The sequence below is a fragment of the Barbus barbus genome (assembly GCF_936440315.1).
Source record: "Barbus barbus genome assembly, chromosome: 47".
Lineage (NCBI taxonomy): Eukaryota > Metazoa > Chordata > Actinopteri > Cypriniformes > Cyprinidae > Barbus > Barbus barbus.
The window spans coordinates 23,556,776-23,623,798 of NC_136725.1; the positions used below are offsets into that span (position 1 = coordinate 23,556,776).

The following is a 67,023-nucleotide window of genomic DNA, read 5'->3' on the forward strand; positions in this document are numbered from 1 at the left end:
GTAAATTTAGATTTCAAATTCAATATTGCTTTTAGAACTGTTGAAATTATTTACTGTATGTAACGCAAGTACTTTATAAGTAACTGTAATTAAATTACCTAAAAATGAACAGTAATCCCTTACTTTACTTTTTCAGTGGATAAGTAATTTAATTACAGAAACGCGTTACTTAGTAACGCGTTACACCCAACACTGATCTCTTTGACCATTAATCTTGATTACTTGCCCCAAATTTGAGGATTTATCAATAAGTATTATTTTGTTTTAATGCTGTGAGCTGCTCAGAGCTGCTAGTTTGTGGACTTGCTTCAGACTAGTGGTGCCAGGATCTGGACAGATTTATGACATTGTCTTGTGGCCCTGGGCCTCTTTGTTGAATTTGGCTCTTTGGGTTGAACACCAATCTGATCGAATCTTAATTTGTCTGATTCACTCTCTGATATCCTACACCCTGTAGAGATGCTGATATCCCATCAGGGTTATTATAATTAACTAAAACTAAAAGCATGAAAAACATTTGTTATTTGAAATAAAGTAAACATTAACTGAAATAAAATACAATATATTTTAAGGAGTCCTTGTTACAGTGTACTTATGCATTTAAATACTGAGTAATATTATATACTTACTATATGTTTAGGGTTTGGCTTAGTGTTACTTGCACGTATTTATGCATAATTTATTGTTATTATAATAGCATGTACATGTAACGTGTAACAAGGACACCTTAAAATAAAGCGTTACCAAAATTACTTCTTTTATTTCAGCTAGTTGCCAAAGCAACATCTCTTATTTTAATTTAATAGCTAAAATAAATAAAATAATAGACATTAAAAAACAGCAAAGACACAACAGATTTAGTAAACATTTTACTAAAATACAAGTGAAAAGAGAAAATATAAAAAATAAAATCTAATTTAAAATAACAACAACTATTATAGGATATTGATGTTATTAAAATAACACTATATCCAATCAAGTACTGTTCTATTTATATATTTTTAAAATGTATTTACAGGAATATTTTGCAGTCCGATATATCCAGAGAAATGAGTTTTAAATATCTTTAGTTTCTTTTTTTAAATTTTAATAACTCAAGAATGGTTTTCGCCAAAATAGCAAAGAAGCTGGCATGGGTTTAATAAATCTATAAGCAATACATTTTTTACTGCACTAGAGGACAAGAAAGACTTCATCCTGTGCTTTAATTAAGTGTATTATTTAATGTCAAATATATATATTGTTTTGTTTCTTTTTTCTGTTTCAATATTGTGTTTTATAATTTAATTCTTGGCTAATAAAGTTTGGTTTGATCTGCTCTCAGTGAAATTTATATTCTTGGTAATATTAGATCTGACACTCAAATGCCTTCAGTCAGAGGAAACAGGCTGTTTTAGATAAACATGTTTGATCAGGAATATTACAGAAGCAGAAGTTCCCTCTGGTGTTAAATTGCATGTCGGTCCACTGATGAACTGGAAAGTTAATGTATAAACAATATATGTGTGTCTTTTAATCTCCCCAGTTAAACAAATCAGTCTGAATTTACAAGTGTAAAAATTATGCAAAATATGGAAAAGCACATCATCAGACGGCATTTAATATTGATGTGCCAAAATGAATAAATCATGCAGTAAATCATGTTTATTTGAGCTTTCTGTGCTCATATTCAGACCTTTCTGTGATCGCGCTCTAGTTCTGGGACACGGGAGCGCGCAGTGGAATCTCTTACCGGCCTTTGATCAAATATTAACAGCACCAGCTCCACTATATGATCTGAAAAGTTTTTATTGGAGAGGTGTTTGATATGCCGGTTCGCTCGAGGTGCACTGGACTGATAACGAGGAGAAGCTTCGTTTTGTCTAAACAGGTTGCTTACAATTAGGGCTGTGACTGTCAATTTAACGCGTTAAGATATGTTTCCTCACATGTTCGCAGATTTGTGTTGGCTGTTATCTTTGGAATGGAAATATGGATATTTTATTTGTAAACATCAATGTCTTAAAACTAGTGAGCTGAGCCAGTAGTGCTGATAGTGTCATGTAAACATGACTGAAGACGCAAGAAAAAGTGAGTCATTGATTCAAAATCATGACTTCAGCCATTCACTTCAAACGATTCACTTGCAAAATCCAGATCAAAAGAGCCATTCATTTTTGAATTTCGACATCACGTAATGATTTTAAAGAGTATGTAGTGATTCGAAGCGGGTTCGTGAATCATTTGACTCTCAAACCCAGGGGGCCCCACAGCAAATTCAGTGCAAAGGGCCCAGAATTCCTAGCGATGGCCCTGTTACCCTGTTAAATAGTTCAAAACATCAAACCATTGAGTTACAAAAAGAAAAAAGAAAGAAGGAAAGTATCCACAGATACAAATCCCTTAAAAGATGAATAATGGTTTTATTAGAAAAGTAACTAACCATATGCTATATATTTATATATTTTTGGTTATCATATCTATATATATATATATATCATGGTTAAACTAAAATTATGGTTAATTTGTGGTTACCATGATTTAACTAGTAACCAAGTTTTTTTTGTTTTGTAATAGTGAAACCGTGGTTAATTTTCATAAGGGATGTGTTGCCAGGTTAACAATAAATAGGTAAATAAATGCACAGCTTAAGCAGACGCACGGGATGAATACAGAGATGCGGTTTTCACTGCTTTTGGATTAACACTGAATAAACTGAATAAAGTAAAGAGAGGTTAAGAGATTGTTTATGAAATTTATCGCAGGAAACATGCATTAAGTTATATTTTCTATATTCTCTTTTGAGTAGTCAAACTATCCAAAGAAAACATCTTTAAAACAGAAAGAAAAGTCACTTTCTCAAAACAAGTGAATGAATCTTCCTCAGAAGAGTGACAGAAACTCGCTTGAATGACTGACTTATGTTAGAATTACGGCCATAAGCTTTTTGTGAAATTTGTAGTTGTAGAAGTTGAAAATACAAAACATGCATAGAAGGCATACACCAAATCAATATACCCTTTGTAGGTAATATCTAAGCCAAATCAAATAATTTTTGAGTAGTTTGCAGTAAAATTTGAAGTGTTGTCTTTGTAAATTTAATATAATTTAAATAACTAAATGTCTACATTTTTGCATAAAATAAAGCATCATTGCTAAGGTAATTCATACTCATTTGTTATTTAATTTTTTCAATATTTCACAGTAAAATTTAAAGTGTTGTCTTTGTAGGCTAAATAAAATTTACACAACTGAATGTTGAATGTTGTAAATGTTCACTGATATTTTTTAATAAGGAAAAGTACAGTTAATCAAGTCTTCACTGTAGCATTTTTACATTCTTCTCTTGTCCTGTTTTCTCAGATGGAATTTCGCAGCGCTTCATTAATTCACATGACTTTCTCTGGATGTTTTATCTCCATTAATGGAATCTCATTCTGTCTAATGAAGATGGTGTACGGGTGCGAGGCTCGCCGCTGTCTGCCTGATTTTATGGTTGAAACGCAGTGACATTCGGCTGGATTTCAGCACATTCAGTCCCGCATGATGAAATGCCTCCTGTGGTGGCGGATGAAAGAGCAGAATAAATCATCTGGCCGGATAGCTGCTCTCCGGGGGACGTTGTGTTACATTCATTATGAATCACAATTCAGAAAGAGTTGTTCCCTATTCATTATTCATCATAAAACTGCTCTGGGCTCTTTCCCATCCTAGCGTAGCTGGAGGGAGTGTTTGCATTCGCCACAGGTGTGTGACAGATCCAACCTTCAGCTGATCCAGATGAAAACAGACCGTCAGATTCTGAATGACAAAACCACATTCACAAGCCATTTTAATTCCACAATCTTCACAGTTAAAGCTGCAGCAAGGAATAGCTCACCAAAATCTGCTTAAGATGTACCTAAAATTAGGATGAGTTTGTTTCTTCATCAGGTTTGTAGAAATGTGTCTCTGCATCAGTGTCTCAGCAATGGATGCTCTGCAGTGAATGGGTGCCGTCAGAATGAGAGTCCAAACAGCTGTTAAAAACACCACAATAATCCACACCACTCCAGTCCATCAGTTAACATCTGGAGAAGACAAAAGCTGAGACAAATCCATCATTAAGACATTTTTAACTAAAATACCATAGTCCATAATAGTCCATAATCCATAATAACACTTCCTCCAGTGAAAAAGTGTTCTGGTCTGAATCAGGAGAGAAATCTGCACAGATCAAGCAGCGTTTACTCATCCTAATCTTGGATGATCTGAGGCTGAGCATGTTTTCATTTTTAGTGAACTTTTCCTTTAAGCCACAGGAGCAGCATGTACTGTATCTGTTTGGTCTGAATGAGCTACTGTGTGATTATGTAAATGCCGTCGAGGGAGATTCAAAGGGCGTCAGTGAATCTGTTTCAGTTGGAGTATTTGTGTGGGTTCAGACTGTGGGACTGATGGAATCTGATATTTGTGTGTGTTATTTATTTCATGACGGGAGTCCAGCAGGTGTTCATGGAGAGATCTCACATGTGGGTGTGATCCAGAGACTCTGCCTTTATTTAAATCTACCGAGTGACAAAAACATGAAAATGCATGCTGTAACCTCTTCTGATTAGTATGTGCGATTAAATGGAGCTTATTCATTGCACAAATTATCTGTTTATTCAGAATCTTGACTGTGATTTATGTGTCACAGGTTGTTTTATGAGAATGGAGGTCAGTATGACGTCACACAGATTCCCATCATCCTCTGCTGAGACACAGTGCTATCATTGTGCAGGTGAGTCGATGCGCTCGCACCTGTTTTTGTAGGCCAAAACCCAGAAGCAAGTTGCATTTTAGCTCTACTGATTCCATCATCCTGAAGTCAATGGTTTTTGATTAAAAGCCTGAAATAAGGTTGGTTCATTGACTTTGAATAGTCCAGAAACTTTCATATTCTCTTTTAGTGTTTGAGAGAGAGAACGTGTGTGTGTGTGTGTGTGTGTGTGTCTGAGTGTGTAATTGAGAGTGAGTGTGTGTGAGTGAGTGTGTGTGTGTGTGTCTGAGTGTGTAATTGAGAGTGAGTGAGTGTGTGTGTGTTTTGTGACAAATGAGGATATAAATTTGTATAAGGACACAGGTATGACAGGTATTACAAGGAGAAGGTGACTTATGAGGACATTTCCCCATGTCCCCATTTTTCAGACCACTTCTAAATCATACAGAGTGAGTTTTTATTTATTTATTTTTTTAGTTTTTTTTTTGGAGAAAGTAAAAATGCACAGTCTCCTGTGAGAGCTAAGTTTAGGTGTAGGGTTGGTGTAGGGCAGGGGTCACCAAGTTCTGTCCTGGAGGGCCGGTGTCCTGCAGAGTTTAGCTCCTAATCAAACACACCTGAAGCAGCTAATCAAGGTCTTACTAGGTATACTTCAAACTTCCAGGCAGATGTGTTGAGGCAAGTTGGAGCTAAACTCTGCAGGACACTGGACCTCCAGGATCAAGTTTGATGACCCCTGGTGTAGGGCAATAGCACATACAGTTTGTGCAGTATAAAAACCATTACGCCTATGGGATGTCCCCACAATTCACAAAAAACAAACGTGTGTGTGTGAGTGTGTGTGCGTGTGTGTGTGTGTGTGTGTGTGTGTGTGTGTGTGTGCGCGCGCTGCATCAGTCGCATTCGCAGCTCCTCGTCTCGTTCGGTCTCATCTCTCTGACGCGGTTTAATGAGCGCTAATGACCTCATTTAATGAATGGCAAACACTAACTGGATGTGATTCTCCTCCTCGCCGGGCGGTGAAGAGTGTGTGTGAATCGCGCTGTTGATTCAGCAGCTCCTTCACTGTGCTGCGTGTGTGTGTGTGTGTGTGTGTGTGTGAGAGAGAGAGAGAGAGAGAGTGAGGCTGGGGGTGTGCGCGCCCGTGTGTGTGTGTGTGTATGTGAGAGCATGATCGAGTGCATGAGGAAGCGTGTGGCAGGAGGAAGGATGGCTGCTCATGTGTGAGCCGCACACAGCTGTATTTACCCAGAGAAACCGCGCACACACGCCGCTCTGCGTCGCCAGCATGCCTGCGGAGGTGAACGAGGTGAGTGCATGCGTCGCTTTTCCCGCAGCGCGGTGATGCTTGTGCGTCTGTAGCAGCAGTGGATGCCAGGGCTGGGTGGGCATCGCCTCTCCTGCTCTGGATCTGTTTGCGTTGCAGCTTCACACATGTGGCGCGATCGCATGTAAATACAGAGGGTTGATGCGGCATGCGTGCGCTAGCGCTCATACCGCAGGGGTTCTGTGTTCTTGCGCGTCTGACAGTGAGATTTAAACTCTGATGCCGCGCTGGATGCGGCACAACTACCAAATACGCGCAGCTGCGCGGCGCTCCGTGATGCATGTGTCCTACTTGGGCTTGTGACAGCGGATCCGCTGCCCTTGAGCGACTCACCGACACTGAGCTGAGATGAGATGATGTGCATGAAATGGGTGATGGATGGATGGATGGGCCACATGACGTAGTGAGTAAGACGGGCTACAAACCGCGTAAAAGCATCTGGTGCATAGTGAGGTGGGAATTCAGCAGTGAAAAACATGAGTCGAACCTATTTGCTTTCTTAATTTATGTTCTTATTGCGGCTCATTCATCAGTGCATGTCTTTATAAATCTGCGTATAGTGTTTCATCACCTGCTCCACCTCTGAAACCACTTTCCTCACGTGCATATTTTTCATAAACAGATTTTATAGTCATTTACAGTGTTTAAATCTGATTTGCATTTGTTTCGTTCTCATTCAGATTACATAGGCCTACTCGTGTATTTTTGCTCATATCTCCCTTGTGAAAACTATGGTGTTACATAAGTGAAATTGTAGTGCATGCTTTATTTCACCAAATTTTATAGTTAAAATAATGTTAACCCTGGTAAATCTGTGGTTACTGCAGTTTTATATACTGTACTATAGTTGAACGTTACTAGTATATGGATTGTTTCATAAGGGCTAAATAGCAACAGTATCAATACAGGTAAACACTTTTATTCTCTACAGGACAAAAACTATTTTTGTTGCATAACCAAAACTGTACTATCCGTGTTTTATTTTCCTAAATTGATTATTATTATTATTCCCTTTACTGGTTGCACTTTATTTTAAGGTGTCCTTGTCTATATATTTAAGTACTGAGTAATATTAATTAACTACATGTACTTACTATATGGTTAGGGCTTAGGGTTACTTGCATTTACTAGTTCATAATTAATTGTTATTATAATAGTATAATAACAATCAACGTAACATGTGTAACAACAAGGACACCTTAAAATAAAGTGTTAACCAGTTCATGGTTCAAATAATGTTAACTATGGTAAATTTGTGGTTACTGTGGTTTTACCACATATACTATAGTTGAACTATGGTTACTATAATAAATTAAGTTTCCAAATGAGTCTAAATCCATTTTCCCTGTTTTTAGTGACATTTTCCAAGTCAAGCATCACTATTATATTAGTAAGCACTTGCAACACACTAACAACCATTCAGAACACCTTAGCAACTGCATAGCAACCGTATCAACACACTATCAGTTTTTCACAGGAATACACCACTCATATTCTCTACAGGAAACAGAAAGCTATAGTTAGAGTGATGTTAGATATGAGTTTATAAACACAAACACAAAGTCAAGAGCGATCCATGCAGAACAAAACCAGCATTTGAGACTGATGCTCATCCATCCATCCTGACGTCTCTCTCTCTGTCTGTGTCTGTGTCTCTCTCTCTCTGCTGAAGCATTTCATCATGTGCTTTCGTTTAAAAAGATTGCTTTATGATGGAGATCCAGTGATTATTCTGACCGAAGGGAACACTGGGAATAATGCTGAACTCTAAATGTCTGCATGAAACGACTCACCCACATTTGGCTTCATAGAAAGACTGATCATTATGCAGTGCATATTAATTTCAGATTAAATGAAACCTGTTGAGTTACAGTGACCCAAACATATCTGGATATTGCATATTTAAGTGTGATTTATCATAAGGACATGTGCACAAACACACTTTCCTGGCTTTTTCAAAGAAGAAATTATCATTATGCAATGCATGAATCTTTTTAGATTGAATGATGCCTGTCGAGTTATAGGAACCAAAAACAAATGCATATAAAGTAAATGCACATTTATTTTACAGCACTTTTTTTTAAACAGGTTGTTAATAAATAACAGAATCAATGATGCAAAAAAGTCAGTTGATCCAACTTAAGTCAAATGTCTCCAGGTGTCGTGTGTTTGTGCATCTTCCTTACAATAAATGTCACTTGCTTTGCTTTGTCATCTAATGCATTGACATTCACACATGCATGAACTGAATCGAGTTGAATAATGACTCTGTTGTCTTCTGTAGAGCTGCTTATAGCAGAAATTGATTGCATCAATTATGCAAACTTCAGCAAATATGAGACAAATTAAGATTCTGCTGTAAAGCAACACTGAAAAGTCATTATTCAGATCAATTCTGTTAAATGATTATTGAATCCAGTTTAATAACAGTGTCCATGTTGCAAAATTGATCAATTATGAAACAAATTGGCTGTACAGGAGTCATTATTCAGCTCAGTTCAGTTCATGCATGTGTGAATTTCATTGCATTAGATCAATTAAATCAGAGCAAGTGCCATTTATCGTAAGACATGATTGTTCAATAAGATTGTAAGTGATGAAGACAGATGTGTGTGGTTTCTCACGCTTGTTAGCAGATACGGTGCAGATGTTTTTCCTGAAGTGTGCGAGTCGTCTTTTGAAGTGTGTGTTGTGTTTATGAAGCTGCACTCAGGTGTAATTCACCGCTGTTCTGGAGAAAGTTCTGCTTGCTTTTCTTAAGCGTGTTTCTACACCAAAGGGCTTTCCGTCATCTCATAATGCTCTTATGGAGACGTTCAGTTTGAGAAACGTGAATCTGTGAAGTGGTGCTTGTTAAAACATGGCCTGCATGATCTCGTGTTATCGTCTCCTGTTCATGTTCTTCCCTTTGGTCCAAAAGAAGCCAGATCTGGAGGAACCTTCAGCTCAAGACACCAAAGAGCAGACGGAGGAGACGGCAGAAACCCCATCCTCAGACGTGTCCAACCCCGCAAGCTCAAATCACACAGAAACACATGTAGGAACGCTGCAGAAAATGATTTCTGATCATGAATTATAGATGATTCATTTATATGAAGAACCTGTTAAAATAATGATTTCAGTGTTCTCAGATTAAAGCCAAACTAAATCCTTATAAATCCTTTTTTATTCATTTATTGCATTGTCGATTTTAAGCAATTTTCTCATTCCAGGTCCATTTGAACCTGAAGAATTGCTATTTTATTAAACAGTCAATAGCTTTTATAGTTTTTGATTAAAACCATATTGTATCTGATCAGCAACGTTTCATTATTGACTGAATGTGAAAAATTGATTTGAAGGTTACCATGTTATCACCATCTTTGTACTGCATTTATTCCTTTTTGATTATTAAAAAATCAAGACATTCCTAGAAATGTCAAAATACACATGAACCACACCAAAAAAAAAAAAACTACTGTGCAGCAAAATATGTATATATTTTTTCAATCTTACTGAGAAATATTATTTGAATATGTGATGTTATGAAATTTATAAAATCTGAGAATTACCAGTATTAACTCTATTGGAATTAATGAAATTTAATCAAACTCACGATTACTGAATTAAAACAACATTAATATTACTCTGAAAAGTTTTCAAGCAAAACTATTTTTACTTCCATAAACTTTGACTTTCAGATGAATTTTTTTTTTTACAGTAATTTAACTTAATAGATAATTTTACAAAAAGTATTTTGACACTAATGGCACTCCATAAATGACCTGAATATGAAACATGATTACGTCTCTTAAAAATAATAGTAAGAATCTGGAAAAAAATAAATGATGTGTATTTTGAGTGTCTTAAAGCCTTTGCAAAGTTTCTTTCCATTACTAAAAACTATATATATATATTTTTTTTTTTTTAATGTTTCTTCCGAGGCAAAAAGAGACATTTGAGGTGTAAATATAAATCCATTAGACACAAGTCTTGTTTCTAGAAAATTCTACCAAAATGAAGTGAGTTTATGCCTAAAATAAGACAAATAACCATCTATGAGATCAGTAAACAAAACGATTCAAAGAGAAAGTTATTATTTTCTGACTCCATTGACAGATATTTGTTGTTGTTTTAAGCATAAACCCTGTTATGATGCTGAAGACTTAATACCTAAAAACATTTTGCTTCTCAAGTAACTGTATCTTAATGTAAGAATGTTTAGATATTTGTACTGAAAAATACTGAGGAAAAACAACAGGTATTTAATTCATAGTTGGCATCTGTCTGCTATACTAAACAGGAATTTGCTTAATAACCGGGTTTCATTAGGCAGCGCGATAAATTAATCAAAAAAAGGATTTAAAAGGATTTAAATATTCATAGTTTGATTAGAATTTGAGAGCCAAAAAATAATGGCTCTTTTTATAAACAAGTCATTTATAATTCATAATGATTCATTTTCTCCTGATAAAAAGTAGATATTGTTTACAAGCCTAAGCTGCAGGCTAATGAGGCGTGGTGTGTGTGGATGTGATGTTAACGAGCTCACGCTGAGACGTTTCTCTGATGTTCTGCAGACTGAGAGTTCAGGAATCGGGACGGAGAACTCGTCCAGTCCTGACAGCGAATCCAACCCGCTCAGCTCCAGCAGCTCCAATGAACAGGTCGTGCCCAACCTCCTGAAGGTGAAGATTACAGATCAAACCAGCTATATCCTCATCGAAATATCATTTTGCATTTTCATGCTTTTCATTGGGAAAGCCTGTGTTAAAGAATATGAATCACCTTGTTTCAGTATTGCACTGCAAAAAAAAATATTTTCTTACTTAGTATTTTTGTCTTATTTTCTACACTGTAAAAAAACAAAGTTGAGCAAACTCAGCAGATTTTTGAGTTTTCTCAACCAAAATTAAGTGTTTATGCTTAAAACTGTGAGTGCAGTAAGAAAAACAAACTTAATTCGAAGGGAAAATGGCTCCATTGACAGTTGCTTTTATTGTATGATTAATGATTCATTGTACATTTTTTCTTCTGATAAAAAGTAGGTTTTAATTATTCATTTTGATGATCTTTCAGAAAACAAGACTTAATGTGTTAACATAATAATTTAGTTCTTTAAATCTTTAGATATTTATAAGAGGGTTATTATAGTTAACTAAAATTAAAACCATGCAAATTTTACTTTACATAAAATAAACTTTAACAGAAATCAAATAAAAACTTAAACTTATTTTATTTTATTTCAGCTTGTTGCCAAGGACTCACTTCTCATTTTCATTAAGTTTTACCTGATGTACTAAAATAATTAAAACTAAAACTGAAATTAAAATATATATATAGACTAAAGCTAATAAATATGATAAAAGCACACAACAAAATTACTCAAACTTGAACTGAAATTAACATGAAAGCAGAAAATATATAAATAAAATCATTCAAAATATTAACCAATCTCAAAGATACTAAAATAACACAGATCAAGTAAAATATAAAATAACTTTTTTCTTATTTCAGCATTTATTCATTTTCATTTAGCTTGTCATTCATTTTATTAAGTTGTTCATTAAAATGCACTAAACTAACTAAAACTGAAATAAAAAATAGTAAAACTATATAGACTAAAATAAAAATTATATAAAATTTAAATTTATAAAATTAAAAAAATAAATATAAATAAAATTTATAAATAAAAAAATATATAAAAATTAATTAAATGAATTAAAAAGTAATAATATGATCTAAACAATACTAAAATAACACTTGATTAGTAACGAAAAAAAAAAAAAAAGTAAAAATAAACTCAAATCCAGACTTGGGTGACTCCTCAAATCACGTTTATATTTGTTATTTTTCTCTGTAGGAAGCTTCATCTGAAGGGTTGGAGGAGTGCCAGACTCCGGATGTTGAGGGTCTGGATCGAGCGCTGCCTCCCGATTCCTCCGGCGAAAAGGACGATACACACACGGTTCAACCTCCTCACCCTGACCCCGGCGTGACCTCTGACCCTCCTGAGATTCCCACAGATCAGCCGCCTCTGTACGGCACGCTGAACACTCAGGCCGTCTCGCTCCTGCACGGATTACCCTTCTTTCCCGGCCGGACCTTCTTCCCGGAGAACTGCTACACTCTGCCGCTGCACCGCGACGGTTTCTCCCGCGGCGCTTCCAGACCGGAGCCCGCGCTGGACCTCACCACCCACGCTTATTTACAGGTAGAGCTGGGCGATATGACCTCAAATCAAAACCTCCATTAATTGAACACTTTACCTTGATTTTTTTTTTATTTTATTTATTTATTTATTTATTTTTTATTTTTTTATTTTTATTTTTTTATTTATCATTCACAAACATCTACATCTCTGTCTCTTTTAAAGTTCATTGCAAAAACATATATATATATATATATATATATTCTCTTAGTATTTTTGTCTTGTCTAAAAATTCTTGAATCAATTAATTTACTGTACAATTAAAATGATTTAAGATATTAAATTAAAAAAAAATAATAAAATAAAACAAAACAAAAAAAATTGTTAGTTTTTCCTTAAAACAAGCAAAAATATCTGCCAATGGTGCAATACAATTTTTTGTATATTAATTCATATGTAAAAAATTTTTTAGATAACAAGAATTCATATCTTTAACTTGTCAAGTAAATGCATCTTGATGCAGGATTGTTTAGATATCTATACTAGAAAACTAGACACAAATACAGAATAAGAAAAGCATTTTTTGCAGTGAGGTTCTAAATTTCGCTTTCGATTAATCGTCCAGCCCTGTTTCCAGGACCTGTATCGTGCGCAGACGCTCATCCCGCAGAAGCGTGCCAGCATGGTGAGCCTCGACACCATCCGCAAGGATCCTCGCTGGCGGGATCCCAACCTCCGGGAGGTCATCTCCATGCTGAGCCACCCGATGGACCCGGTGAAGTCCAACGCCGCGGCGTATCTGCAGCACCTCTGCTACGAGAACGACACGGTCAAGCAAGACGTCAGGCAGCTGCGAGGAATCCCCGTGCTGGTGGGGCTCCTGGATCATCCCAAAGCCGAGGTCCATCGCAAGGCCTGCGGAGCGCTGAGGAACATCTCCTTCGGCCGAGACAACTTCAACAAGGTGGCCATCAAGAACTCGGACGGCATTCCTGCGCTGCTGAGGCTCCTGAGGAGATCCAACGACGCGGAAGTCCGAGAACTCGTCACAGGTTTATCTACATTCCTGCTTTCAAGCTAAAAAGTGAAAGAAATTACGGTAAAACAAGTTAGTGCTGGGCAATATGGCCTGAAATCAAAACCTAATTAATTTTATTTGTATTTATTTTTTTGCCCTCATAGTTCAATTGAGGTTTGTACTGTAAATATACTCAACTATTAAAGATTATTATAATTTTTTTATATAAATATATATTCAAATCTATTTATAAATTATATATATATATATATATATTAGTGCTGTCAAACAATTAATCGCGAATAATCACATCCAAAATATAAGTTTTTGTTTGCATACACACACATACAGTATGTATTTTGAAAATATTTACATATATTTACATGTATTTATATTTATAATTATATTCATATAATTTATATTATAAATGAATATATTTAATATATAAACAACATTTTTTTCTGAAATATATGCATTTATATATACATAATAAATATATACAGTACACACACGCATTATGTAAACAAAAACTTATTTTGGATGCGATTGATCGTTTGACAGCACTATCAAAAACACAAAGTTACTAAAATTTTTAACTAAAATTAAAACAAAATATAAAAATAAAATCTAATACTAAATAATAACAAAAACTAAAACAGTATCTCAGTGATACTAAATAAATAACACTGAACGATGAAAGAAAGAAATACTTTCATCAAGGATGCATTGAATTGCTCAAAAGTGCCACTAAAGACATTTATAATGTGACAAAAGATTTCTATTTCAAATAAATGCTGTTCTTTTGAACTTTGTTCATCTGTGAATCCTGAAAAATAAAATATATCACGGTTTTCAACATTGATAATAATCAGAAATGTTTGTTGATCAGTAAATCAGTATATTATTATGATTTCTGAAGATCATGTGACACTGAAGACTGGAGTAATGATGCTGAAAATACAGCTGCAGATCACAGACATAAATTACAGTTTAACAGATATTCATATAGAAACAGCTATTTTAAATTGTAATAATATTTCACTATTTTTACTGTATTTTTGATCAAATAAATGCAGCCTTGCTAAGCAGAAGAGACTTCTTTCATTCTCTTCTGTTTGAGCTACAGAAACACTTCCACTAACAAACTTAACTGGTCACCAGCAGTGAAGTGAGGAGAAGGGAATTGAGCTGAATTGAATTGAATTGAATTGAACTGAATGTTGTAGTTCCATCAGTGCTTCATAGACAAGCCACAACTATCAAACCAGCCCCAATCCAGCCTGGAAATGGAGTCATTATTCTTAATTCTGCTGAAGGTGAAGTGAGTCTCCTGTGTTTCTCAGGAACGCTGTGGAATCTCTCCTCCCATGAGCCTCTGAAGATGATCGTCATCAACCATGGCCTGCAGACGCTGACCGACGAGATCATTATTCCTCACTCGGGTTTGAGAGGAGACCCGAACGACCCGGTCCGACCCGGAGACCCCGAGTGGAACACGGTCTTCAAGAACACTTCAGGATGCCTGAGGTTCGCTTTTCTCTGAGTGCGCTGCAGCCGCCAAACCGGCTCAAATCAAGCTCTTTATCCCTCTTATTAAACAGTCATACATTCATATTTTTTTCAACTAAAACCATATTGTATTTAATCAGCAACTTTTCATTAAAGGGATAGTTCACCCAAAAATGAAAATTCTGTCATTAATTACTCACCCTCAAATCGTTCCAAACCCGTAAGACCTTCGTTCATCTTCAGAACACAAATTAAGATATTTTTAATGTATTCTGAAAGCGTAATGAGTGTTGTTTACGTTCAGTGGACAGCACGCGCTTTATCCTGAATGTAAACAATGCTCATTAGGTTCTGGGGTACTCTCCAAAATGGCAGAAGACGGAAACTCTGGGAGAAGAGCTGTTGAATAAATTATGTTATTATTGCTTTCTTTGCACACAAAAAATATTCTGGTAGCTTCGTACAATTATGGCTGAACCACTGATGTCACATGGATTATTTTAACGATGTCTTTGCTGCGTTTCTGTGCATTGATCGTGATAATATCATTGCTGTCTATAGAGGGTCAGAGAGCTCTGGGATTTCATCAAAAATATCTTAATTTGTGTTCTGAAGATGAACGAAGGTCTTACGGGTTTGGAACGACATGAGGGTGAGTAATTAATGACAAAATGTTCATTTTTGGGTGAACTATCCCTTTAATTAGTGAATGTGAAAAAATTCAAAGTTTTTGAATGTTATTCAAAGTATTACTGTATTTACCCCTTTTTTAATAATTAAAAAGTTGAGATTACATATGAACTACACCCAAAACAAAACTATGATGCAAAATATGTAGATTTGCTTTTCAATATTGAGGCAAAATTTTATTTGAATATATAATTTTATGAAATTTATAATAAGAACATATAATCTCAGTATTAACCCTGTTGGAATGAATTGAAGTTTAATTAAACTCGTGATCCAAATTTATGAAACCTAGATATTTGTTCTAACAAAACATCAAAACAACATAAATATTACTCTGAAAAGTTTTCAAACAAAATAAATAAATTTTACTCACATAAACTCTTTCAGATGAAAAAAGTGATACATTTTTCATGTTGCGCTGGTTTATCAATAGACTTACATACTGTATTTATGTTCATCAACAAACTTCAGTGCCAGATGGGTGTGAGATATGGAGAAAAGGTGAAATATGTTACTGAAGTTTTTGAGTTTTTTAATATAATTTCATAGAAAATATTATAAAAAGTAAAACGTTTTTGACACTAACGGTGCTCCATACATACTCGGGTCAAAAATGACCCAAACATTTAAAATGCTTATATCTCTTAAAACATAATTAGAAAAAAATAAATGATGTGTATTTTGAGGGTCTGAATGCATTTAAAGTTTCAGTCCCTCACTAAATTGTATGTTTTGTTTTTTTTAATTGTATATAGGATTATATTGCGCTTGTGTGTTTGCAGGAACGTGAGTTCAGACGGAGCTGAAGCTCGACAGAGACTGCGTGAGTGTGACGGGCTCGTGGACGCTCTGCTGCACGCGCTCTATTCAGCTGTCGCCAAGAGGGACATAAATAACAAAGTAAGCATTTCAATAGAAATCCAGGCCACGGCACACCTGCACACGAGCTGATCACCTCACATTTCACCCCCAAAACAAGGGAAAAACATAATATTTCACTTAAAATTAAACCTGATTTCTCATATTTTAATTATTATTATTATTTTAAATTATACTACATTATTTCATTTAATATAATAATAATAATGGTTAATATTATTGTTGTTATTATTATTTCTTTCTTTTTATTTATATAGCAAATTTAACACAAATTGAGGTTGACCAAAGAGCTTTACATGGCATAGTAAACAACAAAAAATACATTCTAAAATAATAAATAAAAATGATAATATTACTATCACTATTTACTATTACTATTATTGCTATTACTTACTTACTTTTTTATTCCAGTTGAGTTTAATTTAATAATAATTTATAAACTAAACAAAACTAAATAAGAAGAAAAATAATTATCATGATTATTATTATTATTAACTAAAGCTAAGTATTTATTATTAATATTATTATTATTAATAATAATAATAATAATATGTAATTTCATTTAATATAAAATATGGTTAATATTATTATTATTAATAATATTTACTTTTTAATTCCAGTTTAGTTTACTTTAATAATAATAATTTATAAACTGAACTTTAAACAAAACTATATAATGATAATAATAATAATAATTATTATTATTATTATCATTATTTCGTTTTGTTTAAAGTTTAGTTTATAAATTATTATTATTAAAAATATATATACATTTGTTTGTGTGTTATATGATGCTCTCTCCTGCAGTGTGTTTGAAACATATGTGTGTATTTCTCCTGGTTTTAAAGGCTTCCTCTCAGTCTTACACCTGTGTGTTTTTTCCTCAGTCGGTGGAGAACTGCGTCTGTATCTTGCGTAATCTGTCGTATCACGTGCACAAAGAGGTTCCTGGAGCTGAGAAATTCCACATCCAAGCTGCCAATCACAGCGCGAAATCAGGAGGTCACCATAAGAAGAAGGACGAGCCGGACTGTTTTGGAGGACGAACGACCAAAGGTCAGACACTTACTGAAACATTATCATAACAGCACTCACAAATACATCATTACAGAAGTAAAGTAGTACACTTTCACCTCGGCTCAGAATGCTTTTATGACGCCAGATTAATATAAACAGCCCACTGTGAACACCCTTGTGATTCGCTTCAACCTTTTCATGATGATTATTTTAGGTTCAAGTGTGTCCACTCCGGAAAGAATCACCATGCATTCGGAAAATCTCAGAATCATTTCTCGATTCATGATGCATCGATTTATTTTCCCAGCCCTACCATTCAGAAGTCTCTTCTGCTCACCAAGGTTGCATTTATTTGATCAAAAATACATAAAAAAATATTTTTGCAATTTAAAATAACTGTTTTTTATGCGAATATCTGTTAAACTGTAATTTATTTCTGTGATCTGCAGCTGTATTTTCAGCATCATTACTCCATCTTCAGTGTCACATGATCTTCAGAAATCATAATAATATACTGATTTACTGATCAACAAACATTTCTGATTATTATCAATGTTGAAAACAGTTGTGCTGCACAATATTTTTGTGGAAACCATTATACATTTTATTTTTCAAGATTCACAGATGAATACAAAGTTCAAAAGAACAGCATTATTTGAAATAGAAATCTTCTTGAACATTATAAAGGTCCTCACTGTCGCTTTTGATCAATTTAAATGCATCCTTGATGAATGAAAATATTAATTTCTAATTTTTTCAAAAGCATATCTCACTGACCCCACTCACATGGACAACATCCAGCTTGAACAGTGTTTATGTAACTTGCAGGTTATTTTAGTATCATATTTATTTTTAGTATCATAAATCAGTGCTATTATATTTTTTATTAAAATTTTGAATTTGTTTTTATTTACATATTTTCAGGTTTCATGTTAATTTCAGTTAAAGTTTTAGTAATTTTGTTGTGTTTTGTCATTTTTATTAGTTTTTGTTATTTTTATATGTCGATATAGTTTTTATTAATTTTAAATTAGTGTCATTAGTATTATTTAGTATAATATTTATTTAGTTATTTTAGTTCTTCAAGCCAAAACTAAATGAAATAAGAAATGTTGCCTTTGCAGCTAGCTGAAATAAAATAAAATATAAAAACTTTAACTTATTTTATTTGATAAATTAGGAATTAATAATTTTATACATCAAAGATGCATTAAATTGATCAAAAATCACAGTAAAAACATAATGTAAAAAAATTCTAAAAATTGATTATTTCAAGTAACAAAAATAGTTTTATGGTTTTGGTTGCTATAATAACCCTGATAACACCACATTGTTTTGTATGTTTCTAGCAGTGCATATTAAATTATGACAGTAAATCAGAATCAGAATCAGCTTTATTGCAGGTATGTTTGCACATACGAGGAATTTGTTTTAGTGACAGAAGCTCCACAGTGCGACAATGACAGCGACAGGACACAGATAATAAAAAAAAAAAGTATGTGTGTGTTTTATGTTTATTGTTAAGAGTTCAAGTGTTCATGAGATGTGTAAATGAAACACAGCCTGCAGTCATTATTTGAAATTCCCAGGTCTCATTGTAATAGCTGTAGTTTTTAATGCGTGTGTGTCTGATGAGTGTGTGTGTGTGTGTTTTGTGTTTCATGGCCTCGCTGGTTTCTGCAGAAGAATGGTTCCATCAGTGTAAGTGTTTTAATTCAGCTTCCCACGCACCGCCCACCGCCATCCCACACACACACTCACACACTCACACGCACGCACACACACACACACACACACACACTCACACTCACTCTCACACTTACTCTCACGCACACACATTCACTCACACACACACACACACACACTGATGTGTGCGCTGGTTCTCCTCAGGCAAGCGTCACGGAGCCGGGGAGAAGAAGAGCGGCGGTGTGGATCTGTCCAGGAGGAGTCTGCCGATGAAAGGTTGGAGTGTGTTTGTGTTTGGCCATGTTTCATTTGAAACCTGTCTGAAACCTGAGAAACACTGCAGGCAAAACAGAGGCAGTTTAATCTGTACACCCTTCTGCTCAGACGGCTCTGTCTGGTCAGCTGCGTCCTGACAGCCGTATCCCACAATTCCACCAAACTAAAGCAGCCTAACTGTGTTATTTTAGTGTTATAGAAATTCATATAATTATAGTATGTATTAATATCTTAAATTAGCTTTTATTTTGATATTATCAGTTTTTGAAAATAATTTTAGTTTAATTTCACTTAATTTATTGTGCTTTTCTTCATATTTTTGCTTGGCTTTTATTTTTAGTGATTTAGTAATAAATTTAGTACATTTGATTTGAGTAAATTTTAGTACTTCATTTTTTAAATATATTATTTTATGTCATATTTATTTTACTTCCAGAAAATGATTTTTAATACTTTGAGTACCCTTAACTTATTTTATTTAGTTTAAGTTTTTTAAATATAATATTTTTATGTCAGCTTTATATCAATTAAGGAAAATTATTTTTAATACTTAGTTTTAGTAAGTTTAATATTTCAACTTATTTTATTTCAGTTATTTGCCAAGGTATCGTTAATCATTTTTAAGTTTACGTTTTGTATTTAATATTTATATTTCATGTCGGGTTTACAACAGTTGAGGAAATTTCTTTTTAATTCTTTGTTTTAGTAAATTTAACAGTTAGATCCCAAGGTAACATAAAGTTTATCATCTAATATTTATATTTTGCATCAGCTTTAATAACACATAATCTCTCTTACGCTGATCTGAATCGGTTGTAGATGAGCTGTCTCCATTTGCATGTTTGTAGTAAATATATGAAAATGCATGAATTATTTAAAACAACATTTGCTGTAAACAGCAGAAGAACTGTTTCTTCCTTTATTTTTGCTTGTTATTTCCTCATCCTCACTTGTGGATCAGGAGAGGTGAGTGAGTGTGTGTGTGTGTGTGTGTGTGTGTGTGTGTGTGTGTGTGTGTGTGTGTGTGTGTGTGTGTGTGTGTGTGATGCTGCAGGTGATGTTGATGATGCTGGAGTGTGTGGACAGCTTTGATTTCTGTTGATGTGTCTGATGTCAGTGACAGTGATGACAGTGAAGCGCCGGATGAAGCGTTACAGTAATAATCGTAATGAACGTGTGGCATTGAATCTGGTGGAGCTGTTAGAGGACAAACCGCATGAAAGAGCGGATCACGGTGAGCTTAAACATGAGACGATTGTAATTCATGTAACTGGGTCACCAAGTCTGAGAATGACACTATCAGCAAAGCTTCCTGTGCTTTTACCCTCTTACATCACAAAAACATGCCCAATTCACACCAAAATCATACTGGAAAATAAAAAATAAATAAGAGCAAGATCTTCCCACATTATCGTCAAGCAAATTGTGATGTAGTATTTAAAATGTAGCTATACATTTTAAAAGTATTTATATATGATGTTAGTATTTGTAGTACTGCATTTAATTTGATCTGAACATTTTTTACATGAATGCAGTAAAAATGATAGTAGCAGAGTAATGAAAGTTTAATGAGAATCATTATTGAGGATAATTACAATAAAAAATACTAAGAAATTGGGGAGAAAATGGGGCTTAATTATTATAAAAATATGCTGTCAATGAAAAAAAAATGAAATGTGAAATATGAGTTTTCTTGTGTAGCCTCTTGAGAATCATCACTGAAGATAATTAAAAAAATAATAAATGAAAAATGAAAACCAATGCATTATACTAATAAATACTTAGGGTAAATGTGTTTGCATTATTCTTTATAACAATAAATGCAATACAAAAAAACAAAAACAGCAACAACTTTTGCATCCTAAAATGTTTTAAATTTTCTGCAATATATAATTATTATTTTGTCTTATGATTTTCAATTTTAAAGGTGAAAATTGTGTTTTCATGGATAATTAATAATAAGAAATAAAAAATAAAATTAATGAATACAGTAATAAGAACATGGGGAAAATTTGCTTAATTGTTATAAAAAATAACACAATGCAATGGAGAAGAAAAAACTTAACAGTCCTAAAAATAGTCTTCATTAACTTTATGCAGTTAGTTTTTTTCTTATGGTTTTGGAGTGAAATGTGAGTTTTTATGAGCTTAAGATGCAGTGCGTTTCTCAGTATGACCTGCACATGTTTATTTGAGGAGGACGGTCTGATGATCTGCTAGCAGGAGGATCATTAGATGTGTGTTTGACTCAATGATGTGAATGAAGAATTGCTGCAGTAACAGAGAGACGCTGTTAGTATGAAAGACACGTTCTGAGATATGAAATCCCTAAAGCCTCACGTGATCATCTCTGCTTTTCAGTCGGGATCAGACTTTCTGAATTACAGAATCTTGAACCTTTTGGTTCAGGTGTGACCGTAGATCTGTTATTCAGTGCTGTTTACCAACTCCAGCATCACCAGTGCTAGTGCTCAGAGTGATCTGAACAAACCTCTGCATTAAATATTAAACTTCAGTGTGTAGCTCGTCCCGCAGTGCTCAAGAAAACCTCTCAGAACATCAGTAAAAATCTGTCGACCAGCACTCAGTGTTCAAAAAATAATGCAGAACTCTAGTTTGGACAGGATTTGGTCTTCACGTCACACGTTCCCATTTTACATGTATTTTAGATGATTGCATGAATGTCTCATGCATGATTCATGCTAATGGATCTGTTTCTGCAGGCCTGGAGCTTCTGTATCAGCCGGAGGTGGTCCGACTCTACCTGTCGCTCCTCAAACTGAGCCAGAACCACAACACGCTGGAGGCGGCAGCTGGAGCCCTGCAGAACCTGTCAGCCGGACACTGGGCCGTGAGTCACACCAAACACTGACCGTCTTCAACTGACCGTCTGTGACTGACCATCTGCGTTTGACCATCTTCAACTCACCATCTGCGACTGACTATCTGGAACTAACTGTAACTGAACATCTGGAACTGACCATCTGCGACTGACCATCTGCGACTGACCGTCTATGACTGACTGCCTGCAACTGACCATCTGCGACTGACCGTCTATGACTGACTGCCTGCAACTGACCATCTGCGACTGACCGTCTATGACTGACTGCCTGCAACTGACCATCTGCGACTGACCGTCTATGACTGACCGCCTGGAACTGACCATCTGTAAATGAGCATCTGCGACTGACTGTCTGCAACTGTCTGTGACTGTCTAGAATTGACCATCTAGAACTGACCATCTGCAACTCACCATCTTCAACTGACCATCTGTGCCTGACCTGACCGTCTGCGACTGAGGGTCTGGAACTGACCGCCTGGAACTGACTGTCTGTAGATGACCGTCTTCAACTTACCGTCTGTAACTGTCCATCTGTCACTGACTGTCTCATGCATGTTGCACACAAAAGCTCTCATTCAGATGACCTGTGATCTGATTGGCTGCTGTTATGCAATGCGTAGGTGTTTATGGATGCAATGCAGAGGTGTTTGCAAGGTTCTAGACTGATACAGCGAGCACTTCTGAGGATTGAAAAATCACTGGATTTGACTAAGATAGCGAGATGTTCAGTTTTGCTTTGAGGCACCTCATAGCAAGTAAACTAGATCTTCACCAGCAGAACTGTGTGTTCTGATTTGAAGTACTTTTGGATGGAAAGAAATTCTGATCACGAAGTCTATACACATTTTCCACAATAATTTCTGTTTTCTGTACAGTCATACATGGAGACTGCTGTGCTGTTATTTTAATTCTGCAATTATTTAATTAATGTCTGGAATTTTTAAAACAATATTCTGATATATATATACAGTATATTACAAAATAAACATATACATTATAAAATGAACATTAACTGAAACATTTTAGCTAGTTTGAAAGGCAACATTTCTCATTTTAATTTAGTTTAGCTTTATGTACTAAAATAATTAAAACTACAATAAAAATGATTAAAACTATATAGAAATATATTTTAAAAACTACTAAAAATTACAAAAATACACAACAAAATTAAACAAAACTAAAATTAAAATGAAAAATTCTTATGAATAAAATATGAATAAAAAGTTATAATAGTATCTCGCTGATACTAAAATAAAACTGATATATATAATATTGGCCTAAATTCAAAATTTAAGTATTTTTATTTGTACAAAATTTTTATGTATTTGAATTGCATATAACATTCTCATGAATTTGTATTACACAGGTTTTTGTTTTTGTTTTTTATGTGGAAATCTGACCTGTTTCATTTATCTGTGATCTATGAAAAATATGCAGCACATTAAGTTTATTAGTATGTTTAACTTAATACTTTGTAGTTTAAATGCATGGAAATTTTATATGCAATTCAAATATATAAATCCTAAATTTAGGCCTAATATTTTTATGTAATATTACAGTATTAATGATTTTAGAGAAAACATTTAAAACCAAAACCAAGATGATTTATAGTGTGACTGAGTATGTTTTACTCTTCAGAGTAACAAGTGAAACTGTGTTCAAAACACAAACTTAAAATTACAATACAGAGCAGTAAAGCATGAATCAAAGCTTCTTAATTAAACTTCCTCTTCGTTTTCTCAGTGGTCCAATTATATCCGAGCAACGGTGCGTAAGGAGAAGGGTCTGCCAGTGCTGGTGGAGCTGCTGCACTCCGATGCAGATAAAGTGGTGCGAGCGATTACCATCGCGCTCAGAAACCTTGCCATCGACCACAAGAACAAAGATCTCATCGGTAAGATCCAGAGTAGCAACTTTACGCTGATGCTCTCCATGTGATGCTGAGGCTGACGGTTTCTCTGCTGCCTGGTCAGGGAGTTACGCCATGAGGGATCTGGTCAGTAACCTGCCCTGCGGCCAGCAGCGACCCGCCAAGAACCTGGAGGGAGACACAGTGGTGGCCATCCTGAACACTATACTGGAGATCGTCTCTGAGAACCTGGAGAATGCCAGATTCCTCATCCAGGGACAGGGAATCCAGAAACTGGTCTCAATCAACAGAACCAGGTGGCAAATTGCACAAAACGCCCTATGCCATAGCAATGTAGTAAAACCCACTCAAAGCACCTTAGCAATCACCCAAAACACCCTATGAAGTGAAGTGACGTGTGGCCAAGTATGGTGACCCATACTCGGAATTTGAGCTCTGCATTTAACCCATCCAAGTGCGCACACACACCGTGAACACACACCCGGAGCAGTGGGCAGCCAATGCTGCGGCGCCCAGGGAGCAGTTGGGGGTTCGGTGCCTTGCTCAAGGGTCTCATCTCAGTCGTGGTATTGAGGGTGGAGAGAGCGCTGGTTATTCACTCCCCCACCTACAATCCCTGCCGCACCTGAGTCTCGAACCCACAACCTTCAGGTTACGAGTCCGACTCTCTATCCATTAGGCTATAGCAACGTGGTAAAATCAATTTAGAACACCTTAGCAACCCCTAAAACACCTTTTGCCATAGCAATGTGGAAAAACCCACTTAGATCTCCGTAGTAACACCATACCATCCGCCCAGAACACCCTATGCCTTAGCAACATGGTAAAATCTACTCAGAACTCCTTAGCAACACCTTAGCAATCATCCAAAACAACCTATGCCTTAGCAACGTGGTAAAATCTACTCAGAACTCCTTAGGAACCCCATAACAACCACCCAAAACACCCTATGCCATAGCAATTTGGTGAAATCCACTCAAAACACCATTAGCGTCCACCCAAAACACCCTATGCCAAAGCAACAAGGTCAAATCCACTCAGAACACATTAGCAACGCTATAGCAACCACCCAAAACTCTCTATGCCATAGCAACATGGTAAAATCCATTCAGAACATATTAGCAACCACCCAGAACACCCTATGCTATATCAACGTGGTAAAATCTACTCAGAACTCCTTAGCAACCCCATAACAACCACCCAAAACACCCTATGCCATAGCAATTTGGTGAAATCCACTCAAAACACCATAGCATCCACCCAAAACACCCTATGCTATATCAACATGGTAAAATCTACTCAGAAAACCTTAGCAACCCCATAGCAACCACTCAGAACACCCTATGCCATAGCAACGAGGTCAAATCCACTCAGAACACATTAGCAACCACCCAAAACTCTCTATGCCATAGCAACATTGTAAAACCCACTCAGAACTCCTTAGCAACCCCATAGCAACCACCCAGAACACCCTATGCCATAGCAATGTTGTAAAACCCACTCAGAACTCCTTAGCAACCCCATAGCAACCACCCAGAACACCCTATCCCAGGGGTTGGCAAGTAAGTTTGGCATCAGGCCAACAAAATATTTCGCCACTAGATAGAAGGCCAGAACATAGTCAAAGGATAATTTAAGAAATTAATTGATGAAAAATGTAACTAGAATTGCCTGTGACAGACTGTTACAGTGTCTGTTGTAACTGGTAGTGAGCTGTTACTCTGTGTTAAATCCTGTAGTAGGACAGTCATTAACAAAAAGCCACATTTGTGTGGTGGTGTGCTGCAGAGTATGTGAGCGGAGTGGAGCGTCAACAATTTCCCCTCCGCACTCCGAGCATTTAATAATCACTCCAGTCCAGCTCCAGCTCCGGGTTCACCATTTCCCGCTCCACGTCTAAAGTATTTTGAGTTTGTTTGTAATATCACAGTTCTGTTCATAACATATATTAAAAAAATAAAATAAATAAAATAACAGGAGAGTTTCAAAGTGGCTTATTGGAACAGTGTGCAAACTTTTTTCCTACCACATGAGCTAATAACATGGTTGTCAGCATTAAAAGGTATAATTGCTGCTTTTTGCACGGCTAATTTTGTTTGTGATGAAAATAACTACGTTTTCGTCAGTTATTTTACCTTATTTTACCTTGCTCATTTGAAATCGGATACAGATGAAATAGTAATGTAAGATTACATTTGTTTGAATGCATTATTGAGAGAGCGATTGCGTGTGAATAAGTGTTGTAGTACTTGTTTAAATTATGCTTTCAGCTGAAAATATTCAGTAGAAGGATAAATATGCTAAATATGCATATTGCAAAATATGCAGTTATATTACGGGTTGTTGGCATGAATTGTACTCGTGATGGAGCGGTGGTGGAGCGAGTGAAACCAGCCGCTATCAAAATAATCTGGGTGCGGGCCCAGGCCAGATATTATTGCTGGCGGGCCAGTTTTGCCTGTTCCCGACAACTGCCCTATGCCATTCCAATGTGGGAAAACCCACTCCTTAGCAACCCCATAGTAACCACCCAAAACACCTTATGCTATAGCAATGTGGTAAAATCCACAAATCTACTCCCATAGAAACAACCCTAAACAGTAGATGTAAAGCTGTAGTTTTGGTCTGATCAGGATGTTTTCTGTCTTCTTGATCTGTGAACTTGTCAGCCAATCGGTGCGCGAGACCAAAGCCGCATCACACATCCTGCAGACGGTTTGGGCCTATAAGGATCTGCGACACATGCTGTGTAAGGCTGGCTGGAACAAAACACACTTCAAGGTAACAGCAGTTAAATACGGATGGACGGATCACAGCCATACTTATGAAATTAATTTCAGAAAGCTTTGTGATGATGATGAATATCAATCGTGTGTTTCAGCCAGCCGTCTCTGGACTGGCCAAAAAACAGAGGAACACCAAGCAAGGGAACGATGACATCACACTGCCTTTAATGGAGAAGAACCAAGGTCACTGATTCCTGCTGCTTGAATGCAGCATATTTATGAGGCTCCTGCATTGATGAGAATGACAGAAGTGCTGTGCCTTCTTTGTTATGCAAGCTTTAGTGTTAGAATTAGAAGATTATTAGTAATAACTATATCTAATAACTCTAACTAATAATAACTAATTATTAGTTAGAATTAAGCATGTGTGTGTATTTAATGCACTAATGCGATGAGTGTGTGTGTATTTACAGTTTTTCAGCTGCTTACACACAGAATCTTTCCTTGTCACACAGTTTCTGAAAGCTGACACTCAAACAGCAGAAGCACACACCAGATCCAGACACTAATTCTCAGCCTTTGACTCAGTTTTCAATCTCATTAAACACTTTTTGCAAAACACAACAAACAATTCTCTAACACACAAAAATCTGACATGAATTAAGTAATATTATGGCAAAGGTGTTTGCAAAGGTCTGCTTTTGAGATGTTTTGAATGCAGTGCTTCATTTTGCAAGAGATGTGAGGCATTTTTCATTTTGTGTAATTCTTGGATTTGTGAGTAAAGTTTTGAAAAAAGAGGCAAAGTTGTGAAAATGTGTGTAAGCAGCTGAAAAAAACGAATGCAGTGATGTGTGTGTGTGTGTGTTTAATGCACTTATGCAGTGGGGTGTGTGTGTGTTTAATGCACTAATGCAGTGGTGTGTGTGTGTGTGTGTGTGTGTGTGTGTGTGTGTGTGTGTGTGTGTGTTGTTTGTTTAATGCACTAATGCAGTGGTGTGTGTGTGTGTGTGTGTGTGTGTGTGTGTGTGTTTGTTTAATGCACTAATGCAGTGGTGTGTGTTGCTGTTTCTGCTGCAGATGGATACTGCGCTGTTGATCAGGGAGAGCGAGCAGCAGAAGCTCCGTGTCACATGATTGAACGAGAAACTTTTCAGGTGAATGATCATGTTGTGTTTGGTGTCATTTCTGTTCTCCAGAAACTTTTAAACTCTTTGTTCATGTCAAATGTATTCATATAGCATCATTAAAAGCAACATAAATTAATGAAAGTGCTTTAAAATAATCCAAAACCTAAAATGATAAATGAGATCATCATATAACAGATTAAAGTCTACACAACTGCTCAAATGCCAAGGAAATGAAATAAATCTGCTGCAAATGTACACGCCCTCAGACCATCCAACATCAGGATGAGTTTGTTTCTTCATCAGGTTTGTATAAATGTGTCTCTGCATCAGTGTCTCAGCAATGGATGCTCTGCAGTGAATGGGTGCCGTCAGAATGAGAGTCCAAACATCTGATAAAAACATCACAATAATCCACACCACTCCAGTCCATCAGTTAACATCTGGAGAAGACAAAAGCTGAGACAAATCCAGCATTAAGACGTTTTAACTAAAATACATAGAGTCTATAATCCATAATAACTCTTCCTCCAGTGAAAAAGTGTTTGGTCTGAATCAGGAGAGAAATCTGCACAGATCAAGCAGCGAAGACAAAACAGCTCTAAACAAATATGTGGCTGGATTTTGATGTGAGAGACAACAGCAGATGCACTTTTTCACTGGAGGAAGTGTTATTATGGATTATAGACTCTATGTATTTTAGTTAAAAACAGAAGGATTTGTTTCAGTTTTTGTCTGCTGAGCAAGTGATGCAATGCTACATTTCTCCAAATCTGATGAAGAAACAAACTCATCCTAATCTTGGATGATCTGAGAGTGAGGAGCACATGTTCATGTTTGTGTGATAAAATGTACTGTATAGTAGGAATGATTTTCTGAAGAGCTATAATATATACAAAAATATAAATATAGCATGATGGACAGAGGTGCTTTAATGGCTTCGTGATGTTGAATGTGTTTCAGGGTGTGAATGATAAGAGGCATTTCATCAGGACCAGCAGGCCGGCGGTTGGTTTAGTGGAGCGAACGCCGCAGCCGCTGGACTCATGGGTCTGATCCGGCTCACGGTAAACCACATTATCACACACTCATCGCTTCAACTTCTTTTCATTTATCAGTGAAGTCATGAAGGATAGTTTCTAGTTATATCTTTGTATCATCAAACACATATTAACAATGTAGAGTTTCATCTAATATTGACTTGAACTCTTTATTTGAATAGGTTGGAGATCCACTTTCAGACCTGCATTTAGACTGACATCATCAGCCTTCAGCACAATTCCCCAGAGAAATACAGCATATCATACCTGCTCATGTCCACATCGATGACCTGTGCTAAACAGAGCTGGATCCGTCTGAAAGTGGAATTTGACTCTTTGCTGCTTTGGCAATCTTCACTGTTAAACTCAACAATCATGATGATGTGACGAGTCATTTATTGATTCTTTATGATCTTGTGTTGTTTCTATTGCTTATTTTTTGTTGACGAGTCTCTAAATTGATAATAGCGTTCCAATCACACAGACAATTTCAGCTCTGTATCTAAAGTTTTATGCATAAAAAGATCATTAAGAATATTAATAGGTTATTGAGACTGGAAAAGCAGAAAATGTACTTATTATAGTCTATATCAGAGATTTATTTCATAACATCAGTGATTTAATGGCTTGAGAAATAAACATCAGAGTTTTATCTCTTCTTAATACATCTATTTCGTCATGCATCTAACAGAAAAATAAATGAAATAAAAATCAAATAAAACGTATTCTTGCTTCGTGGCAATTAATGTCGCAAGCTGAATGATTCGCTCGTCTGCGTTCGAATCTTCTGAGTGATTCGAAAGAAAAGAGTCGATTCAAACGATACGAGTGTGAAGCGTTTTTTGAAATCGCATCCCATCGGTTACAGAATCACTGAAGCTTCAGATGCTGATCAGAAGAAATCAGACGGAGAAGAGCAAAACCACAGGTGTGAGAGACTCAATATTCACTTTTAACCTGCTTTATATGATCTGGGATCGAATCTCTTTAAAACAAGACGCTGAATAGATCATTAGTTGATGTAGATTCAGTGCATTTGAACTTACAGTATGTCACATGAGTAGATTGTGTAATGCTTTTATTACAGTAAATCAGCTGTAACTCGGCATAAGACGATTTATTATTTTTATTTATTTATTACAAATAAGTTTTATAAACATTTATTTCAAACAATTCTTAACTGTTGGGGAGATTTGTCCAGGTCAGGATCATTATAGACTAGTTAAAACGAATAAATACATACATATACTTAAAATAAAATATTAAAAAAGTAAATTATTTTACTTTGATTAGTTGCCAAGGAAACATATTTTCATTTAGATTAAGTAGCTACTGAAATAATTCAAATAAATAATAACATAAATTATAAAGACGAATAAAAAATGGCAAAACGCACTACAAAAATACTAAAACTTTTACAAAATTTTAAATAAAAACTGATTCAAAATATATTTTAAAACGCTTAATTTTTAAACAGAATGTGTAGCTTGTAAACCGGTTGTTAACACTGATATGTGAATGAGTATTGCATTAGAGGTTAACTACACATCAAAATAAAGATCAATAAGCTTTAAGCATTCTTTTTAATTATTAAAACTTGAACATTTTGAGCAAAAAAGCAGAGAAAATCTAATTTTTATCAAATACTCCACCTGGATTATATTCAGTAATATTATGAAGGCGAAGATGGGGAGCGGGGTTAGTTGTAACACGTTTTTAAAATATTTCCACACATGCTATCATAAACAAATTTACAGTATTTACTAGTTACCATATCAACATTATATAGAGAATAAAAGTGCGACAAAAAGATATCGCTGAATTTATTTTACCATAGTAAAATTATATTTCTGGCTTAAGTAAACTTTTCATCTCAGCTTTTATTACTAATTTAAAATGAGACAAATCTGCTATTATTTTAATCTCCAATCTGTTATTTATCAGTTTAATGCTTCCATAACTAGCAGAAGACACGTTTTAAATTAAAGTTGCTCAGATGGGTAAGATATAACACTGCTTGCAATCTGCCCTGCCTGCTATTCTATGACATTACCGATGCAATTCATACTTTAATACATCTTAATGAGAAGCGACGAGAAACTGACAATCATTGTTTAATGTTCAGAAATTATTATTTCAAGACATGGAAAGTATTTTGGCTCGTTTATATGGGCCGTCCCAGGCATGGATGCTAACAATAATAGTAATATTATTAATACTGCTGTTAGCGTTGACCATCACATTATTTTTTATATGCATATGCTTACGTTATGAGATCACCCATTTCTGTGGCTTCCTCGCCTGTGTTTTTGATCGAGTGATTCTAGACTCATTCAAGAGATGTGTATTAGCGCCCCCTAGCGTATAACAGTGAAAACACGGAAACTTGGAAAATTCCTGTTTGGTGGGGAAAGAGTTATGCGATGTTTCTTTTTGTCCAGCAATGTTGTCAAGTGCTGCAGAAGCTCCATCCTCATCCATGAGCTCCTCTGATGTTCAATCATCAGCTACTAATGAACCGGAGAAGCATTCTGCTTCACAAACCCACCACCGAAACAAGAGCATCAGTGCGGCCCATCCTGCCATCTACTTAAACACCCGCTCTCATAAACTGCTCAGGAGAGCCATCCGGATATGGAAGATGCCGATTCCCATACTGAACTTCACCAGATCTTTGAAGCCAAAGCCCAGAAGCTTCCGACAGCAACTGAAGCGAGTGGAAATGCTTCGTAATCGGTCTGAAGACTCGAATAGTCCGAAGCCGATGACTCGCTCTGTCAGAGACCAGCAGCTGTGTAGCTCCGGGACAGACTCCTCTCCATCCCCCTCCAGCTCCTCCCTAAAGTCCCACCGCAGCCTCCGCACACGGCCGGTCCACATGCACCGCAGCCGCCGATATAAGAAACAGTTACAGCTCTACGGGATGCTGTCCAACAACAGGAGACGCAGACAGAGCGATGAGAAACCGCACAAGCTGGAGGTCAGTGACATGGACACTTATATGTGACCCTGGACCCCAAAACTAGTGTAAAGGTCATTGAGATGTATACATCATCTGAAAGCTGGATAAATAATCTTTCCATTGATGTATGGTTTGTTATGATAGGACAATATTAGTCTGAGATACAACTATTTGAAAATCTGGAATCTGAGGGTGCAAAAAAATCTAAATATTGAGAAAATCTCCTTTAAAGTTGTTCAAATGAAGTCCTTAGCAATGCATATTACTAATCAAAAATGAAGTTTTGATATATTTACGGTAGGAGATTTACTTAATATCTTCATGGAACATGATCTTAATATCCTAATGATTTTTGGCATAAAAGAGAAATGTATAATTGTGATCCATACAATGTATTGTTGGCTATTGCTACAAATATACCTGTGTTACTCATGACTGCTTTTGTGCTGCAGGGACATATATGAGCTGGAAATTACTCGTTCGCTTCTAAATGAGTGAATGTCCTTCATTAGTATCTACAGAGCCCTTAAGGAGACATGATGGAGATGGATAAATATGAGATGGGAGGAAAACATTTTTTCCAATGCTTTTGCGTTCACTCTCAAAACTTTTCCATTGCCCAGAAAAACTTTGCTTTAGTTTACAATTTGTGTTCTCTGGTAAAACATTTGCGTTCCACATAGAAACGTTGCGCTTTCCAGCTAAATTTTGTGTTTTTGCATTTCCTCACAAAAAGAAAACATTTGCATTCCTTCGAGAAACTTTGCTTTAGTTTACAATACATTTGCGTTCTTTCACAAAACTATTGCATTGCATTCGCTCACAAAACATTTGCGTTCGATCTTAATACTATTTACTTCCTGTCCTAAAAAAGTTGCGTTCTCTTGCAACACATTCACATTCGCTCTTAAAACGTTTGTGTTCCCGCAAGAAACAGCATTCGCTTGCAAAACTATAGCATTGCCCCAATAAACTATGCGTTCTCTCGCAAAAGTACAGGAATATAGGTTTTTCTACCACCTCATATTATTTCCGTCACAAAAATTATGAGAGCAAACGCAACGTTTCTCAAGGAGATGCTGAATTTATTTTATTTTTTTCACTGAAATATATATTTTTTACTCCTACCTCTCTCTATTTTTTACCATGTCCCTTTAAACCCAAAGTATACTTCAGTAATTACGAGTGCGAGAGTACGCACTTGTTGCGCATTAAATTTCTTTTGCACTAATCGGTTGTTCCACAAGGTGGCAGCACTGATCCGAGCCGTTGTTTCACAGTAGAAAACAAAACTAAAGAGACGGAACAACAACAGCAACAAGTGCTTGTTATGAGAGAGACAAAACTTTAGATTAAGAGTACAAAGATATGTTTATCGTTCATAACTTCTGGAGAAATATAGTGCAGATACTGGACTGAGATGAAGCTTTCTAGAGCGCATGATATCAAATGGAGAATCCTTTGAAAGGCTACTGTATACAAAAATGAAGTATACTTTGGGCTTTAGGGCCTCCGTAACTTCCTGAAGCCATTCGCTAACTGTCGTTATTTTGACAGTAAAGTGTCTGAGTACTTTCAGCGGTCACTGTTCAGTATGTCCTGCTTCGTCAGTGTCTTCAAGTTTTGTTTTCCTCACCGAACATCTCATCAGAATCTGTGTAGATCAGGACTCATGGATGTGTCAGTCTGCACAATTAACCTTTTCATTACAGGGTCAGTCATCACCTGCAGCGTCCACTTGTGTTAAAGGTCAGTCTTTACTAAATTTTAATATCATTTGAATGTTATTTGAATATATTAATTCTCCAAGTGTGCACAAAGACAAAATCAATTTGTTGAGGTTTCCAGGAGTTCTGGGTACATGCAAATATATACAAGAGAATAGAAATAAATTTGCAGTTATAAAAATAAAAACAAGTAATACATACATTTATGTGCACATTATGTACAACTGTATAAATATAAATATATTGGCCGATACATAGTAAGTGTCTGTCTATTTATTGCCTAACACCCATGTGGCATAAACACCATATAAATATCATTTTAGAGTTGAAACTGAGTTTATGATCTGTAGATATCTCCCTTTTAAATTAGTTAAAAATATTATTGTAATGAAAGACAAAACTGGCCAAACATACCCAAAATATAAACATGAATGTTCAAAAGTTTGGTTTCTGAAAGATGTTTTAATATTTTTGACAGATGTCTCTTCTGCATTTATTTGATCAAAAATGTAGTAAAAATGTGAAATATTTAGAAAATTTAAATACAGCTGTTTTCTATGTGAATATCTGTTAAACTATAAATTATTTCTGTGTATTTTCAGCATCATTACTCCAGTTTTCAGTATCACACGATCTTCATAAATCATAATAATATACTGATTTACTGCTCAACAAACATTTCTGATTATTATCAATGTTGAAAAATACACAATATTTTTGTGGAAACTGTGATGCATTTTATTTTTCAGGATTCACAGATGAATAGAAAGTTCAAAAGAACAGCATTTATTTGAAATAGAAATCTTTTGTCACGTTGTAAATGTCACTTTAATGCGTCCTTGCTGAATAAAAGTATGAATTTCTCTTAATAAAATTGTTACTGACACCAAACTTTGGTAAAGTTTCTGAATGAGCATTCTCACACATGTGATTTGATCTCACAGGCTCCTCTGAGATTCAGGATGATCACAGAGCTTCGTCGTCTACCCAGAGTCCTCCAGTGATCCGGGCGCCACCAAGAAAAACCAGTCGCCGGTTGTGGCGCCGACAGCTGGACAGCAGCAGTTCAGACAACAGCCCGATGACCGCTCACCCGATTAACAGCGTGAGACTGGACACACCTGAAGATCACAGACAGCGAGCTGGGAAAACAGACAAACAGACTCAAAACAGAAGCATTTCCTTTTCTTTTGCTGATGTTTCAAGGGAGTTTGATTTCCCTGATATTAATTCTAGTGTAATCAAAGAAGCTCCTGCACCTGCACAGAGAACCATTAACGGCCATGATTCCTCTGATCTCAAACTGGACGTCCAAACCAATGAGGAATCAACTGAAAAATCCCTAAAGATCACTGGAACGAACACAGAGGAACATGAGCGAGACTCAAATGAGCAACATTTGCATGAAAAGCCTGACACAACATCACTGGACTCTGAAGCGTCTTTAGTTTCACAGCTGACGATCTTTAAAGAAGATCTCAAACACTGTGAAGATGCCACGGAGATTAAACAGCAGATGGTTTCACAGGAGCCAGTTCAGTTCAAGAATCCTTCATCCATCAGAAACACGCAGTCTAATGCAGACGCTCTTCAGAAGCCAGACACTCCCAGACCCAAGTCAAGTGTGAAATGGAAGAACGTTATGATGCAGAGAGCGCTGTGTTCTTTTACCGTCCCGTATGAGAATCAGGATCCAACACACGAACCCTGGTGCAGATTTACGCTGGCAGACGATTCAACACACGCAGACCGACGTGACACAGACAGAGCTGACGTGACACCTGAATGTCCTGAGAAACCAGCTGAAGATCACGCCAAGAACGGAGCTGCAGGAGACGCTTTCATATCACAGTAAAGGAACAGCTGAGGTTTGTCAATTATTGATTCTTTCAATGACATAAATCAAGATATTCTATATTGTATTCATCACGTTATTAAAGGAATAGTTCACCCAAACATGAACATGTGCGCACTCTCAGATCATCTGAGATTAGGATGAGTTTGTTTCTTCATCAGGTTTGGAGAAATGTGTCTCAGCAATGGATGCTCTGTAGTGAATGGGTGCCGTCAGAATGAGAGTCGATAAAAATATCACAATAATCCTCATCACTCCAGTCCATAAGTTAACATCTGGAGAAGACAAAAGATGAGACAAATCCAGCATTAAGATGCTTTTTAATGAGTCCATAATCTATAATAACACTTCCTCCAGAGACATTTTCAGATCATTTTAATTTTTAGTTTAACTATTCTTTAAAGGCATGTGACTGTGTGTCTTGTGTACATGTTCTTTAGTCTGGACAAGAAAGTGTTCTTTGAATATTGTCCTCATTTCTGCAGATGTTTTGCCTTTATGCTTCTAAAATGAAGATGTTTATGTCCATTTCTAATCTGTTCCTCCTACAGTCTTCAGGCTGTCAGATGCTGCTGAATCCAGGGAATTCAAATGAAGACGAGAAGCATCACAAGAGCTGTTGGACATCAGGGACAGATTTTATATGCTTTATATTATATTGATTTATGTTAGCCCTACTGTGAACTGACATTTTTTGAGCATTGACATCTGTGAGAATGTATTTTTTTTATGTAATTGTAAAGAATGACCACATGATGGCAGTGTTACACAGTCACGCATTTTCACTGATGTGACCTGAAAACAGACATAATAAATATGAGCATCATTCACATTTGTTACACCAGTTTAACTTTAATATCATATATTAATAATCTAAATAAATATTTGAATGACAAAATCTTTCTATAAATATATATACATATATAATCATTAAGACGTGCGTATCACAATATTATGTTAAAAGTATTTGTTTAATTCACTGCAGGAAAACAAAGGTTGTTTTATATATTGGGAATTATTTTAAAGTGTTTTACTTTGTTTTGCATGCATCTGCATCTTACCTATAATACATTTGTTAATTAATAAATAATTAATTTAGATTTTAATATGGTAACATTGAGTAAAAATTGAGTTCTTGAGGCAAAACAAGTGAAGTGAAACTGTTAATCAGGGTTTCAGGAAACTGAACAGATTCTTCTTGGTGAATTATACATGATACAGTGCAGAAAAAAGTTTGGTTTCCAGCCTAGTCATCATCACAGGAGTTTCTGCATCCTCTTACGAATGAAAACACGTTAACACATTTGAACAATCAGTGTGATGCTCATTTGTTTGATGTTTAACAATTGAAGCACGTTTTAGTTTCTAAGTAACTCGAATGGCTAAAAAATTGATTATTTCCTCAACAAGGAATACATTACATTAGGAATAATGACTTAACAGATGCATGAACCACTTCAAACTTTTTGTGATTTATTTGCAGAGAATTGTGGGTTAGATGAATATTAAGAATTTAAATAGAGCCGACAAACAGTGAAATCCAAGCTTTCTAATGATTGTGCCTAGTGCATCTTTTCACAGGAAGAGCAAAGACTATTTTAGCTCACAAACAACCTGTGTTTGTTCGGAGGGATTCTGTTAAAGCTGCTGGGAATGTGGGTGGCATTTCTGACGCTTGCGTGAGCCTTTCTGAGCTTCATTAAACTGCCAATTGAACCTCAGCAAACCGCCTCACGATCAATTATAGTGCCGTGCTTCTTCTCAAAACTACTTGACTCACCTTCAGGAGGGATTCTCACGTTCTCTGTGCAGATGTACGACTTCAGCCCTGCATTTAGATCTGATCATTACTCGTAAAAGGAGTTTGAAGCAACCGGTTATTTCAAAGAAGAAGAAGAGACTGAGTGTGAGCAGGTCTAACAATCTCATTTTTGAACTTTTGCACCTGAGACTGAGACACAGACAGCCAATAAACTAGTTTTGGTTGGGTTTTGTTCAGTTGGTTGGTGAGATAATAGTTTATAAAAGGCATGAAAATCTGCTGAAAATGTGCTCACCCTCAGATCATCTGAGATCAGGATGAGTTTGTTTCTTCATCAGGTTTGTAGAAATGTGTCTCTGCATCAGTGTCTCAGCAATGGATGCTCTGCAGTGAATGGGTGCCGTCAGAATGAGAGTCCAAACAGCTGATAAAAACATCACAATAATCCACACCACTCCAGTCCATCAGTTAACATCTGGAGAACACAAAAGCTCAAACACATCCAGCATTAAGACATTTAAAATATGAGTCTATACTCCATAATAACTCTTCCTCCAGTGAAAAAGTGCATCTCCTGTTGTCTCTCACATCAAAATCCAGCCACATATATTTGTTTAGAGCTGTTTTGTCTTGTAAACGCTGCTTGATCTGTGCATATTTCTCTCCTGATTCAGACCAGAACACTTTTTCACTGGAGGAAGCGTTATTATGGATTATGGACTTAAAACATCTTAATGATTACTTGTGGATTATTGTGTTTGGACTCTCATTCTGACGGCACCCATTCACTGCAGAGCATCCATTGCTGAGACACTGATGTAATGCTACATTTCTCCAAACCTGATGAAGAAATAAACTCATCTCCATCTTGGATGGCCTGAGAGTGAGCACATTTTCAGCAATTTTTCATTTTTGGGTGATATAATTAAATCAGAATTATAAATGAAATGTCTCTGTATTTATTATAATGTCATTGCAGGAGAATTAAAAGTACTTGAGAGTTTCAACAGAAGAGAATAATTACTTTTTAAATTGTGACCTTTCCATTCCAAGAACAATAATGTTAATCTGCAGACAGTTTTCATGTTTTGATTATATGTGACCCTGGACCACAAAACCAATCATAAGGGTCAATTTTTCAAAATTGAGATTTCTACATCATCTGAAAGCTGAATAAATAGCTTTCCATTGATGTATGGTTTGTTATGATAGGACAATATTTGTCTGAGATACAACTATTTGAAAATCTGGAATCTGAGGGTGCAAAAAAATCTAAATATTGAGAAAATCTCCTTTAAAGTTGTTCAAATGAAGTTCTTACCAATGCATATTACTAATCAAAAATGAAGTTTTGATATATTTACAGTAGGACATTTACAAAATATCTTCATGGAACATGATCTTAATATCCTAATGATTTTTGGCATAAAAGAAAAATCAATAATTATACATACAATGTATTGTTGGCTATTGCTACAAATATACCTGTGCATGACTGCTTTTGTGCTGCAGGGTCATAAATGTTGGAGAACATTGACAATAGAGCAGAGACTGAAGTAAACAGCACATTCTGACAGACGTCCCAGATAATGTGGGAATGCAGTCATGGATTGAGAACGACGGTTGTCTCTGAACACTTTTTGAATCGGCACTGACTGAAGTAAACAGTCCTGCTGTGAATGATTTTTACTGGATTATGTGGCCACCAGACACTGCACATATGCTATAAAAACAAAACAAATATGAAAGATAGTAATAAAGGGAATAGAACAATATACACAACAGTAATTTGATTTTAACAGTGTTTTGGCTAGAGTAAGGCTGTGTGTATAACGTAGCCTATTATTTAGAGCTGATATTAAAACGATAACATCGGAGATGGGGAATATGAGTCTAAATGTTGATTTAAAATGCTCATATCTCTTGCTTTCATGCTGAGATGAGCAGACTGTTGTAATATTTGAGCTCTGTGTAAAAAAGTCTCTCCTGCTGTTTTTAAACCCTTTTGGGATCCGAGCCGAACCTGCATCAAATGTCAGCGAGCACAGCTGGGGAATTAAAGCTGAACATTTTTAGAGAGATAAGAAGAATAGAGTCTATAAAACTGGCAGCTTAATAGAAGGAAGGAGAAAGGTGTTTAATATTTGAGCAGGTGCTTTCTGACCCAAACCGTTTACAGAAACATGTTCATATTGTTTAATGACAGTTATCACAGCAATAGCTCTAGATAATTGGAGTTATGAATATGTTAAACATTGGGTAACACTTTATTTTAAGATGTCATAACACAGAGTAATTACCTAATTAAGTACTTAGTAGTAGCTGTTGTACTTGCATGAAACAAAATGTAACTAAGTTATGGAACAGCCTGTACTTACAGTTTGTAATTATGTAGATGTAATAGGCAGCTGTTACACATATGTATCAAACCGAGTCTGTTACACAGATACTTATGCAACCAAAAGATTGTTACATATGTGTTGCAGACTTTATACAACGTAATTATAAAAGCAAGTACACAGACATAAGCTACTTTAAATAGTGTATGAATATTGTACTTAAGTGTGCAAGTATCTGTCTGTAACATGTGTAACAGTAGCTGTCTATTACATCTACATAATTACAAACTGTAAGTACAGGCTGTTCCATAACTTAGTTACATGGTAAGTACATTTTGTTTCATGTAAGTACACTAAGTAGCACTTAATTAAGTAATTACTCTGTATTATGACACCTTAAAATAAAGTGTTACCAAATATTGTATACTGCTGAATTTTTTTAATAAACATCAGCATGATGAGACACAGAAATTATAATGCTGGGAAAATCTTACTTGAAATGCTCTACTGATGGAAGAAAACAGCATGTTTCTACGTGTAAAATTCTTTTTGATGTTCATATTTGACCTCTATTTTTTTATGCAAAACAACCCCAAATTGCTAAAGAAACAAAGGCTGGCATAGATGCATGCTCAGAATATCTAGCCTATATTTAAATGAGATCTTTTTTTATTCATTTGCAAATTCTTCATGCATAAAATAAGACAGCCTGTAGGTTAAATGAGATGCTCTGATTCTGTATCAGGTGAAAAAAAGCTGTAGTATTTTTCACAGGTGTTGATTGAGAATCACCCACATACAGGTGCTTCATCATAACAACTATTATCTTTAGCTAGAAGGAAAAACAGCTGCTACAATGACATGGAGCATGAAATACCACATTTTCTCATGCATTGTGTGTTTAATACACATCAGATGTAAGAAAATCACTAATTGTTTCAGTCACACACAGCCAGCTGATAGCCTATATAAGCTTTTCTTGGATTTTGAGTGTTTAGTTAATATATTACTCTGAGAAATTAGTCTCCCACACAGTAATGTAACTCTAGTACTGTATGTCGACTTAATTATGAATATGTGAGTCAATTATAGCTAGACATATTGAATACGCGCTCTAATATATTGGTTTTAGCATTCATAATAAACGCCTTATTTAATGTAATTGTCATTTCTGTGACAGTGATTATTAATCAGCAGGTCTAATCATTAAACTAGATTAATTGCAGCACGTTAAAGAACATACGATTGTGCTGAGTGTCACGCGTGAACGTGATTCATTTCAGGGAACCGACTCCCTGAAATGAATCACATGTAGTGATTCATTTATAGGAGTCGGTTCATTTGAGTGGTTCATTTAAATGATCCGTTCAGGTTATCAGTCACACTCAGAAACGTCCTCTTACCAGTTAATATAAATTTACAAAATATAAAATATAATATAAAAACGAATCTGAGATCATTTATTCGTTTTATACCATAATCGAGAACTTAATTTTATTAATGCCTAGTGACTGAAAGCAAGATTTTGTGTGAAATATTACTCTTTACAGCTCCAAACATGTGTCTCGCCTTACAGTTTCTCTCCCAAACAAGTTTTCCATAATAGTCAAGTAAACGGGTTGTGAGTCGGTTCAAACGAATCAACCGGTTCGTGAATCGGACATCAGTGGCGCGAGACAGGCGCGCGCGCGCGGGAATCAATCAATCAGTGCAGAGTTGATCAGAGACGGACACGATCGTAACCGAGCTGTTTATACACTTATTTTATTCCACCACTGCCTTTACTTCACCTTTTCACCTGAAGGAGAGTAAGGTAAGATGTTTGTGACTCGAATTAACCGATAAAACGCAAATGTTATTAACTATTTCAGCTAACGTTACCTTGATCAGTTTCTGCATCTGAGGTGAAGTTGTGTCAGCTTTATCGCTCTGTTTGTACAGATCACTGCTGAATAATGTGTGAAAAGGTTTAGATTTAAGGATAATACAGTCTTAAACATTCATATTCCTATAAGAACAAAAAAGATGAGAGATGTGCGCTTTGTAAGTTGAGGCAAGCAATTTTGCGTTTATTTATGTAACTTACTAACCTTACAGTTTCTATAGGAATTAACCTTAAAGTCTTGGCTATTAATACTTCGTTATTAAACATTTCATATTTGTTGTCCTGAGTGGAATAAAACATACATTGGCATTCATTATACAGATGTTGAATGATCTGGGGCATGTTGTCACAAGCTTTTTCAGCTAATTTACAGTAAAGAAATTCTGAAATGGCAAGTTAGTACTAAAAAATATTGTTTTATCCCACATCAATTGTATTATGACAAATAAACACGTGATATCTTGTCCCAATAATAATGCAGTTTTAAGAATGAGAAAAATAAAACACAACCTGTCAGTAAAATCTGAGTTTGTGATATTGTCTTTTTTAGTTTGGATGACATGAAAATTCACAAAAACCACTCTAATGTGAGACTTTGCTGATTATTATATTTAAAACCTACATATTAAACCACTGCTTAAGAAAACGAGCATTTGTGTAATTGGACTTTTGATTAAAAACCTCGTAGTTTCTGAGATCTAGACCTGTGTGTTCCTTATATATTTGACCTCAGTTCTCAATAATGGTCTTCTAGCTCTAATCACTTCAGCAAACCACTTACGCTTCACAATATGAAAGATTTTAAAAGCTGCTCTGTCAACAGCGTTTGAATGTTTCTAACAGGATTTTTTAAAAATGTTTTATTTCAATGTGTTTTGTTGGTAAATGTCAGTAGTATTTATAGAAGCTTGTTTCCACTATGGAATAAAAAAAAAAAGTTTTTACTCACAATTAATTTTTTTTCCTCTCAATTCAGAAAAAACTACTCCGAATTGAAAAAAAAAACAAACAAACAAAACTCCAAATTATGAGATGAAAAAGTTACAATTACCTTTTGTTTATTTACCTTTTTTATTTATTTATTCAGGGGCAGAAACATAAAAACAGATTTGCAAGAAGAACAAAAGACTTCTGATTTTTTTTTTTCACTGCGAGAAACAAAACCCAAATCGTGAACTAAAAAAATCACAACGTTTTTTATTCATTAGCGGAAACGAGCTTCCAAATAGTATTAGAGCTAAAACTGAAGAAAATAATTTTGATGAGTTTGTTTATTTTTGTGTTTGTTCCCAGCGTTGCTTTGCATTCATGGAGGGTTCAGAGGGATTATGGGATGCTGCCTCCGTCATCATCTCAGATCTTGTCTCCTGCACCAACCAGACTAACAGCACCAACTCCAGCACAGCAGGGGGCATCGTCCTGTTTCCTTATTACCAGCATTCGCTGCCGACGGCCACGCTCTTCATGCTGGCGTATCTCTTCATCTTCCTGCTGTGCCTGATGGGAAACGGTCTGGTCTGTGTGATAGTCCTGAGGAACCGGCACATGAGAACCGTCACCAACATCTTCATCCTGAATCTAGCCGTCAGCGACCTGCTGGTTGGGATCTTCTGCATTCCCACGACGCTAGTGGACAACCTCATCACAGGTGTGGAAATCTAGTGTTTGATGTGCAACAATATTTACCTGTGCGAAACTCACTGTTGCTACTAAGGTGTTTGCCAAGTATAGAACAAGTCTGATCCAGTGTTTCCCACAGGTTTGAAGGCAATGTGTGGTGGTCAGCCCGGGGGGGGGTGGTTAGATGTTTGTCCGGGGGGGGTTGCAGATGAAAAGAACGATTGGATCCCCTAAAGGGATTTCCTAATTCCTAAAGGTTAATAATAAAAAAAAACTGTTAATAATTGGTTACACAGAACTTTATTACTTACGTTCGGGTCCAGTCGGGTTTGAAAATAAATGACTCTGGTCTAATTTCATCAGGTCTGTCTCGGGTTTGTCAAGCCATGTTAGCAACTTGAAAATACATGCCAGAAATGTTTTAAAACATGTTAGCAAAATTGACTTTCTCTGACTAAAACCTTCAAACTTAAAGCTTTTAAAGTAATTTGAAGCATTCAGACAAGGCTACATCAACAGTTTGTCATCAAACTTTCTCTAGTTTATTAAACTGAATTTCTAGATTCAATGTGAACATGTTTCTGTTGTTGTCAGGTTGGCCTTTCAGCAACACGATATGTAAACTGAGTGGTCTGGTGCAAGGAACGTCTGTCTGTGCCTCCGTTTTCACATTAGTCGCCATTGCTGTGGACAGGTAAGTGTTTATAATTTTGAGAAAAATGAAATAAGCATTGAACAAACAAATGTTTGAGAAGGAAACAATAGAGCAGCAGTATTGTCAGTCGTGGCTCGTATCTGAAGTGTGCAGCTCCGCTGGAAGTACTAATTAGCACATTGTTAGAGCTGATTGAGGTTTAGACTCACGAAACGCAGCGGTGAACTGCTGGTCATTATGACGGCTCTTACATGATGCTGTTTCTGATATGTGCAGAAAACATTAGGCGAGAACTGTAAAGGGTGAGCTCAGCAGTACTTGCAGGTCAGTGTCATCTTTGGAGAGATGCTGAAATATTTCAATGTTTTGATGCTGTGCAAAGCTTTAACCCTTTTACCTACGTACAAATATATAGACAAAAATGAACTGAAACTTTTGTGAAGCAGTTCAGTGCCATCATTCATCAGTAAATGATGATGGAGAAAGAAGTTATTGTACCATTTTCATGGATTAATTATCACAATCTGCTCAAGATGTATGAAATATAAGTGAAACATAATTATATAAGCTTAAATTTATGTTAAGTGTAATTCATTAATATAATTTTAGGTCTATTACATGCATGTATATTTGACACACACACACACACACACACACACACACACACACACACATATATACATTAGGGGTGTAAATCGGATGGTTCATCACGATACGATACTATATTGATTCTCATAACCAGCGATACAATATTTGCAGATACTTCAAAAAATTCTACTATACTATTTCGATATGATTGGATACAGGAGAATATTGATCGATATATCGATATTATAATATTACATATACTATACACCTATTTTAAACAACCATCTACATTTTTATTAAATCAGAAATGCAACCAAAACATATGAACATTTATCTTAAATTTTCACATCCCGTTCCTCAATTGGGACATTCACAACAAAAAATAGGCCTACACTTTTTTCTTTTTTTTAAATAAAGAAAAATAAATAATTGGAAAAAAATAACTGAAGCAAGTTACACACAAGATCAGTTATCTTAAGATATGACAACAGTCAAGACAGTCTTTCAAAATATGCAATGTGTAAAATAATGTAAATCCTCATTATTAAACAACACAAATGAGGTACTCAGTAGGAAAAATACATTAACAGGACTCTAGACTGCGACCATTTTTTGAGTGTGCGAGTAAAAATTTGACGTGGTCCAACTTGTGCGAGTGCCTGGTCTGCGCTGCTCCAAAGCGTCTGCTTCATACAGAACGTGCTGCAGAGCTACACTGTAGCAGGAGTCAGATTTCACTGATCACATGAAGAGAGGTGCTTTCAGAGCGAGCGCTTCGTGGGTAGAGCCTGGTTTATACTCGCTGCGTCAGCACGAACACGAAGGTGCGCGCAGCGGACGGAGCGCAACGGAGGGTTTGGTTTTCAAACTAAAGTAAAAGACCGCTTCTTAAACCAGAGACGGTGAACATGCTGGTATTCTTGTAGAAAAAACATGCAAGTCCTGTCAGCGACAGCCAGTTTAGTTTTACTCTTTTTGTTTTCGTTTTGAAAAGCTTGTTATCTTTGCTGTTTACCTCACGTTATGTTATGGAGGCTTTCTTTAATCTTTTTTAATATTATTATTTATTTGATTCCTCCGTGTTTGCTAAACATTCTGTAATTTATTAGTCCGTATATAATACAGCATGTGATGTGTCCTATGCCATGCCTCGTCTTATTCGTTTTTGTTAATAAATGTGTTGCAAGACAGTTTGTCATTGCAGCCTACTGTTTTCTTGTAGTTGTGCTTTTTAATTAAGAATAACAATGAATCCTCATTTTGTTTTAATCATTACATATTAAATACTATTATTCAATAGTCATTGAAGCTTTTGTCATGGTGTGTGTGTATATATATAATATTATTTTTTTTTTTTATCACAATATATAATTTCTAAGTGAAAAAAGTGTTGTCCTCCTAACAGGTTAAATAACTTTTATTAAAGATAATTTACTAAAAGACTTTATTGATGAAAGAACAATAGGTAACACTTTACAATAAGGTCCCATTTGTTAACATTAGTTAAAGCAGGTTAACATTAAAGGAACTCTCCACTTGTTTTGAAAATAGGCTCATATTTTTCCTATTTAAAACTTGACTCTTAGTACACGGTGTAACTACAGAAGACTAACGGAAAATAAAAAGTTGCAATATTCTAGGCCAATATGGCTAGTAGTCCCCAGCTATATCATAACTAGTTACCTTGCTGGGGACTACTTTCAGGCGCTGCGTAATATCACTGCGCCCGCTGCACCCAAGCAAGTTCCTTGATTATTACGCCGGAATGAGAGTATAGTTTTCTGTCAGTCTTAGTACACGATGTAACTACAGAAGAGTCAAGTTTTAAATAGGAAAAATATCGAAACTCTTTGGTCATTTTTGAGCGCGATGCTAATGGTCTAATCAGATTCAATGATCTATGCTAAGCTAAGCTAAAAGTGCTACCGCCAGACCCGGAGATCGGCTGAATGGATTCGAAAACGGTAAATCTCATCTGCTTAGCTCTTGGGGAGTTGGAAAATGAGCCTATTTAAAAAAAAAGTGGAGTGTTCCTTTAACTAACAATGTGCAATAGCTAATTGTTGCGTAGTTAATATTCTTTGTTAATGTTGATTAATAAAAAATACAACTAGTTAATGTTAGCTCCATTGAATAATATTAAGACACAACTTTTGATTTTATAATGTATTATTAAAAGTTGAAGTTAAGATGAACATTATTAATAAATGCAGTCATTGTTTTTTCATGTTAACTGTTAAGTGTTACTGAACAATAATAACGAATCAGTCAAGCTAGGCCCACTCCACTGTTCTCTATTATAGATCAGTGGATAGACCATGTTTTAGGGTAGAAAAAAATGTTTGAAAATAAATAGCTCACTAAGTTTTGAAAATAAATAGCTCATTAAATCTTTAAATTAGAATTATTTGATGCTAATGTGAAGAGTAAGCGGATATAAATATCTAAATGACAGTTTTAGGAAAGTAGCACAGCATCAGCGCCCTCTAGTGGCGAATGTGCATCATTCAGCGCGTCTCCTTCACTCGCCCCGCTTTTCTTCTCATCTGTGCTCATTTGAATTAAACCGTTGCCTTTAAAGTTTAGTAATCATATGAGGCTGTATCGCAATTTTTCCATAAACTGAATAAATTAATAAGTTTGTTATAGGCTACTGTATAAGTTAGGCTGTTTTGTATTTTGTATTGTATTCGCACTCATGCTCCTAAATACATTTTCCAATTCGCACACATCTATTTTTAGTCGCAAATGCGAGTGAGATGCTCGCACTGTCGAGCCCTGGTCTAGAGCCCTGATTAATGTAGAAAAATAAAAATACAAAAATAAAGCTGTTAACTTTATTTGACTTTTTTTTGGCTGCTACTATGGGCTTAGTGCTAAAACCTTTTCTACTGATAACCAAATTACAAGCAAAACCGGAACCAAGCCATTCACACAGAACGCATATTTATTGCATTTTCTATAGGGACGTCTATCACCGTTACACTCGCACAAGAAAGTCATGTAAAATTAATGTAAGCTCAATTTTTAAAATAACATGTCTCAAGATTTTATGGTGGTTTTTCCCCATCCCACTGCATCATGTTTTTAAATGAAAAAAGTAGCCTACTCTTAGTCCTTAGTATTAAACTATGCATACATATGATGCTTTTTGTTTCTAATTGTTTAAGCAACGTAATTGTATATGGTTTATAAACCTTATTTTAAACATTATGAACTTTTTTCAAAGATAGTCGTGTTATTTGTTTGCTTTGAAGAAACGTGCATTAGTAATATTTTACTCGATGCGTCCTCTTGTGGCCTCAGGAGAGAAACCAAAAGCTTTTTTCCACCTAACAGAAATTATGCCTTTTAAATTTGAATATAATTTGAATATTGATAATATTTTAGTACGAAGTTCAAATTTAGTTTTTCAGTCAATTTGACATCCCGAGCGTCTTTTACGCTTGCGCTTCAGGCAGTCTTATCGTCCTGACACGTGAGTTTGAATGAGAATGCACGCGTTGGCGGTAATGCATAGACGGACATTGGTGAAAATGTGGACAGTGTCAAAATAAGGTATAATAAGATATCGCTATTTTACCATTAAAATTATAAATTATATAACATAAACTATCATTTATTTATTAATTAACATATATAATTTTATAATATATATTTTGTATATATTTAATGTATTTTATTATATATTATACAAATATTTATATATCTACATAAGCTTATATCGGTTATTCTAAATTTATATATATATATAGATAGATAGATAGATAGATAGATAGATAGATAGATAGATGTGTTTGTAAAAAAAAAAAAAAAAATTGTAAACTGTGTGTGTGTAATATTAGAGTAGAAAGGTAGAAAGCAGTCTGGGTTAATGTCCCCGTATGTTTAGTTTATTCACTTTATTGTCCACGAGTGGACATTTGTCTTTGGCTTCACCACACAAATACATTTAACATCACACAAATTACATAAAAGACAAGAAGTAACACAATCACCCCTGCTCACGCTCAAATCCCAGAATATAAAATTCTAACGCCCGTTGGGACAAATGACATTTGATACAGATTTTTCCTTGCTTGAGGTTGCCTAAAACATCTTTTTGATGATAAAAGCTGAAATTTAATATTCAAAGGATGAGAACAATCTCCAGTAATAACCTGTGGTTTTTCTTTGACTCTTGTTTGAAAGATTTCATTCAATTGTCTTTGTGGTTGTCCTACAATTGCACTAGTCTACTCTATCCAGTTTTTGCATTTCTTTAACTGGCAATAGTCCATACCACTTAGTCATATTAAAACGTATTAACACACTCAACAAGATTCTTATAGACCATCTAAAATATGTTAACTCAAATGTTGTAACCTCCTAATAAGATGTAATCTCTGCATTGCTTTTTTTTTAAAACATTTCCAGCAAATGTCAGTTTACTATCAATAAATGTTCCTAAATATTTAAACCTTCCTACCGTCTCTATTTGATGTCCATCAAGTATCAAAGGTTCTAACACTTCAATAAAATCTAGTTTATTCCTACAAATGAACTATTCCTTCATTTTGTTCACATTAATCTCCAGTGAACTCGGTTTATACCAATTTTGAAATAAATGTATGTAACTATAACACAGTGTGTCTCCCACTGTTCCAGCTTTACTCAACCGGCCAACAAGTGCCATATCGTCCACGTATTTAAAGAAGTTAAAATATGAATCCTAGATCTTAAATTCATTTGTATGCAACGAGAAAAGTAAGGGTGATAAAATAGTTCCTTGTGGAACTCCTGTATTTACAATGATTGACACCATATCATTAACTATTTGAGGACGATTTAAAAGAATGCCTTTAATCCATCAAATAAGATCACCATTTACTCCCAAGTTAATTAATCTTTGCAAAAGAATATCAATCCGAATCGAATTAAAATCCTAACATAATTTGTAGTATGCTGAATGTGTTCAGCTACAAAATCACATAAGGTTATAACAGCATAATCGGTGCCCCTCTTGTCCATATAGGCAGACTGAAGGGTGTCCAAATCTTTGACCACACGGTTCCAAATATGTCTTGTTAGTACTCGTTCCATACATTTACCCAACATGGATGTTAGAGCTGTCTATCTGAAATCTTTTAACTGATTGGCATTAGATATTTTAGGTACTGGAACAATCTTGGTTTCTTTCCATGAATTTGTAACCAGCCTACAATTTAACAAGAGCTGGAACAGTCGGGTAAGAACACCAGTTAGTTGGAAAACACAATCTTTTAACACACGACCCTTTAGCCCGTCTGGGCCAGGTGATTTATTTGGCTTAATGCTAGCAAGACTGGCTGCTTCATACTCTTCAAGTTTAATAGGCTCATATGCCAGAATATTAAGACACATTCTCTCACATTTGGTAGTACATTTCCCCCTATCAAACCTAGTAAAGAAGACATTTAAATCTTCTACAAAAAGTGCACCTTGTAAGGAACACACCTGTTTCCTCTTCTCTCTTCCATAAAACTATTAAGCCCTTCCCATGCCTTCTTAGCATTGCCTGTATATGAAACCTATTTTCAATCTTATCCTTGTGTTAGTTTAGCTTTCCTAATTCAACCCCTAAATCCCTTCCTTTTGTCTCTAACCAGTTCCTTATCACCATTTAAAAAAGCAGTTTTTTTCTCATTTAAACACATTTTAAGATCTTTAGTAATCCATAACCTATATGTGTTTTCTCCTCATCTGAAACCCAGGTTTCGCTGCATCGTTTACCCGTTCAAGCCCAAACTTACGCTCTTTGTCGCAAAGGTGTCAGTCGGGGTGATATGGGTGCTTGCTCTCACCATAATGTTTCCCTCGGTGTTAATGTTGACTGTCAACCAAGAAAAAGGGCATTTCATGGTTCACAGTGACAACAGCACATACCCGCTGTACTCCTGCTACGAGACTTGGCCTGACCCGGAGATGAGGAAAGTGTACACCACCGTCCTGTTCGTACACATATACGCCATTCCCCTGGCGCTCATCATGCTCATGTACGGCCGGATCAGCGCAAAGCTGTATGCCACAGCCATCCTGGCCAGCGCCGAGCAGCCCGATGTTCCCGCGCACGGCAAATGTCCCGCGTCTCAAAGAAAGATCAGAGTGATAAAGATGCTGATTGTGGTGGCTCTGCTCTTCATGCTGTCCTGGCTGCCGCTGTGGACGCTCATGCTGCTGACCGATTATGCCCGTCCAGACGAGGACAATCTGGAGCTCCTGACCAGCTATATATTCCCTCTCTCTCACTGGCTGGCCTTCTCCAATTCCAGTGTCAACCCCATTATCTACGGCTACTTCAATGAGAACTTCAAGAGAGGCTTCCAGGCTGCATGTCAGCATCAGGCTTGTTGCTGGGCCCAAAAGACGACGAGATTCTGCATCAAACAGCCCAGAGCTGGAAGCCCTTTGAATACAGTTGTTAGCGGCCATCCACTCAGCCTGGGCTCGAGAACGAACCGGATCTTCACAGAAAGTGACCTGACAGGATGCGTTCGCCTGGAGCTGGAGCACCGGAGGGTATCGATGGACACCAAGGGCTCTTCAGCCGAAGGGGGAAACAGCAGCATGTCTATAAAAAGGGAAATTCGCTTAGAAGCGATTGAGAAGGTGTCTTCAGCAGGCGGGAAAATATACAACGCCTGGGAGCGTTGAAACCACTGTAGACTGTTGTGTGTCAACCATCCTGATTAATCAGCTGACATTTGACAAGCTTCTGTTTTCAGTTTTCAATTTCTTAGTGACATTTATTTCTATAGCGCTTTATATAATACATTGTTATAAAGCAACTTGTTGTAGGGCCCTATGATTTCTGCAGTGCGGAAAAGGCAAATGGAATCGCGGGATCCAGTCATAAAAATACATTTATTGTATAACGCCGGAATGTCACAGATTTTGTCAAACTTAAAAAAAAAAAAAAGTAGGTCATTACACTTAAATTGCAATATGGACCAGTATCTGTAAATCTTTAAGCCCCGTTCACACCAAGAACGATAACTATAAAGATAACTATTTTAGCGTCCATATCAGAGGAGAAACTGAACTAAATATGAACTCTTTATCTTCTGTGCGTCTCTTCATGAATAAAGTCCGAATGACGCTTGCGGTGATTTCAGCCTCTGCCGTCTCACTAAATGAGGACATAAATACATGAACAACCTCTCCAGAACTGCTTTGAGACCGTGTTGACAACTAATTTTCAGGGGAAGTTGCTATAGGACGGTCGATTTGTTGCTAAAAGTTGCTAAATGACATTGATGTCGTTGCACGATGACATCATCACGTAATTACGACGCAAAAATCTCACTACTTTAAAAATATATTTTATATATGTTAATTTAGATTTGTAAAATAATATAAATACATTAATATTAAAATATAAATAACTTTTTAAATGCAACATTGAATTATCGAACACTTACAGTTTTTAACCATTACAAATATATATTTTTATTAGCTAATAAACTAATAAAACTACACATTCTGAACATTTATAGTTTTAAGCAGTATATTAGTAATTAGTATGCTACACTTTAAGAAAAGTCTGTAAAAATAGGGCACAATCTACTATGTTAATATTAAGGAATTTTCTGTGTTGATTTTTCAAGTTTTAATTTTTTTTTACCTGCGTTTTAAATTATGCATTATATTTAGTGTTTTTGGGTTACAGGGTTACAACGGATAATGTCCTGAAAAATTACTAGCTTTTCCATTTTTCTAGATACTTTTCTTACAGTGTACCAACTGATCAACAATCACAGGTACAAACTAAGGTGTATCATAAATGAACAATTATTCAGTTATTATTATTAAATTGAACAATTGAAACTTAATTCACATGTTGTGTGTACTGCTAGGCATCTTTGGTTTCCTCATTTTGTGTCATTTAGATGGAAATTGTGTGCCTTTTTATCATTTGAGTCACTTATCAAAAGTTGCTAAAAATTGCAGAATAAATTTTAAAAATAGCTAAATTTGTTGCTAGGTGCTTTTGGAAGAAAAAGTTGCTAGGGTAGTGTGAAAAGTTGTTAAATTTAGCAACAAAATTGCTAAGTTGGCAACACTGCTCTGAGAGTCACTTCATGAGCATTTTACCATTTCATTTGTGAGAAACTATATCATATACACAGAAACTTAAAAACGATTCATGGCAACCCGTCAAAATAAAAGTTCGGTTTAACTTGAAGACATTGTGCCAGAAACATATTAGCCTACTATTGTTCACTAGAATGTACTAATACTAAAATTATTAAAACTGTTTTTTAAGGAATAATCACAAAACATTTCTTCCATGTTTTAATTTTAATCGTAAATCCCTGTTGTTTTCCAAAGAAATATAAAGTTTTAGTTTTTCTGAAAACCAGAAATATTTAAATACATAACACATCAAGTCTGAGGAAAAAAAATTCATAAGGTTATTGTAAGAATCAATTTGAATAGTTTTTTTAATGCATTCAAATAATTAGATATGTTAAAACACAGAATTTGGTAGCATTAAAACATATGGTGAGGAAAAAAATAAATAAATTCATAGGGCTCTAAACATGTCATTTGTGTTAAACTTTTAATACATTGATGTGATTGTATAATTTGTATGATTTTAATACATTAGACATGCTTTTTGATTAATACAATTTTATTTAACCATTTAAAAAGAAGTCCAGAATAATTAAAATGGAAAACAATGGAATCCAGAAAAATTAAAACGGAAAAAACAGAACTTTGGAAAAAAACTCAAACTGATTTCATAGGGCCCTATTCCTAGTAATAAACAGGATGACAATCAATTGGCCGTTCGCAAAGACCTGCCCTCCTTACTTACTGTTACTATCCCGGACAAACAGTGCTTCTCTCGCACTACACACCATGTTCTCATGCAGTGAAAAATACAGAAAGTGTTTTATTTCAATCGCAGAACACACCATTTTTCAAGTTTAAGTCCACCGATGTTCATCTACTCGCTGGAGGGGATACAGCTGCGGATACTGGGCATGCAATTTACTGAGCCGACAATATAACGTGAAACCTATGAAAATGGTTTAAAAAAGCACATGGTGCCATAGTTTCATCATTTTACAGTGTCGCAGTGACCGAAAAAGTTTTTGGCCGTAGATGTCGGGCAAGTTGGCAGATAGCAGCGGCGGCACATAATATCCACGTTCTGATTGGTCAGATTACCTGTCAATCAAGCTCTTTGCAAACGGTCAATTATGGAGGAAATTCAGATTTTGCTGTAAACTAGCCCTAAAAGGCAATAGTGACATTTCGATCGATTAAACCCATATCAGTTGTTTATCTTTGGAAAAACATTATTTGTGCTAATGCTAAAATGTTTGAATTTTATTTATAAACGAACGTTTATTTTTATTTAAAATGTATTATAGTTTTGAAAAATATTTTTGAAAGTCTCTTCTGCTCACCAAGGCTGCATTTATTTAATCACAAATACAGTAAAAATAGTGAAATCGTGAAATATTATTACAATGTCAAATCTGTTGTCTATGTGAATGTTAAAATGTCATTTATTTCTATGATCAAAGCTGTATTTTCAGCATCATTACTCCAGTCTTCAGTGTCACATGATCCTTCAGAAATCATAATAATATGCTGATTTGCTGCTCAAGAAACATTTCTGATTATTATCAATGTTGAAAACAGTTGTGCTGCACAATATTTTTGTGAAAACTGATACATTTTATTTTTCAGGATTCACAGAAGAACACAAAGTTCAAAAGAACAGCATTTATTGGAATTAGAAATCTACTGTAACATTACTGCATCCTTGCTGAATAAAATTATTAGTTTATTTAAAAAAAACAAAGTTACTTTCATTACACCGTAATGTCATATCTGACGATCTTAAGTGAAATCACCTGACCTAATTCATCATAGCCTGCTGTGAGGCATTTAATTTGACATTTGGAATCTTGTTGCTTTCGTATTGTGATTTTGTAAATATTGCACAAATTCTGTGTTTGTACAGTAGGGGTGGGACAATAAATCGATATGGTGATATTTATTTATTTAGTCATTTAGCAGATGCTTTTATCCAAAGCGACTTACAAATGAGGACATAAGAAGCAATCAAAAACCAACAAAAGAGCAACAACATGCAAGTGCTATTACAAGTCTTGGTTAGCCTAACGCAGTACAGATTATTATTATTATTTTTTTTATTTATTTTTTTTTTTTATAAAAAGACTCTTGCAGCGGCATTTTGGATTAATTGTAGATGTTTAATAGAATATCTGGCGCCAAATATTAATATTTTAATTAATATAATAAGATGCTCTAAATAGATTTCCCTGTTCACAGCGTCTAAAAATGTGTGGAAATCGCAGCTGCGCCATTATTGCAGAGCACATATTCGGTCCGTGAGTAGCGCCTCCGCTCGGATCGCAGGTGTGAGAGAGAGCCCCGCTGGTGCGTCCAGTTTTATGTGAACAACACTGGATGCTCTCCCTCTCTCTTAGATATTACAAGTGCGCATTATGCAGTGTGAACAGTGGGCACCGACTGGCAGAAGCATAATTCTGCACCTATGGCATGGAGGACGAAACAAAACCATGTCAGAGACGTAATGCGGCGCAGAAGTGTGCAGTGTGTGTGCTTGCCGTGCGTCTACATTTGAAATAATGAACTTGAGCGCGCAAAAGATGTGAATGGCTATTTCTTCGTGTGGGGCTCCGTTTTTATGATGAGAGGAGTAGAAAGGTTGAGAAAGCACTCCAAGTAAATTTGGAAATGTACCAGGTACCTATCTAGTTTTTTTTTTTTCTGTTTGATAAGCAGTTAAATCTGTTTGTTTACACACAGAGAAAAATAAAAGTGTAAGCTTTTAATAAGTCCAAGAATAAAATGATTAATTTAGCCTACTCAACATGTTAAAATTGATTTACAGAACTTTTTTGTTTGTTTTCTAACAGTTTGGAGTTGAATAAAGAAAGAAAACTTGCACTTAACCTTTTCACAGGCATTTTGTTTAGAGAGATATCGTGATACAGTGGCATGCGAAAGTTTGGGCACCCCTTGCAGAATCTGTGAAAATGTGGATAATTTTACCAAAATAAGAGAGATCATACAAAATGCATGTTATTTTTTATTTAGTACTGTCCTGAGTAAGATATTTTCCATAAAAGATGTTTACATATAGTCCACAAGACAAAAAAATAGCTGAAATTATTAAAATAACCACATTCAAAAGTTTGGGAACCCTTGGTTCTTAATACTGTGAGCGGTTACCTGGATGATCTACGACTGTTTTTTTGTTTTGTGATGGTTGTTCATGAGTCCCTTGTTTGTTCTGAACAGTTCAACTGAGCACTGTTCTTCAGAAAAATCCTCCAGGTCCTGCAGAATCTTCAGTTTTCCAGCATCTTTTGCATATTTTAACCCTTTCCAGCAGTGACTGTATGATTTTGAGATCCACCTTTTCACGCTGAGGATGATTGAGGGACTCAAACACAACAATTAAAAAAGGTTCAAACATTCACTGATGCTCCTGAAGGAAACACGATGCATTAAGAGCCGGGGGGTGAAAACTTTTGAACAGGATGAAGATGTCCAAATTTTTCTTATTTTGTTGAAATATCATATTTTTCCATTTAGTACTGCCCTTCTGACGCGACAGAAGATACTTGCATGTTTCCTGGAAGACAAATGAAGTACAATTTACCTTGATCTTCAAATTCAAAAAGTTTTCACCCCCGGCTCTTAATGCATCGTGTTTCCTTCAGGAGCATCAGTGAATGTTTGAACCTATTTTTTTGTCTTGTGGACTATATGTAAACATCTTTTATGGAAAATATCTTACTCAGGACAGTACTAAATAAAAAATAACATGCATTTTGTATGATCTCTCTTATTTTGGTAAAATTATCCACATTTTCACAGATTCTGCAAGGGGTTCCCAAACTTTCGATCCCCACTATATGTCATTATAGGATTTTCTAGAAATATATCGATAATCGCTGTATCGTGATATTATCGTTATCGTGAGCCATGTATCGTGATTATATCGTATCGTGAGGTACCCTGCGATTCCCACCCCTATTGTACAGTTTTCTACAGTTCTGTGTTTGATAAATTAAGTAACCTCATTATTCAGCGGTCGTTTGAGAAGCAGTTATTTTAGCGCAATACTGCAGGCAAAACTAACAAGAATAAAGCTCTCAGATTTAGGTCGTTTTATGAGCTAATCATGAATGTTAATTAGAGAAGAGTTAAATGGACAAGATGAACGTGATGGCAGTGTTGCCTGTAAATTGATATTCCTTAACTAAATGATTGTCTTTGCGTCAGATTCTAAGTAACATCTGCCTGGAAACATGTGAAGCGTTTTGTCATTTAGCCTTCTGGAGGAAATGTGTGTGAGCTGACATTTAATGAGTGAAATGAATTGCTCTCCCTCTCTATAGAAAAACAATAGAGCTATTGACAAACGGAAGCATTTCTGAGAAAATTACAGGAAAACTACATACACCTGCAGCAAATTACAGCACTGTGAGCCTCTCTCACAGCAGAAAGTCATAATTTCCCATGAGAGATGAAGTTCTGTTCTTGACCAGCAAGAATATGCTGGAAAATTAAGGATTACTCTGTTTACAGACCTGGAGTATTGAAGATGAAAATCGAATGTCCTCAGAGCCACTTGAACCTCTGATGTGTTTTTAGTATTTAGCTGAAGCTACACCGTATGCTGCTCTACGTTTACAGACACCACAAGTTATTAGTCAACATAAAGTCAACATTTATTTTCTTAATTCATGTTCCTGGTCTTACTCATCAGTGACATTGTTCTAAAGAACAAATGTTTGTCTTCATAATGTTTCATCAAATTTTAAGAGTTTCTTTTCACTGACATCACTTGGTGTTTTGTTAACTGACCGCAAACTTCAGTATATAACGGCCACTTTTTCAGTCTAATCAAATCCTGATGGATAAAATCAAATCCTGCCTGACTTTTTGTTGTTTTGTTCTGTTTCTGTCTTAAATACATGTAACATCATAAAACTAAATGAGCTGTTTCATACTATTTTCTTTTCTTTTCTTTTGCAGAATGAGATAAAAACGTAAGCTCCTGAGTAAGATTGATTTATATGCAGCAAAATTTCAAATATATGAGTGATTTTATTTACATTTTCTTTAATATTTATATTACTGTGACAAATGGGACATGAAGGTAGTCATTTATCATGAAACACAATGTGGCATTAATCTGAGTGAAACTGATGTTTTCATAAGGTTTATTAGCCTGTTTTGAAGTTTTCTTGTACAGTGTGTGTCTTTAGGTCTTTCAGTGCTTGCAGTGGTGTAATATTCTGCAGGTCGCTGACGTGAACCACATCACGCTTTTATTTTTAGATGTTGTTTGTCTTGCTGTTGTGCTTACCAACCTACTAGATTGACAATTTATAATTGAGGAATAATCCTGATCCAAGCTTGTGCTCTGATCTCAATGGAATAGTTCACCCAAAAATTTGCTGAAAATGTGCTCACCCTCAGGTCACCCAAGATGTAGATGAGTTTGTTTCGTCATCAGATTTGTAGAAATGTGTCTCAGCAATGGATGCTCTGCAGTGAATGGGTGCCGTCAGAATGAGAGTCCAAACAGCTGATAAAAACATCACAATAATCCACACCACTCCAGTCCATCAGTTAACATCTGGAGAAGACAAAAGCTGAGACAAATCCATCAAGACATTTTTAACTAAAATACGAGTCCATAATTCATAATAACGCTTCCTCCAGTGAAAAAGTGCATCTCCTGTTGTCTCTCACATCAAAATCCAGCCACATATTTGTTTAGAGTTGTTTTGTCTTGTAAACGCTGCTTGATCTGTGCAGATTTCTCTCCTGATTCAGACCAGAACACTATTCACTGGAGGAAGCGTTATTATGGATTATAGACTTGTGTTTTAGCCAGTTTGAAGTAAAAAATGTCTTGATGGATTTGTTTCATGTTTTGTCTTAACTGGTTAACTGATGGACTGGAGTGGTGTGGATTATTGTGATGTTTTTATCAGCTGTTTGGACTCACTGCAGAGCATTCATTGCTGAGACGGTGATGAATTGCTACATTTTCTCCAAATCTAATGAAGAAACAAACTCATCAACATCTACGCTACTTGGATCGCTTGAGGGCGAGATTATATTTCAGCAAATTTTCATTGAAATATTGCTTTAATTTGAATGAGTATTGATATTTTGGTGTGCCATCTTTACTGTCTTTAAACACTATGTCAGCATCTGTAGTGTTGTATCTATGTAGATTCTCACTCGGGTGTGATTTATATGTACACTTGTAAATTGCTTTTACTGAAATTAAAATTTGTCTGATGAATTGTAAGATTAAATAAATCATTGAAAATATATAACATTGCAGAAATATGTTTGGTTATTAAACAATGATATAGTGTGTTGTAGAGAGTTAGTATAGTGTCTGTGTTTGTATTTGATTTTGTGTCGTAATGGTCTGTGGGGGTTGTCGATGTTTATGTGGTGTTAGTAGACGTGTGTATGAGTGAATGTCATATAGGGGATAAACGTGTTCTGCCATCAGCACACAATGGCTCATTGTCCCTCATGTATGTGACTCATTTCCCTGTAGGTGAGGTGAGTAATAGTCTGCCACCGTTTACTTCCAACCTTTTCACTGTGTCTCTGCGGCCCACGGCATGTGGAGTATTAGAAAAAACCCACAGGGTCACAATCACACAAAACAGCCAAGCCTTTAAGATTTAAAACACTGATTGATGTAATTATGAGTTTTCAGGGCTTTTCCTACATTGAACATTTTTTGTCCCGCCAAAGCCGTATTTGATCGGTTCATGTGATTTATGAGTGATGTAAATGACTGCTGCGCTTGTGATAGCGCGCATGTTAACTGAGGGAGAGAGAGCAGAGTCCTTACCCGCGGACTCTTTCTTGACCTGTTTACACCTGGTCACTTCATGCGTTTTCTCTGGTTGGACAGCTATCCCAGGGGTAGACAATAAGGGAAATTTGTTCTTTTGAAGTTCACTGGCCCAGGTCAACGCGTCGGGTATTGATCCCAATAATCACGAAAAAGAACAGTTTGCTTGAACAACATGAATAACATTTATTTTTTTTAAGGTAGGTTTAGTGCAAAGTGCAGCAAAACTGTGCAAAAACATGAAACAAGTGCAAATAAACCTATTGCATAGGATTCATTCTCCGTAGTCACACAGCAATTCATTATATTATGTTCATACCATAGGTTTCATACACGTTAACTTTTCTCTAACTTACTTGTCTGCATATGTGGGCATTGATCTGCAGAGCTCACAGTAAACCTCTTTTTTTTTTCTTGATCGTAGCCCAGCTAGGGGTGGGCGATATGGAAAAATATCATATCACGATTTTTTTTTAGAAATATCACGATTCACGATTTTATCACGATTCTTTGTCATGTTGGTTTTACAAGTTGTCTGAGCATTACAGCCAAACTAGAAAGACAAAGCCTTTCAAGGTAACAAAAAACAAAAAAAAAGACATGGCAGATATTTAGGCCAAAGTGGGCGAAGATAAAAATCTTTGTTCATTCTATCTTTCTTATTTTTTAATAAGAACAAAGATACAAATTACAAATACACATAATATACAAATAAAACAAACAGTGCTTTATTTTCAGGCACAATAGGTGTATTTAGCAGAGCATTCAATGAAATTGAATGAACAAATATAAAAATAAAACACTAGATAAACTGATTCCTAAAGCAACTGTTAAAGTTTTTCAGTCAAGAATAGTGAGTGATTTTTCTCTGTGTTTTGTTGTTTTGTTAACGTTAAATGAATAGTTCCCCCAAAAATAAATATTCTGTCATCTGTCTGTCAATTCTGTCATAATGTTTTATTTTTATACCATCATTTACTCAAGTTGTTTTAAACCTGAATGAGTTTCTTTCTTCTGCTGAACATAAATGCTATTTTGAAGAAGGTGGAAAACCAAACAGTTGCTGGTCGACTTCCATAGGATTTTTCTGTCCTGCTATCAAAGTCAATGTAGACCAGCAACTGTTTGGTTACCCTCATTCTTCAAAATATCTTCTTTTGGGTTCAGCACAAGAAATTAATAGAGGTTTGGGACAACATGTGAGTGAGTAAATAATGACAGAAATTAAATTTTAGGGTGAACTATCCCTTTAATGACAGTCGACAGCATGTTTAGTGTCCTGTCCCTTTAAGAGCTGCACGCATCTAATATACAGGCACGCATCTGTTTCTCTCTTAACTATTTACTTTCATTTTAGAGATAACCAACTGAGTCTGTATGTAAACCTTGTGTGTTTTGACAGTATTAGCGCAAAAGATAAGTTAGTTGAGTAATCAGGCGCTGTTAGACAGGCTTTTTAGTGTGTGCTTCAGGTGTATGCGCTCAGAAAAAGCGCACGTCAGACCAGCGCGTGAATTAAACATTTAACCAGCAAGGCTTGTGTGCAAATAATGTACTTTTGCGATCGCGAATAAGTGCAGGGTCCTGTCAGAGTAACTCTACTGCTGTATGTCCTGTTGTACAGTACATAGAGACGGAGGCGCCAGAACTGTATTTGACATAATGTCACTGTAGCACGATACTACCATATTTCTTCAAAAGCAGATCGTGGAGACAGTTTTATCGTCCACGATCAAAATTCGTCATATCGCACACCCTAAGCCCAGCCAATTCCAGCGGTCTCGCCACTGGGGCTGAAACTTTCTCTGCCTTTTCTTTTCGTATTCCCTTTCGCTTTCCCTCAATTCCTCTGGTGATTTTCTCTTCCTTGCCTTCTCTTTTTTACCCGGCGTTTGGCCGGGTGATGGGGGGTTCAGAAACATGTAGCCTAGCTTAATAGTAGCTATAGGTAGGTGCTTTATTTTCTGGAAACTCATTACAGTTTGATTTTTAATAACCTCCCAATACATTTTTGGGCCATTATTCCACAATTTAAACCTTCCATCCAATTTGTTGGGTGTGAAATCTATATCGTGTGCGATCCACCTCAAAAACCTACAATGACCCGTTAACTTATATTTCTTCACAATGTCAGACCAAATTTTAACAGAAAGCTCCAACCATGGATTTATTTTAAGTTTCAGATGGGACCTCAGTGTTTCATCGCATAAAATAGCTTTTATCGGTGGCCCCTCTATTAGTCTTTCCTCAATGTCCTTCCATTTTGCAGAATATTCTGAATCCCACAGGTTAATTAAGACCCTCAACTGCGCGGCCTGAAAGTAACTTTTTAGACAGGGTAACGCTAGACCCCCGCTCCCCTTAGGTAATTGTAATGTTCTATATTTTATTCTTGTCTTAGCACCCTGCCATATATATCTAGATATAATTTTGTCCCACTCTTTAAATTCTTTTCCCGTTATCTCAATTGGAAGATTTTGAAATAGGTAAAGCAGCCGGGGTAAAACGTTCATTCTAATCACTTCAACTCTTGATACCAAACTCAAGTACGGTATTAAGTTCCATCTTCCCAAGTCCGTTTTAATCTTTGATATTATTTGGTCATAGTTTGAGGTTTTCAATTTTCCAAGTTCTTTCGGTAAATTAATACCCAAATACTTCATAGACGTCATATTCCAATTAACATTAAAACTCTGTCTTATAGCTTGATTTGGTTCATAGTTGAAGGTTATGACTTGAGTTTTTTGGACATTAACTTTGTACCCCGACAGCCTACCAAAATCCTTAAAAGTATTCATCAGTACAGGCAATGACAGATCAGGATTTTCCAGATAAATCAGGACATCGTCCGCAAACAAAGCTATTTTCTGTTCTAACCCTGCCATTACAATACCTTTGATGCTCTTATTTTGTTTTATCCACTGGCTTAGTGGCTCCAGAAAAACGGCAAATAGCAAGGGGCTTACCGAACATCCCTGACGGCAGCCCCTTTCTAATTTAACGATGTTAGATAAACTACCGTTAACCTTGATCCTTGCTATAGGGCCTGTGTACAGAGTCCGAATGGTCTCAATGCACCTTTCATGAAAGTTAAACCTCTTCATTAATCGGAATAAGAAATCCCACCTTACGGAATCGAATGCTTTTTCTGCATCCATCCCCATTATTAATGCTTCTAGTTTATTATCACTAATATGTTGCATAATATGCAACGTTCTACGAATATTGTCATGGGTTTGTCTCTTTTTTATGAATCCAGTTTGATCTAAACTAATAATGTCAGGTAAAATGTTTTCAATGCGCCTGGCCAGAACTGCTGTGAATAATCTATAATCTATATTTAGCACACTTATTGGCCTATAGTTTGAACAATTGCTTTTATCTTTGCCCTCCTTAGCAATTACGGATATGATTGCTTCCCTCCAAGAAATAGGAATAGCCCCTCCTTTCAATATCCAATTAAAAGTCTTGTGTAATAGTGGAATCAAAGTTTTTCTAAAAGCTTTGTACCATTCTGAAATATATCCGTCTGCACCTGGGCTTTTATTATTTTTGAGTTTAGAAATTGCTAAATTTATTTCTTCTGCCGTTATTTCTGACACCAATGAGTTATTTTGCTCCTCTGTTATTTGTGGCAAATTTAAACTATTTAAAAATTCATCAATCTGGGATTCATTATTATCATGAATCTGGGAGTACAACCTGTTATAGTAAAATTCAAAACTCCTATGAATTTCTTCTGTCTTGTGCACCACATAATTTGTCTGTGGATCTTTAATTTTGTAAACATGTCTTCCCGTCTCCTGTTTTTTAAGCCTATATGCCAGTAATTTTGCAGATCTACTCCCAGCTTCATAATATCTTTGTTTTGTATATATCATTTTCTTCTGAATTTCTTGTGACAAAATCTCATTTATCTCTGCTCTTTTCATTTTAATTTCAGCCATAATTTTGCTGTCTACTGTGTTTTTATGTTCTTTTTCCAACCTTTCCAAATCACTTTGTAGAATTTTGAGCCTTTCTTGTTTCTTTTTCTTCCTAAATGCAGATCTTGCTATCAATTTCCCTCTCATAACTGCTTTGCACGCATCCCACAATATTGATGGAGAAACCTCCCCATTGTCATTTTGTTCCACATATTCACAAATCTCCTTTTCAATTTCCTCCTTCATTTGGCCATTAAGCAGGCTTGAGTTCAGCCTCCATACTGTTTTTTTCTTTTCTGTCCCCAAAGTTATAATTAAATATATTGGACAGTGATCAGACAAGTCCATCACTCCTATATCACAGCTTTCTATTCTGTACCTATCCCTTCCATAAATAAAAAAATAGTCAATCCTTGAGTACACCGAATGTGGTGCCGAAAAGTAGGTATAATCTCTCTTAGCTGGGTTTAGTTCCCTCCAAATATCCAAAATTCCCAGATGTGATATTATCTTCTTAATTTTTTTGCCTATAGCATTTTTCTGCTGTGCTTTTCCTGATGAGTCTAGATGTGCATTAAGTCTCTGATTGAGATCCCCTCCTCCAATTAGCATCCCCTCTCCCTCTGTTGTCAATGGGCTTAATTTTGTACTGTCTCCGTAGATCTTCTAAAGGCTTGCAATTTCTCCTTGTATCCCAAAGAAGAAGTCTCCGCCTGGTCCTCCTGTCTGCCTGCTCCCCTGCTGGAGCGCCACATCCGACGTTGAATCTTCTCCAGTGGATCTACAGCTGTTTTAACAATACGTACCGGAAATCCTCTTTCCACCATGTCTCTAGTCGCCTCTGCTGCTGAGTTATAGAGGCATGTGTCTCCCTCATAGAATACACGAAACTTCGCGGGAAACGGTGTCTGAAATCTGATTCTGTTCTCTCTCAGTACTCTCTTAGCTTCAGCGTATTCCTTTCTCTTTTTCATCACTTCCGGTGCGTAATCGTGATCAACATACACACGTTTCCCTTCAAAGAGGAACCCTTTTTTCTCCCATGCCTTCTTGATAATGTCCTCTTTACATTTGTAGCTTAAGAATTTCGCTACTATGGATCTTGGTGGTGCATCATCCGATGGGCGGGGTCCCAGCGATCGGTGGGCTCGCTCCAGACTGAGCTGGTACGCTGGCGGTAACTCAAGCTTTTCTCTGAGTAAAGCTTCCACAAAAGCCCCCACTGATTCTGCATCCTTTTCGACCACCTCTTTGATCCCATGCAAACGAATGTTGTCTCTTCTGGCCCTTCCTTCTTGATCGATTTGTTTTTCCTCAAGCTTTCTATGGAGTTTTATGAGCTCACATGTAACTTCCTCGATGCTCAGAACTCTCTCCTCCGTGTCCCCGAGTCGTCTTTCAGCTTCATCAATCCTGTCATTCGTTTTTCTAAGATCTTCTCTGATGCCGTTTAGACCTTCTGCTGTCTCACGTCTAAACTCCCTTATCTCCCGCAGGACTGCCTCTAAATCCGACATTTTTTCTTGTACTTGCGTTGTTCCGGATGCTAGCTCCGCCGCTAACTCCAATGCTAACTCCACTTGCTCTCCGTCTTCGTTCCCGCGTTGTTTAGCGTTTCCAGCCTTCCTTCTGGTTTTCCTTCTTGACATATCACCCGCCCCCCGATATTGTCGTCTTTAAATCATTTATGTTACTCAGGCTTTAGGTTTACGGGGCAAATTCTTAACTTTTAACGGGGAGCTGCTTCGCTATGATGTCGCCATGTTCGACCCGGAACCGGAAACGATATTGTTTATTTCTTACTCGTTAACAGTTCATCAGGCTCTTAATGATGTAATCTGTGCATCATTGGAATATCTGAAGGTTTCTCCATCACTCATCATTAGAACCCATTGGCTTTCGATTCTGACTTGTATTTGCTCTTATGAAAAAGCCCATAGTTCTTAACTATAGCATATGTTATAATAAGGCTAGCCTATTAATCATCTCCAGGCCAATATTAATCTATATTGCATTTGTTATGAGAAACAACAGCCTTTAGAAACAATAGCTACAACATGCCACAGTTGTAATATAAATCTATAGGGAAAAATCTATTCCCTTAACAGATTATCTATTACAAATTAGACAAAATTTACCACAATAAATAAGCCTACAGTAAAACGTGATAAATTATAGTAAAGGTAGTCAGCTAGTTTAAAATATTTTAATATTTATATTTTAAAATGCATACATGTATATCAGACACACACAGGGTAAGTGGGACGTGAGCATGGCGGTCTGGGCTTTGCACTGGGCTGGCTCCACACTGCACGTCACACTTTTTTAATGCATCATACACTTAACAATACATATACAGTACATATGTGAGGTAAACATGGCATGTGAGTGGCGGCCGGGGGTGAGACTTTGGTCCTTGTGCCCTGCAGCTCCTCTCCTAGATGGCTCGTCCTGGGCCTAAACTATGCCTTGCCCACGGAGGGCCCAGAGGCAGCCTTACAATATCTTACTCTTTATAGCTTTATTATTATTGTTATATTATGTTCTCTCTATTATTAATATTATTATTATTTTGTTATTAATACTATGATTACTACTATTATTATTATTATTATTACTATTTTGTCCTCTTTCTAATCCTCCAACTTTCCCCACATTTATTTATTTATTTATTTTTTAATTAATTACTATCCTCTAATTTTTGTTATTAATGTTACTATTATTATTATTACTGTTATCATTACTGTTGTACTTTTTTTTTTTTTTTTTGATTAATTTATTTAATTTTTTTATTATTTTGTTTAGTTATACTTCCAAACCCAACACACACACACACACACACACACTCATACTCACACAAACCATGTTGGCTGTCATGTATGTTTTGTTGACCCTGGTTACTCTGTATCTGATTTGTCACCTGTAAATAGCATGTTTGTTTGCATAATAATAAAAAATATATATATATATATTTTAATATTATGTTAGTGCTGGTGCAAGATTGTTTTCTCTTCTTTTCATCAGTCTTTTTAGTTTGTGCCTTTTTTTAGATAATGTTCGACTTTCTCCATAGCATTTTAAAGTGGCAGTTTCTCAATAGAATTCAAATAGATCGCATATTTGACAAATCTTCTCACACTTCTCAAGCGCGCTGGTGAACGCGCACAGAGAGTGATTCGTTGATTCGTGCACAATTAAAAGAACTCATGTTGTGCTGATAAGCACTCCGTTCGGTTCGTACGTGAGGTCAGCGTTTATAAAAGTGCTGAAGGCGCGATTCAAACAATTAATAAATAGCCTGATTCTAAGTTTCCATTAACTGTGGTATAAATATTGGGGGGGGGGTTGAACTTGCTAGTTTTGGTTCTTGGGGGGGGGGGGGGGGGGGGGGGGTTACCTCATATTTTTCATGCAGCACATTCTGAGATTTATTTTGTTTTTATTTTATTTTTTAAACTGAATTACCGGTGTTGTGAATTGTGCTAAAAAAAAAAAAAAAAAAAAGGATCTTTATCTTCTCTGACAAGCATTCTTCACATGCAACTAACATAAAACACACTTTCAATAAAAGAAAACCTTAATAATAATAATAATAAAATATTTAGGCTTAATAATCCACAGCAGCCTCAGGTTATTTATGACAATGTGTAGTTAAAATCATTTACTTTAGACTGAGTGAGGTGAAACCAGCCACAAAGCAATTTGTTAGCCAGCTGCTGATTTTATTCAGATGTATGGTAGAAAATTAGACTACTAGTTAAATATAAACTTTTTAATGCTACTTTTAAATGCTTTTTCAATATTGATATAATTGTAATTATAATTGTGAGGTCTAGCAAAGAAGGATCCTTTCTTACAAAAATATGAAAGCCAGTTTTATTATATTCCCTGACAGGGGCTGTTTTTTCTTTCATG

General features: G+C 35.9%; 3 protein-coding genes across 3 annotated transcripts; all 3 read left to right on the top strand.

Moving 5' to 3' along the window:
- Window positions 1-8,907: 8,907 nt before the first annotated feature.
- LOC306866267 (splicing regulator ARVCF-like) lies at window positions 8,908-28,873 on the top strand (the record flags this gene model as incomplete). Its single annotated transcript, XM_079411360.1, has 16 exons — window positions 8,908-9,084; window positions 10,607-10,714; window positions 11,890-12,240; window positions 12,803-13,229; window positions 14,539-14,722; window positions 16,177-16,294; window positions 17,161-17,329; window positions 18,974-18,991; window positions 19,181-19,252; window positions 21,976-22,103; window positions 23,838-23,988; window positions 24,068-24,260; window positions 26,634-26,745; window positions 26,846-26,933; window positions 27,771-27,847; window positions 28,781-28,873. 16 exons carry the CDS (start codon window positions 8,908-8,910, stop codon window positions 28,871-28,873), a joined length of 2,466 nt encoding a protein of 821 aa, XP_079267486.1.
- Window positions 28,874-29,723: 850 nt separating this feature from the next.
- Window positions 29,724-36,295, top strand: LOC306865951 (uncharacterized protein). Its single transcript, XM_079410823.1, has 5 exons — window positions 29,724-29,785; window positions 31,299-31,837; window positions 33,532-33,568; window positions 34,491-35,414; window positions 35,953-36,295. Exons 1-4 carry the CDS (start codon window positions 29,743-29,745, stop codon window positions 35,399-35,401), a joined length of 1,530 nt encoding a protein of 509 aa, XP_079266949.1. The 5' UTR covers window positions 29,724-29,742; the 3' UTR covers window positions 35,402-35,414; window positions 35,953-36,295.
- A 4,906-nt stretch (window positions 36,296-41,201) lies between these two features.
- On the top strand, window positions 41,202-51,375 carry LOC306865356 (neuropeptide FF receptor 1-like). Its single transcript, XM_079409913.1, has 4 exons — window positions 41,202-41,315; window positions 42,681-43,035; window positions 43,602-43,701; window positions 49,983-51,375. Exons 2-4 carry the CDS (start codon window positions 42,696-42,698, stop codon window positions 50,920-50,922), a joined length of 1,380 nt encoding a protein of 459 aa, XP_079266039.1. The 5' UTR covers window positions 41,202-41,315; window positions 42,681-42,695; the 3' UTR covers window positions 50,923-51,375.
- Window positions 51,376-67,023: the final 15,648 nt, after the last annotated feature.

Coding starts and splice junctions, on each gene's coding strand:
- LOC306865951 (XM_079410823.1), top strand. CDS start 29,743: ATGCTGATCAGAAGAAATCAGACGGAGAAGAGCAAAACCACAG. Junction 29,786..31,298: donor GGAGAAGAGCAAAACCACAG/GTGTGAGAGACT, acceptor CTTTTTGTCCAG/CAATGTTGTCAAGTGCTGCA. Junction 33,569..34,490: donor AGCGTCCACTTGTGTTAAAG/GTCAGTCTTTAC, acceptor TTGATCTCACAG/GCTCCTCTGAGATTCAGGAT.
- LOC306865356 (XM_079409913.1), top strand. CDS start 42,696: ATGGAGGGTTCAGAGGGATTATGGGATGCTGCCTCCGTCATCATCTCA. Junction 43,036..43,601: donor AGTGGACAACCTCATCACAG/GTGTGGAAATCT, acceptor TGTTGTTGTCAG/GTTGGCCTTTCAGCAACACG. Junction 43,702..49,982: donor GTCGCCATTGCTGTGGACAG/GTAAGTGTTTAT, acceptor TCTGAAACCCAG/GTTTCGCTGCATCGTTTACC.